Here is a 72,089-nt window from a genome sequence, read left to right as displayed (position 1 = left end):
TCAAAGAAATATGAGATAACTAAAATTTACAATGAATATCAGTCTATTTTTCTACTCCCATAAAGGAGGTTGAGAGCACCCTCAGCAAGTTTGCTGATGACACTAATCTGAGTGGTGCAGTTGATTCACTTGAGGGAAGGGATGCCATCCAGAGAGACCTTGACAGGCTTGAGGAGTGGGCCCATGCAAATCTCACGAAGTTCAACAAGGCCAAATGCAAGGTCCTGCACCTGGGTCAGGGCAATTTTCCATATCAGTACAGACTGGAGGGAATGAATGGATTGAGAGCAGCCCTGTGGAGAAGGACTTGGGGGGATACTGGGAGATGAAAAATTGGACATGAGCCGGCAATGTGCACTTGCAGCCCAGAAAGCCAATTGTATCCTGGGCTGCATCAAAAGAAGTGTGGCCAGCAGGTGAGGGAGGTGATTTGACCCCTCTATTCCACTCTTGTGAGACCCAACCTGGAGTACTGCATCCAGTTCTGAAAGAGGGTAGATTTAGATTGGATATAAGGAAGACATTTTTTACAGTGAGGGAGGTGAGACACTGGAACAGGTTGCCCAGAGAAGTTGTGGATGCCACATCCCTGGAAGTGTTCAAGGCCAGGTTGGATGGGGCTTTGAGCAACCTGCTCTAGTGAAAGATGTCCCTGCTCATGGCAGGGGGGGTTGGACTAGATGATCTTTAAAAGTCCCTTCTAACCCAAGCCATTCTATGATTCTATGATTATGATTCTATAGCTCTACATATGGGGTTAAACCATGACAATCACATAAACATTTAATGTGTGATACACTTTGCACATGATTGGTGTTCCGCTCATGAACTGCTGTATACTACATTTGATCTATCCAATCCAGGAAAGTATTTCCTAGCCATTTGCATATTGGATATAATGTAAACAAGAATTGTTTCTGAAATCAGCATAATATCTAGGAATTAATAGCATTTGCTCAAATCACTTCTTGCAATTTGTGAGATGAATAAATAAATATATTTATCATCAATCATTTTTTTCATATTCTTTAAGAAAACACTAGTCAAGTTGCCCATAAATTAATCAAGTTTATTTTCTAGAAAAAGCTAAAGTTTTCACCTTAATTTTGCTCCCAAAATATTGTTTTGAGAAAATAGAAATATCTTTGAACATTTTCATTTCTTTTTCATTTGTGGAAAATTTTAATTTAGTTCATTTTGTTTCAGAAACTTTTAGTTAGACAAACAGCTTAACAGATTCAGTTTAAGATTTTAATTGAAAATTTCTTAAGATTAGATAGGAAATACAATTGCATATCAAATTCTCTCAAGAGATCAAATTTCTGCTCAGTATGTGTTGCAGCATTTTGCAAGCAGGTTTGCTTCATTTGTATGTCTCAGAGATTTTTTTTACCTTCATGTGATCTAGCAGAATTATATATAATTTAATACAAATTACCCAAAACTTGAATCAGGCTATTAGACTTTTTGTTAAGCATTATTATATTAATGTTCAGTGAAGTAAAAGTTGCATTAAAAAGCTGGGATTCTTTTCCTGTATCAGTGACATTCATTTAATTGAAAGATATACTACATTCAATAAAACTTTTCATTGTTTTCTACAACCAACTTTACTTCACTGTGTTTTGACATGTAATTGAAATAGTTTAAATTAATGCAAATTTAAATATATGCCAGTAAATTGTATTAAATAATATTTGTATTAGTGTATTGGGTTTATGTGTCAAGGTTTTGGTAGCAGGGGGTGCAGGGATGGCTTCTGTAAGAAGATGCCAGAAGCTGGCCCAATGCCGGACAGAGCCAGTTCCTGCTGACTCCAAGACAGACCCACTGCTGGCCAAAGCTGAGCCAATCAGCGATGGTGGGAGCACCTCTGTGATAACATATTTAAGAAAGGGTAAAAATTGCTGCACAACAGCAGCCGCAAGTGAGGAGTGAGAATATGTGAGAGAAACAACCCTGCAGACACCAAGGTCAGTGAAGGAGGGGGTGGAGGTGCTTCGGGTGCCAGAGCAGAGATTCCCCTTCAGCCTGTGGTGAAGACCGTGGAGGACTATAATGGAGCAAATATCCACACTGCATCCCGTGGAGGACTCTACACCTGAGCAAGTGGACATGCCCTGAAGGAAGTTGTGACCCCGTGGAGGGCCTGTGCTGGAGCAGACTCCTGGCAGGAGCTGCAGCCCTGTGGAGAGGAGTCCACACTAGAGCAGGTTTGCTGGCAGGACCTGTGACCCATGAGGGACCCATGCTGGAGTAATCCAATCCTGAAGGACAGTAACCTGTGGAAAGGACCCATGTGGGAGCAGTTAATAAAGAACTGCGGTCCATGGGAAGGACTCACATTGGAGAAGTTCGGGAAGGACTGTCTTCCATGGGTGGGAAGGACGCCACACTGGAGCAGGAAGAGAGCGTGAGGAGGAAGGATCAGCAGAAATGAATTGTTATGAACTGACCACAACTCCCATTCCCCATCCTCCTGCGCTGCTCAGAGGGAAGGAGAGAGAGGCCACCGGCTCTAGGTGGCCCTGATTGAGCAGGGGGATTGAATGAGATGACCTCCAGAGGTCCCTTCCCACATCAACCGTTCTGTGATTCTTTGACCAGCACAGCAGTTGCATATATACAGATTAAATTAGGAAAATACCGAAGCAATTTTACTTGCTTTTAGTGGGGAAAAAAGGTGTAATTCTGCCATATTTATTCATGTTGAGTAGAAACTTAGCTCAGGCTTTTAATGGAAATGCTGCTTGTGTAAGTTACCATTCATAGAATCATAGAATCATAGAATCATCCAGGTTGGAAGAGACCCTTGGGATCATCGAGTCCAACCATCTACCCTACACTACAAAGTTCTTCCCTATATCATATCCCCCAACACCACATCTAAACGTCTCTTAAACACATCCAGGGATGGTGACTCAACCACCTCCCTGGGCAGCCTATTCCAATGCCCGACCACTCTTTCTGTGAAAAACTCTTTCCTAATGTTCAGTCTAAACCTACCCTGTTTGAGCTTGAAGCCATTCCCTCTCGTTCTGTCATTAATTACCTGTGCGAAGAGACCAGCACCAACCTCTCTACAGTGTCCTTTCAAGTAGTTGTAGAGAGTGATGAGGTCTCCCCTCAGCCTCCTCTTCCTCATACTAAACAGTCCCAGCTCCTTCAACCGCTCTTCATATGATTTGTTTTCCAGGCCCTTCACCAGCTTCGTTGCCCTCCTCTGCACTCGCTCCAGCACCTCGATATCTCTCTTGTATTGAGGTGCCCAAAACTGGACACAATACTCCAGGTGTGGCCTCACCAGTGCTGAGTACAGGGGCACAATCACCTCCCTACTTCTGCTGCTCACGCTATTTCTAATACAAGCCAGGATGCCGTTGGCTTTCTTGGCCACCTGGGCACACTGCCGGCTCATATTCAGCCGCTTGTCAATTAGAACCCCCAATCAGGAGTAAGTGTCAGAATCTAGTTCTTCTTTTGGGAGACCAAAAAGTGATTACATTGTATCGTTTCCACTAACTCATTTGCACTTCCTTGTCTCTTTCCACTACCTATTCTTTTTCCCTGAAACCTGTTTTTTTTTCACATGATTTCTCTCTTTCCTCCAAGTATATTTTTCCTGGAATCCAGAAAAACCTCTTTATTACACCCCTGTGTATTGCCACCTGCGCTCCTGGCTTATCTTTTTCCATACTCCTTGAAACTTTTCTTCATTTGAGTTCCATGCCTTTGGTGGGTCATGACTCAGTCCCTTTTTTGCTTTGGTTCTTTAGAGTAGACTTCCAATTCATTTCCACTTTTCGAGTTTGGTGATGACATATAGGCCCACGTCTTCCATTTTCAGCAGCTTTTATCATCTCTTTAAGGTTACAATGATATGTAGCAGTCCCACACTCTTTGTGCATCAAAGTTCTCAAACTTGTTGTGCCTCCTTGAAGTGGTGTAATCCTGCCTGTAAGGACTCACTTTTATAAGGAAGAAGTGTATCTCTATAGTCCTTTAGTTCTTTTTATCTTAAGCTAAATTTTCCCATCCCAGATCTACACATTCACACATTTCCAAGGTATTCTGTTTTATTATCCAGTTACAGATCACTGCTTGTTTCATCTGTGGGCCGTCAACCTTGTGATGAACCTAGATTAAATATCTGGATTAAAATTGTGCCAAAGCTGGTGAACAAATACATTTAATTGTTTTAGGAAAGACCACTGTGAAAGTGTTGGCATTACATTTTTGTGCTTCATTTCAGATGCAACAGCCTCTGTTGAACAAAGAAGCCAAAAGCTATGAAGAAAACCCATTTCAATTCAAAGTATAACAAGTATCCAAAGAACAGGTTTTTAGTTCTAACTGTTGCTCTCTAAGAGATATGACAGATAAAAATGTCATGCTGAAGGTTATCCTATCTGCCATTTTCTGATTTTTATTTCTGCCCTGGATTCCTGCATAATGCTTAAGTCATCAGAAAGAGCAATAAATCATAAGTATCATTAATATCACAGACACAGATACATGTGACAACATGGTTTTTTAATTATTCCTTTTGGTTCCTTGCTGACAATTTCTCTTAATTGCTCTGTAGGGAGTCAGTGCTTTCTGTCTAGAATTCAACTGTATCTATTTTCTCTCACTCTCAAATTTAGAATAGAACATTTCAATTGTAAGGGGCCTACAATGATCATCTAGTCCAACTGCCTGACCACTTCAGGGCTGACAAGTTGCTTATGCTGTGTTTGATGCACCCCAGGATGCAGTTTGCCCTCTTGGCTGCCGGGGCACACTACTAACTCATATGGAGCCTGCTGTCAACCAGCACCCCCAGACTCCTTTCTGCAGGGCTGCTCCCCAGCCACTCCTCTCCCAATTTATACTTGTGCCTGTTGTTACTCCATCCCAGGTGCAGAATCCGGCATTTGTTCTTGTTAAATTTCATGCCACTGGTGATTGCCCAATGCTCCAATCTATCTAGATCCCTCTGCAAAGCCTCTTCTCCCTCAAAAGAGTCAACAGCACCTCCCAGTTTGGTATCCTCAGCAAATTTGCTAATGGTGCATTCAACTCCTGCATTCAGATCATTGAGATACATATATTGAACAGAACTGGCCCTAGAATTGAATCCTGAGGAACACCACTGGTCGCCAGCCAGATGTAGCCCCATTCACTACAACCCTTTGAGCCCCGCCATTCAGCCAGTTCAGTACCCAGCGCACTGTGTACCTGCTCATTTCACAGTTGGACAACTTGAACAGAAGGGTGCTGTGAGGGACAGTATCAAAAGCCTTACTAAAATCCAGAAAAACTACATCTACTGCCTTCCCTTCATCCACCAGGCAGGTGACCCTACCACAGAAGGATATCAGATTAGTTAGACAGGACTTTTCCTTTGTGAACCCATGTTGACTGTGCCTGATAATTGCATTTTTCTTTAAATGTCTTCCAATAGCACCCAATATGCACTTCCCCATATTTTTTCCAGGTCTGTAGTTCCCTGGGTCTTTCTTCATGCCTTTTCTGAAGGTTGGAATAATACTGGCTAGCTTCCAGTCATCAGGGACCTCCCCAGGCTCCCAAGACCTTTGGTAGATGATTGAGAGGGGTCCTGCTGTAACATCTGTTAACTCCTTCAGTACTCTGGGATGAATCCCAACAGGTCCCATGGACTTCTGAACATTCAGCTGATACAACTGGTCCCTTATAATTTCAGTGTCCACAAATGAAAGTTCACTGCTCCCGCAGCCATGGTCTGCTGACTCGGAGGACTGAGCAGCCCAAGGTCTATCAGTATTATTTAAGACTGAGGCAAAAACCGCATTGAATGCCTCTGCTTTTTCTTCATCCCTATTTGTCAGGTGACCATTTTTATCAAGTATCAGTTCAATGTTTTCCTTCAACCTCCTCTTGCTATTAACGCACTTTAAAAAATACTTTCTTGTCTAACACAACACTGGCCAGTTTCAACTCTAGCTGAGCTTTGGCCTTTAGTGTTTTCTCCCTGCATATACAAACCACAGCTCTGTAATCTTCCTGTGAAGTCTGACCTTGCTTCCAGAGATCATACCATTTCTTTTTCCTCTTGAGTTCCAAGAGGGGGTCCCTGTTCAGACAAGCTGGTCTTCTGCCCTGTTTGCTTGACTTGCGACACAATGGGATTGACTGCTCCTGTGCTTTTAAAAGGTGGTTCTTAAAAACTGACCAGCTCTCATGCACCCTGAAGTTCATGAGATTCCCAAGACACACTGCTAAGTAGCTCCCTGAGTAGCTTAAAGTTTACCCTCTTGAAATCCAGGGTAGCAGCTCTGCTGACCTTTTTTTTCATTACACTGAAAATCTTAAACTCCATCGTTTCATGATCACTGTGGCCAAGACAGCCACCTACCATCACATGTTCACAAGTCCTTCTCTATTCACAAACAACAAGTCTAGGAGGGTGTCTTTCCTAGTTGGCTCACTGAGTACTTGTGACAAGAAGTTATCTTCCACAAACTTCAGGAATTTCACAGGCTTGCTTGTCACAGCAGTATGGTATTCCCAGTCTGGGAAGTTGAAATCTCCCATAAGGACAAGGATGATCAATCCAGAGATTCCTCCTAATTGCCTATAGAATAACTCATCAGTGCTAACATCCTGGCTGGGCGATTGATAGTAGACACCCACTACAACATCTCCTTTGTTTTCCATCCCCCTAATCCTCACCCAGAGGCTCCCATCACATCATCCCTAACTGTAAGGGTTGTACAGTCACACCTCTCCCTTACATACTGTGCAATCAGGTGGGCTGATTGTTCTAGCCTGTTTAAATCACCTGAACTGCCTGGTGCAGGCTCAGCCCCTTGCTGACTCATCCCATCAGCGGGTCAGGGCTCACTTCCTCAGGGAATGCCCCCGGTAATCTCTCCTTGTCTTCCTGTGTCCCTTGCTGTTGCTTGCTGCCACCAATGTTGGTGCTCCTCACACTGCTCCAGCATCTGTTGTAATCTTTGACCTTTTACTTTCAGACTCTCGTATGCTCATGTACCATCAGACATTGTATGCTCATCCGATAAAGGACTGTCTCAGAATGGAATCTCCTCCTAAGTATGATGCATCTTATTCCTGCAAACTCTTAAAGCAAACATTTGTCTGCAAAGAAAAGGAGCACTTTGTATCCTTTAGGAAATATTGAAGCCAGTTTTTCATCATTTACAGAGTTGGCATATGTTGCCTCTTGCCCAAACATAATCACAGAATTACAGAATGGTACAGGTAGGAAGGGACCTTCGGAGATCATCTAGTCCAACCCCCCCTGCCAAAGCAGGTTCACCTAGAGCAGGCTGGACAGGAATGCATCCAGGTGGGGTTTGAATATCTCCAGAGAAGGAGACTCCACAACCTCTCTGGGCAGCCTGTTCCAGTGCTCTGTCACCCTCACAGGAAAGAAGTTTTTCCTCACGTTGAGATGGGATTTCCTGTGTTCCAGCTTGTGCCTGTTGCCCCTTGTCCTGTCACCAGGCACCATTGAAAAGAGTCTGGCCCCATCCTCTTGACACCCATCCTTTAAGTATTTATAAGCATTGATGAGATCCCCTCTCAGCCTTCTCTTCTCCAGGCTAAACAGACCCAGGTCTCTCAGCCTTTCCTCATAAGAGAGGTGCTCCATTCCCTTGATCATCTTTGTAGCCCTCTGCTGGACTCCTTCCAGTAGTTCCCTGTCCCTCTTGAACTGGGGGGCCCAGAACTGGACACAGTACTCCAGATGGGGCCTCACCAGGGCAGAGTAGAGGGGGAGGATGACCTCCCTTGACCTGCTGGCCATGCTCTTTTTAATGCACCCCAGGAGACCCTTGGCCTTCTTGGCCACAAGAGCATATTGCTGCCTCATGGTCAACTTGTTGTCCACCAGGACTCCCAGGTCCCTCTCTGCAGAGCTGCTTTCCAGCAGGTCAGCCCCCAACCTGTACTGGTGCAGGGGGTTATTCCTCCCCAGGTGCAGCACCCTACACTTGCCCTTGTTGAATTTCATCAGGTTCCTCTCTGCTCAACATTCTAGCCTGTCTAGGTCTTGCTGTACGGTGGCACAGCCTTCTGGTGTGTCAGCCACTCCTCCCAGTTTTGTATCATCAGCAAACTTGCTGAGGGTACACTTTGTCCCCTCATCCAGATCGTTGATGAATATATTGAACAAGAGTGGACCCAGTACTGACCCCTGGGGAACACTGGTAGTTACAGGCCTCCAACTGGACTCTGCACCGCTGATCACAACCCTCTGAGCTCTGCCATTCAGCCAGTTCTCAGTCCACCTCACTGTCCTCTTGTCTAACCCACCCTTCCTAAGCTTACGTATGAGGATGTTATGGGAGACAGTGCCAAAAGACTTGCTGAAGTCAAGGTAGACAACATCCACTGCTCTCCCCTCATCCACCCAGCCAGTCATAGAATGCTATCAGATTGGTCAAGCATGATTCCCCCTTGGTGAATCCATGCTGACCACTCCTGATAACCTTCTCTTCCTCTACATGCTTAGAGATGACATCCAGGATGAGCTGTTCCATCACCTTTCCAGGGATGGAGGTGAGGCTGACTTGCCTGCAGTTTCCTGTGTCCCCCTTCTTGCCCTTCTTGAAGACTGGCGTGACATTGGCTATCGTCCAGTCCTCAGGCACCTTTCCTCTTCTCCATGACCTTTCAAAGATGATGAAGAGTGGCTTTGCAATAACATCTGCCAGTTCCCTCGGCACTTGTAGGTGCATCCCATCGGGGCCCATGGATTTGTGGGTGTTGAGTTTGCTTAAATCATCTCTAACCTGATCCTCCTCAGTCCAGGGAGAGTCTTCCTTAATCCAGTCTCTCTCTCTTACCTCCAGGGTCTGGGATTCCTGAGGGCTGGCCTTAGCAGTAAAGACTGAAGCAAAGAAGGCATTCAGTAACTCCACCTTCTCTGCATCCTCCATCACCAGGGCACCTACCTCATTCAGCAGCAGGTTCACATTTTCCCTAGTCTTCCTTTTACTACTGATATACTTGAAGAAGCCCTTCTTACTATCCTTGGCATCCCTTGCCAGATTTAAATCCAAGTGGGCCCTAGCCTTCCTCGTTGCATCCCTGCACACTCTGACAATGTTCCTATATTCCTCCCAAGCGGCCAGTCCCTTTTTCCACATTCTGTAAACCTCCTTCTTCCATCTGAGTTTTTCCAGAAGCTCCTTGCTCATCCATGCATGTTTCCTGCCTCCTTTGCCTGATTTCTTACTCCTAGGGATGCACCGATCTTGAACTTGGAGGAAGTGGTGCTTGAATATTAATCAGCTCTCTTGGACCCCCCTTCCTTCTAGAGCCTTAGCCCATGGGATTCCTCCAAGTAGGTCTTTGAAGAGGCCAAAGTCAGCTCTCCTGAAGTCCAGGGCTGTAATCCTTATTGCCCTTCTTCCACGCAGGATCCTGAACTCCACCATCTCATGGTCACTGCAGCCAAGGCTACCCCCAGCCTTCACATCCCCAACCAGACCTTCTTTGTTTGTCAGTACAAGGTCCAGTGGTGCGCCTCTCCTCATTGGTTCCTCCACCACCTGTGTCAAGATGTTATCATCAATGCTCTGCAGAAACCTCCAGGACTGTGTATGCCTGGCTGTGCTGTTTTTCCAGCAAATGTCAGGGTAGTTGAAGTCCTCCATGAGAACCAGGGCCTGTGATCGTGAGGCTATTTCCAGATCTCTGTAGAAGGCCTCATCGACTTCCTCTTCCCGATCTGGTGGTCTGTAGTAAACACCCACAGCTATGTCTCCCATATTAGCCTGCCCCTTAATTCTTACCCATAAACTGTCAAAACGTTCTTCATCCACCCCTAGGCAGAGCTCGATACATTCCAGTTGCTCTCTCTCATGTACAGAGCAACTCCACCACCTTGCCCTGCTGGCCTGTCTTTCCTAAAAAGTACATAGCCATCCATGACAGCATTCCAGTCATGTGAGCTATCCTACCATGTCTCTGTAATTGCAATGAGATCATGACCCTGCGACCACACACAGATCTCTAGTTCTTCCTGCCTATTCCCCATGCTGCGTGCGTTGGTGTACAGACATTTCAGAGAGGTAATTGAGCATGCAGGTTTCCCTGGAGGGGAGCAAGAGGATCCACCACAGCCATTCACACCCTTAAGGTGGTTGGCCTTCTCGATCTCATCTTGGGAGTCAGCTAAGGAATATTTGTCACTGCTCTGGTTGGCCTGGCTTATTCCCCAATTGGCCAGCCTGCTGCCAAAGATCCCCTTGCCTCTTCCAGACAGGTGGATTCTGTCCCTGTCTAATAGGTCATATTCATCAAAGAATGTCCCGTTGTCATAAAAGCCAAAACCCTCATGACGGCACCAGCCATGTAGCCAGGAGCTGATATGCATTATCCATCTGTTTCTGGTGGCTCCCTTTCCTCTAACTGATAAAATGGAGGAAAAGACAACTTAGGCACCTTTTTTTTTTTCACTTGCACCCCCAGGGCTATATAGTCTTCCTTAATTCTGCCCAGGTTCCAGCTTGTGGTATCATTTGTGCCCACATGAAAGAGTAACAGTGGGTAGTAGTCTGTACTCCTGAAAAATTGTGGCACCCTCTCAGCAACATCTCAAACCTTAGCTCCCGGGAGGCAGCATACCTCACGTGACTCCCTGTGTCAGGATGGTAGATGGGCACCTCAGTGCCCTTTAACAGGGAGTCACCCACTACTAGCACTCGTCTTTTTTTGTGATATCTACTGTGTGCTGCTGGTGCAGGTCCTCCTGGCAGACCTTGCTCCTGGGTGTCTATAGCTGTTAAAGCTTCATACCTGGTTTTGGTTGTGATGCCAGAGGGTGGGGGCTGAAGCATAGTCCTGCTTTTGTGGGTCACCAGGGTCCAAGGTGCCTCATTCTCAGTAGTATCCACTACAGGAACATGGTTACGAAACTACCTATCTATCTCTGTCTCAGCTCCTCTGATACTACACAACCTTTTAACCATTTCTTGCAACTCGGCCACCTGACGTAACAGATCATCGACCTGTGCACACTGTGTGCAAGTACTTACCTTTCTGCCAGGAGAAGGAGAAGGGCCTGGGCACTCACTGCAACTGACCACCTGTACTGAATTCTCCCCCTTACCAGTTCCATCTGGGTGGATGCATCAGACATCTGAGGGGCTTTCTGTGTAGGAGCGCTGGTTTTAGCTCTGAGGCGAGTGCCCACCATTTTGGCAGAGACCTTGAGCACTTCCCTGGGCTGTGGACCAACAAGCAGGTTGCAGGGCCCTTCTTGTATGCCCTTCTGTGCAAACTGCCACACAAACTGCTGCACCACTCCATGACTCGCGCACCACACCCTGTTTGCCTACCCTATTCGCAGCGCTTCTGGTCACTAACGATCAGTATGCAAAACAAAGCTTTGTAAAGAATGTGAAAGAGAGCTGAGGATACTGTAGGGGAGTTATTTAGAAGATGTGAGTAAAAACTGAGAGGAATTATTGTGGCAGGAAACCTGTTTATATTGTGGATGGAGAGGAGAAAAGACTCAGAGAGAAGACAAATGCCATAACTCCCAACGCCCCTCCTTCCTCCTTTTTCCTCCAGCTTTTATTGCTGAGCATGACGTCATATGGTATGGAATATCCCTTTGGACAGTTGGGATCAGCTGTCTCAGCTGTGTTCCCTCCCAACTTCTTGTGCACCCCCAGCCTACTTGCTGGCAGGGCAGTGTGAGAAGCAGAAAAGGTCTTGATGCTGTGTAAGCACTGCACAGCAATAATGAAAGCATTCCTGTATTATCAATAGTTTTAATCACAAATGAAAAACACAGCCCTGTACAATCTGCTATGAAGAAAATTAACTCTATCCCAGACAAAACCAGTACAGACATAACCCCAGAAAAATCTTGAAATATTTTTCGTTCTTTTGATAAAACACTTTCTTCAAATAAAATTTAACTTGCAATAAAAATAATATTTATCTTGCAATATCTCTTCAAGTCATGTAGAAAAGAATATTTTGAATTTACCTTCTTTCTCTATCCTTTAAGCAGTTCTTAAAGGAAAAAGAAAGCCATTGACATTTCATCTGCATGGTACGCAACTGAATTTGTTGTTTTGCTGCAAGGTAAACTATGCACTTGTTAAAACAGAATTGCTTCAAGGTAAAGTTTTTAGCTGCAGAATTTAAGGTTGCATTTCATTTTTGATAGATTTTTTTTTAAATATAAACTTAACTGTTAATTTGATAAGAATCACAGCTTTTGTTTCTTGATCTAGCAACATTATGTAAAATATACAGAAACTATTCAAAACAGCTTTTCATTGAAGTTTGTGTGAGTAGGCTGATATTAGAAATTCTTATATTCTTATAAATTCTATATTTTTTTCTGCTAGTCATATTTTATAAGAATTGAAAAAGTATTTAGTTTAAAGGTGTATAAGTGATCATGCATACCACAGAGCAACTTATTTTCTAATCTTTTTGGTCCAATAACATTTTTTGATGATTGAAATTGTTTTCAATTCTCTGTCAAACTGAAAAAGAATTGATATCAAGGTAATAATAAAAAAATAACATTTAACAGTTGAAACATCTTTAGCTAGTTAAAAATCTCTCAGAATAACTTTTTTAATATATGAACATATTTCTTCTTGCTATTCCTTCTTCTTTTCCTTTGTTTTATTACAGCAGGAAATCTGAAGGTAAATGATACTAATGGTATAGCAACAACTTAATTTGCATGCTACTCTTGAGGTACTGTACTGGATATGGCTGGGATGGAGTTAACTTTCTTCATAGTAGCCTGTATGGTGCTGTGCTTTGGATTTGTGGTGAAAACAGTGTTGATGATAACACACCAGTGTTTTGGCTACTGCTGAACAGTGTTTGCACAACAAGGCCGCCTCTTTCTCACTCTGACTCTCCAGAGAGTAGGCTAAGGGTGGGAAAGAGGCTGGGATGGGACACTGCTGGGACAGTTTACCCCAACTGACTGAAGAGATATTCATGCCATATGATGTTGTGCTCAGCAATAAAAGCTCAGGGAAAGAAGGAGGAATGGGGGACATTCATGGTTATGGTGTTTGTCATTATGCTCACTGAGGCCCTGCTTTCAAGGAAGTGACTAACCATCTGCCTGACGATGGGAAGTAGTGAATGAATTCCTTATTTTTTTTGCTTACACATGCAGCTTTTGCTTTCCCTATTAAACTGTCATAATCTGTCCAACCTGTCTTAATCCATATGGCCATGGTTCAAATCTCACCAAAATAAATGAAAATATTTTCACTGATTTCATTAGGTTTTTGGTGAGATCTATGAGGAACCTATCTACGGCAACAGAAGTAAAATGTCTTCCTTCACCACCAGTGCATTTAGTTTTCCTGTTTTCATTTTTTTCTTACTTGGCAGCTTAAAGTCTTTGATATTCTGCTTGCATAAACTCCACAGGTTGTGCAGTGGAGCAGCAGAATGGTCAGCCTCCTTTGACCCGTGGACTGTCAATTTAAACTTTCAAATAAGATCCATCATCAACACTGGAATGGAAATATTCACAAGAACACTTATACTTGTGCAATAACTAGCCAAAATACTGACTGCAGGCAGGAGATATTTCCTATAAGGTCATGTTGCTTCTGGACATGAAAACCTGAAAAGTTTCAGATCGTCTACCCATGTTTGGCTCAATTTTGTGCTACTCTGAAGCTTCTGAAAGTCTCCAGAAGATCTCTAAAGACAGCATGGATGCAATCAGCCAGCTCTTATTATAAGAGAAATAGGACAGGAGGCTGCTGGAGTGGCAAACAGCCATCACTCCTGCCTGCTTTGCCTGTGCCTAAACCCTGGAAAGCAAGACTGTCTGCTGCTTGTACGATGAAGGGCCTGGTCCTTGAGAACTGTCAGAACTGGGGCTGAAGAAACAAAAATCACAGTCCCTCTTACCTTTGTGGCAGGAGGAAGAGTAATCTTAGCTCTTCAGGGCTCTCTTATGAGCTATGCCCTAACTGCATATTTGGTGGCCTTCTACGATGTTGCCACAGCATTGGTGGATAAGGGAAGAGCAACAGATGTCATCTACTTGGACTCATGCAAAGCATTTGACACTGTTCCGCGTGGCATCCATGTCTCTAAATTGGAGAGATAGATATGGATTTGATGGATGGACCACTCAGTCGATAAGGAATCATCTGGATGTCTGCACTCAAAGAGTTGTGGTCAACAGCTTGCTGTCCAAATGGAAGCCAGTGACGAGTGGCATCCCTCAGGGGTCAGTATTGGGACCAGTGCTGTTTAACATCTTTGTTGGCAACATGGATGGTGGGACTGAGTGCACACTCAGTGAGTTTGCCAATGACACCAAGCTGTGTGGCACAGTCGACACGCTGGAGGGAAGGGATGCCATCCAGAGGGACCTGGACAGGCTTGAGAGGTGGGCCCATGCAAACCTCCTGAAGTTCAACCAGGCCAAGTGCAAGGTCCTGCACCTGGGTCACGGCAATCCCAAGCACAAATACAGGTTGGGTGGAGAACGGATTGAGAGCAGCCCTGAGGAGAAGGACTTGGGTGTGTTGGTTAATGAGAAGCTCGACGTGAACCGGCAATGTGCACTTGGAGCCCAGAAAGCCAACCGCATCCTGGGCTGCATCAAATGAAGTGTGGCCAGCAGGTCGAGGGAGGTGATTCTCCCCCTCTACTCCGCTCTGGTGAGACCCCACCTGGAGTACTGCATCCAGATCTGGGACCCCCAACATAAGAAAGACATGGACCTGTCGGAGCGAGTCCAGAGGTAATGGTTTTAAACGGAAATAGGGGAGATATAGATTAGATATCAGGAAGAAATTCTTTACTGTGAGGGTGGTGAGACACTGGAACAGGTTGCCCAGGGAAGTTGTGGATGCCCCATCTCTGGAATTGTTCAAGACCAGGCTGGATGGGGCTTTGAGCAACCTGGTCTAGTGGGAGGTGTCCCTGCCCAGGGCAGAGGGGTTGGAACTAGATGATCTTTGAGGTCCCTTCCAACCCGAACCATTCTATGATTCTGTGAATCAGGTTGAAGTTTTCAGACTGGTACTTTTGATTAGTTCCTTTTCTCAGGAGTTGGGAGGTTATTCAAACTAAGGACAATCTTTTAAAATCAGGTCATCTTTCCTTCAAAATGGGGAAGTTTTTCTTGAAAATCTACAGCAGAATGTGAAAATCCTCTTTTAGTCTCTGGGAAATTGTGGAGAGGAGAAAATATTTCAACAGTGGTTGTAGATATCTTTAAAAATTAAGAATCAGCTCCTTCTGAATCTAAAGAGATCAGATTTTTTTTGAGATTTTTTAGAATAATAAATGTACAGTTCAATTTATTTTCTGTCTAATGTTTAAGACATTAGAATGCATCCAGATCACGTTATCCAACTTTTTGTTGCAACAATAAAGGCTAGAAAATGTCAAAGTTTAAAACGAGAAATAGGAATGTTTTTCCTGTTTGTTTCCAAAATTCTTGTTTTCACATAATCAGTTATTTTCCAAGAACACGCTTCTCTCGGTAAGTCACAAAATATTGTTCAACTGGAGTTAATTCATAGGAGTTAGCCACATTATCACATCACAAACTAGGTTATAGTCAAAATCTATATGAATATAGTAAATATGGAGAAATTACGCATATGACCTATGGCTAAACCACAGAGATCAGATCAAGTGCTGCACAAAGATAGCCTTACATTCCCTAACCACATACAGACCCAGTCCCCTCAAACCTGGCTGCAGCAGCCTACAACTTGCCATTTTTCAGTGCTATTAAGGGGTCAAAAGGTCTGTCATAGTGTCTGCTTCATTCAGTTCCTTTGTCCCTTTTCTCTGCTTCATGGGGACAATGTAAAGGTTCATATGTTAGTTCTACGCTGTGGGATAATTGCACTTACAGTAGTATCAGATTTCTCTAGGCTGCTGATATAAATTGGATACATAGAAGAAAACAATAAGGCACATTTAGCTCTAAATGCAGTCCAAAAGTTCTGGAGAATTTGTCATGTCCATCCCCACCATTCCTGAATCTCTTCACTGACTTCAGAAAGCAGAATTTCCATTCCCATTGAATGCATGCAGCAAAATAATATAATGAGATAGAGACAAAATAAATAATCTCTGAAATACAGACCAAAGAAATGAGGGTTATTTTGCCCAGAGAACAGGGAGAAAAATAAAATGTGAAACACAAAATTTTAAATTACAGATTTTTCTAGGAAGGAAATAATTTTCTCATTCTATCTACAAATACATAAAATATATTTTTAAGTCTTTTGTCTGGTAACTGATATCAGCTGAAGGGAGTAATGTATCCCCACAAAATTCCAAAAAACACAGTTTTTTCAATATTTTGTTAGATTTCTGATAACAGGATTATTTTGATTTGTGATAACAGGATTATTTTGATTTTTGATAACAGGTTTATTTGGCCTAAGTAAAAAAATGGCAGAGCTAGCAAGATAATTTGCAACCTTAATTTCATGTAATATATTCACTAGCTGTATAAGAAAAGTCATTCAAAAGCAGATAAAAGGAAAAGACCCTTTTGGCCGTGAACTCGCTCTCCCTTGCAGACGTACCTGCACCGGAGCTGTTCCTCGGCGAGTGAAATAGCAGCTCATATGGTGCTGTGTTTTAGATTTCTGACCAAAACAGTACTGATAACACACTAATGTGTGTTCAGCTTTTGCTGAACAATCTTTGCACAGCATCAAGGCCACCTCTGTTTCTCACTCTGCCCCCCCCCAGTGAATAGACTGGGGGTGAGCAATAGGCTGGAAGATGACACAGCCGAGCAGATGACCCGAACTAACCAAAGAGATATTCCATGCCATATAATGTCATGCTCAGCAATAAAAGGGAAAAGAGGGAATTTTAGGGAGGTTAGCCATCTTTTGCTTGGGAACTGGCTGAGCATCAGTCTACCCACAGGAGATGGTGAGCGATTGCCTTTGCGTCACTTGTTTTGTTCAATTTATCCTTTGCTTATTAAACAATTATTTGTTTGCTTGTTTGTTTTATCTTGACCCCCAAGTTTTCTTGGTTTTATTCTTCTTTTTGTCTTCCCCCATCCCACTAGGGGTGGGAGGGAAGTGATTGAGCGACTGTGTGGTGCTTATCTGCCAACTGGGATTAACTCACAACAAACCCCTAAAACTGCTCAGTATTTATGTAGCAATATGTTGCAAGTAAGGGTGTCATTTATTCTTTAAGGTATTTTTTTAATGTAATGCCATCATATTATTTCAATAAAATATTTTCCCTTTTATTGATAATAAAATTCAATTTACAGTAGAATGTCTGCTGGACAGTTGATCATTATAACTACTCTAAGACCAGTGGCTCTGTACTGTTTGACTGTTGTAGTACCCTGAAAAGTAATGTTGTCCAACTCAGGCAAAGTATGCCCCCTTGCCAAGCACTTCAATCTACTATCATTTGCAAATGTTCACAGACTATTGTTTCCTACTGTTGTGCACACACATTAAAGGATATTTTCTTTCAGGATGAATAAATATAACTGATAAGATTAACCCTTTCTGCAGTTAAACTTGCTAAGCAATGAAGTATTGTTTGATAAACATTGCTGAAAATAAAAGAATATAGGGAGCACAATAGAATTCTGGGCAATTTATCCATTCCATAAAAGCTTTAAAAATATTCCAGCTCAGCTATAGAAAAGAAACAATACTCCAAAATGCTAATCCATTGGAACTCCACACTATACTGAATAACAAAATCTACATGTGTCTGTTAAAGTAAAAAAACCACTAAGCAGCACATTCCATCATAGCCACTTGCTAGAAAGTTGCTGCCAGTTTAGTTAGCTATCTCTGCCTGTTTCAGCTATCTTTTCTCAAACCTGATGGCATTCTAAAATGTGTGAACTTCATATTCTTGTTTAACCAGAATCACTCCCAAATCTATCAGAGCCAAAAGATAAATTTTTTTAGACTAGATCAAAAGAACCGGGAAGCAAACCCTCCAAGGATTGATGATCACCCTCGTCAATCTACTTCTGACCATTTCTGAATGTTTAAATAATCTTTACATTCAGAGCCACCAAAATGACACTTGTGTTCAGGGGAACAATCTGTATTTTACACAGGCTGAACAAATTCTAATAAGTGACCTTACTGAAGTGGCAAGTAAGACAAATTATTATTGTCTCTAGTTAGAACACTCACATGTTGTAATATTCCTTATCTGCCTCTAAGTGGCAACAGGTGTAGTGTTCTTCTCTGTAGTCCCTCCCCCCAAAAAAAAGGAAACACTGTAAAAATCAAACACTAATTGTAAAAATCAAAGAAATCACTCTTAGTCCCTTTCATGTAACTAAATTCTGATCAATCAGCATAAACAAGGGAAATATAACAACAGTATTATCAGGTTGGTCTTATGGCAAATAAGATTTGATTATCAGAGAGATATAAATAGTGAAAACACTAGTCTGTGAAACCAGTGCTTTTGTATGAAATATTTACGTTCTAATGTATGTCAGCCAGACCAATGGGACCCCACCTGGAGTACTGTGTCCAGCTCTGGAGCCCTCAGCACAGGAAATGCATGGACCTGTTGGAGCGGGTCCAGAGGAGGGCCACAAAAATGATCAAAGGGATGGAACACCTCTCCTATGAGGAAAGGCTGAGACAATTGGGGTGGTTCAGCCTGGAGAAGGCTCCAGGGAGACCTTATTGCAGCCTTTCAGTACTTAAAGAGAGCTTATAAGAAAGATGGAGACAAACATTTTAGAAGGGCCTGTTGCGATAGGACAAGGGGTAATGGTTTTAAACTAAAAGAGGGGAGATTTAGACTAGATATAAGGAAGAAATTTTTTTACGATGAGAGTGGTGAAACACTGGAACAGGTTGCCCAGAGAGGTGGTAGATGCACCATCTCTGGAATCATTCAAGGTCAGGTTGGACAGGGCTCTGAGCAACCTGATGTAGTTGAAGATATTCCTGCTCATTGCAAGGGAGTTGGACTCGATGACCTTTAAAGGTCCCTTCCAACCCAAACTATTCTATGATTCTACAATCAAAACTGTCATAAGTAGGTAGATCCCGTTCTTATGGTCTTATGTTCTTGTGTTATGGGGAAGATGGAGAGCTCTGTTTTGATTGGGGTTTTATTTTCGGTTTATTTTAGGAGTTTTCTCTGACATTTCTGTACAACAGCTTTATAAAAATATTTTGAGGAAAGCAGAACAGTGATGGCCGATGAAGTCTGATCTAAAAAGGGCAAAAGATTGTTTGTTATGGTTTCAGCTGACTGGAGCTAACTTTCTTGCTTGCAGCTGGTGTGGGGCTATATTTTGGATTCAGGATGAGAACAGTGTTGATAGTGCACTGATGTTTTTGGTTGTTGCTAAGCAATCAAGGCCTTTTCTGCTCCTCATACCGCCCTGCCAGCGAGTAGGCTGGGACTGCACAAAAAGTTGTGAGGGGACACAGCTGGGACAGCTGACCCCAACAGACCAAAGTGATATTCCATACCATATGATGTCATACTCGGTATATAAAGCTGGGGGAAGAAGAAGGAAAGAGGAGACATTCGGAGTTATGGCATTTGTATTCCCAAGTAACCACTATGCGTGATGGAACCCTGCTTTCCTGGACATAGCTGAACACCTGCCTGCCAATGGCAAGCCGTGAATGAATTCCTTGTTTTGCTTTGCTTGCGTGCGTGGCTTTTGCTCTACCTATTAAACTGTCTCTATGTCAACCCACACGTTTTTTCCTCACTTTTTCTCTTCCAATTCTCTCCCCCATCCCAACTGTGATGGAGGGAGTGAGCGGCTGAGTGGTCCTAGATGCTGGCTGGAGTTAAACCACGACATTGCTCAAAGTAGAATTCTTGCACCACCATTTGGATGGATGTTAGACACCAGTATCAAAGCTGGAATCCTGAAAAATATTGTTCATCTAACACCTGTACTCCATAGATGCCACACAGTTAAGTAAGCCTTACGTTCTGTGTAAAGTGCCTCAGTCCTGTCAGATCTGGGAAGATCACCATGTATCTCACACGTGCCTGCCTGGCATCTGTGGAGTTGGCACTTCTCTGCCTAAGGAAGCTGGTCTGCTAAGTTTGTTATGGTTTTCACTGAATTTCACCGAATTTTTAGAGTTGGAAGGGACCATAAAGATCATCTAGTCCAACTCCCCTGCCAAAGCAGGATTGCCTAGAGCACGTGACTCAGGATTGCATCCAGGCGGGTCTTGAAAATCTCCAAAGAAGGGGACTCCACAACCTCCCTGGGCAGCCTGTTCCAGGGCTCTGTCACCCTCACCGTGAAGAAGTTTTTTCTCATATTTGAGTGGAACCTCCTATGTTCCAACTTGTGCCCGTTGCCCCTCGTCCTCTCACTGGCAACCACTGAAAAGAGTCTGGCTCCCTCCTCCTTCAACCCACCCTTTAGATACTTATAAGCATTGATAAGGTCTCCCCTCAGCCTTCTCTTCTCCAGGCTAAAGAGTCCCAGCTCTCTCAGCCTTTCCTCATAAGGGAGATGCTCCAATCCTTGAATCATCCTCGTTGCCCTTCGCTGGACTCTTTCCAGTAGTTCCCTATCCCTCTTGAATTGGGGAGCCCAGAAGTGGATGCAGTATTCCAGTTGTGGCCTCACCAGTGCAGAGTAGAGGGGGAGAATGACTTCCCTCGACCTACTAGCCACACTCTTCCCTATGCAGCCCAGGATTCCGTTGGCCTTCCTGGCCACAAGAGCACACTGCTTGCTCATTGTCATTTTGCTGTCTACCAGGACCCCCAGATCTTTCTCTTCGGAACTTGACTCCAGCAGGTCCACACCTAACCTGTATTGGTGCCTAACATTCTTCTTCCCCAGGTGCAGGACCCTACACTTTTCCCTGTTGAACCTCATGAGGTTCTTCCTTGCCCAGCTCTCCAGCCTGTCCAGGTCTCGCTGGATGGCAGCACGGCCCTCCGGGGTGTCAGCCACCCCCCCCAGTTTGGTGTCATCAGCAAACTTGCTGAGGATACACTCGGTCCCCTCGTCCAGGTCGCTGATGAATATGTTGAACAGGACTGGACCAAGTATTGACCCCTGGGGGACACCACTGGTTACAGGCCTCCAGCTTGAACCTGCTCCATTAGTCATTACCCTTTGGGTCCTGTCACACAGCCAGTTCTCAATCCACCTCACTGTCCCCTCATCCAGCCCACACTTCCTCAGTTTCCCAATGAGGATGTTATGGGAGACTGTGTCAAAAGCCTTGCTGAAGTCAAGGTAGATGACATCTGCTGCCCTCCCCTCATCCAACCAACCAGTTATAGCATCATAGAAAGCTATCAGATTGGTCAAACATGATTTACCCTTGGTAAACCCATGTTGCCCACTTCCAATAACCCCCCGCTCTTCAACTTGTTTGGAGATGACATCTAGAATGAGTCTCTCCATTACCTTCCCAGGGATGGAGGTGAGACTAACTGGTCTGTAGTTCCCAGGGTCCTCCTTCTTGCCCTTTTTGAAGACTGGAGTGATGTTGGCCTTCCTCCAGTCTTCAGGCACCTCTCCTGTTCTCCATGACCTTTCAAAGATGATAGAGAGTGGCCCAGCGATAACATCTGCCAGCTCTCTCAGCACTCGCGGGTGCATCCCATCAGGGCCCATGGACTTATGAATGTCCAGTTTGGCCAAGTGGTCCCGAACCTGGTCCTCCTCTACTGGAGGAAAAACTTCCTCTCTCCATACCCTCCCCCTTGCCTCCAAGGCCAGAGATTCATGAGGGGCAGCCTTAGCGGTGAAGACTGAAGAAAAGGCGGCATTCGGCAACTCTGCTTTCTCCGTGTCTTCCACCACTAGGGTGCCCATCTCATTCATCAGTGGGCCCACATTATCCCTAATCTTCCTTTTACTGTTCACATACCGAAAAAACCCCTTTTTGTTATTCTTAACTGTAGTGGCCAAGATGAGCTCGGCTTGAGCCTTGGCCCTTCTAATTTTCCCCCCGCATATCTTCACCGCTTCCTGGTATTTCTCCTTGCCTGCCAGGCCCCTTTTCCAAGGATCATAAACCTTCTTTTTGTTCCTGAGCTCCAGCCAAAGCTCTCTATTTAGCCAGGCTGGTCTTCTTCCCTTCCTGTTTGTTTTTTGGGATTTGGGTATGGCTCTTTCCTGGGCTTTTAAGAGTGCCTCCTTGAAGTGCGACCAGCCTTCCTGGGCACCTTTGCCCTTCAGGACTGTCTCCCAAGGGACACTTTCAACCATGCTCCTGAAGAGGCCAAAGTCTGCCCTTCGGAAGTCCAAGGTGGCAGTTTTGCTGGCCCCCCTCCTTGCTTCAGCAAGAATTGAAAATTGTATCATTTCGTGATCACTCTGTCCAAGACGACCTCCAACGTTTACATCCCCCACAAGACCTTCTGAGTTAACTATCAGCAGGTCCAGTAGGGCACTTTCCCTAGTCGGTTCCCTCACCAGCTGCGTTAGGAAGTTGTCTTCCATGCACTCCAAGAATCTCCAGGACTGTTGCCTCTCTGCTGTGTTATATTTCCAGCAGATATCTGGGAAGTTGAAGTCCCCCATGAGTACAAGGGGGAGTGATCGTGAGGCCTCTGCCAGCTGCTTATAGAATATTTCATCAGCCTTTATATCCTGGTTTGGGGGTCTATAACAAATTCCCACCACGATGTCTGCCTTATTGGTCTTCCCCTTGATTCTTATCCATAGACACTCAACGCTGTCATCATGCGTATTGCTAAGTTCGAGGCATACAATACTGCTCTTAACATAAAGGGCCACCCCACCACCTCTCTTTCCTTGCCTGTCCCTTCTGAAAAGTTGGTAGCCATCAATCACAGCACTCCAGTTATGCGACTCCTCCCACCACGTTTCTGTGATGGCAACTAGATCATAGTTTTCTTGCTATACGATGGCCTCCAGCTCCTCCTGTTTGTTGCCCATGCTGCGTGCATTCATGTAGATACACTTCAGCTGGGCTAATCGTCCCACTATTTTTCTGGGAGGGCAAGCACTAATTCCCACCTGTCCGTGTGCAGACATTTCTGCAGTTACCATCTTATCACTACTCCTCATGTCTTCACTGCCACATGTGTCTTTCTCTCCCTCATCAACTGCTGCAACAGGCTGCAAGGCCTTGCTGGCACCTTTACCTACTAGCACTGGCACGCTACTCCCGGGCACCACTTCAGTAACCCTGGTTCCAACCCCGTCCCCCTTCAAATCTAGTTTAAAGCTCTCTCAATGAGCCCTGCTAATTCTTGTCCCAGTATCCTTTTTCCCCTTTGGGTTAGGCTTCCCCCACCTGCTGCCAGCATGCCTGGTGACCTGTAGATCAGCCCATGATCAAAGAATCCAAAGTCCTGCCGTTTACACCAGTCTTTCAGCCATGAGTTGATCTTTTGATTCTTCCTATTTATCCCCCCATCCATCCCTGTGACTGGTGGGATAGAAGAGAACACCACTTGTGCTCCTGATCCCTTGACCAGTCATCCCAGCACTCTGAAGTCCCTTTTCATTGCCTTTAGGCTTCTGGGGGCTACCTCATCATTGCCCACTTGAAATATCAGTAGTGGGTAATAATCTGAGGGCTGAACCAGGGAGTGAATTTCCCTCTGTATGTCCTTAATCCTGGCCCCAGGGAGGCAGGTGACTTCCCTGTGGGACGGGTCTGGTCTACAGATTGGGCCCTCTGTTCCACTCAGAAGGGAGTCACCTATTACAATCACCTTTCTTTTTTTCTTAGTTGATGAGGTCCTGAGGCATGGGGGGTGGGTGACTAGTCCTGGGTGCCTCACTGGGTAGATCGTCCTCTTCGTTCTCATTTACCTCGTCCCCAAAATCCAGAACTCCAAACCTATTATGCAGATGTAACTGGGAAGGTGAGGGAGGCTGTTGGGGGTTCCGCTTGCCTCTCCGAGGAAGGACCAGCCTCCATTCCCCCCTTTCTATTAAGTCCCCTCTCTCTGCCTGGTGACAGGGCGGGAGGGGATCATCTACTTTTATTAGAGCCTCTTCTTGCTGCCTTTGCCTCAGGGTACGGCTCCACCAGTCTATTTCACTTTCGCATTCCCTAATGCTTCTTAACCTTTCCACCTCTTCTCTCAGTTCCACCACCTGCCTGAGCAGGTCGTTTATCTGCTCGCATCGCACACAATGGGTGTCTCTGGGTCCCTGTGGTACCACAGCCAGGCTCAGGCATTCGGTGCAGCCAGGGCCCTGTACGGCCGCGTCTTGGCGCGGGAGCTCGGTCTGAGTTCCCACATTCTTCTTCACAGGGGCTTTGGGGCGTTTCGTTGCCATTTCCTCTCCTGAGCCTGAATGGACCGTTCGCCCTCAGACTCTCCCTCTTTGTCCTGTGCACAAGCCCCACACGCTCTGCGCACGTACGCCTGCGCGCTAATGTACTCGCCCTTGCGCTCACATGCGCCCGGCACGCGCTCTGAACCTGCTGTGGCTGGAGCCGCTTTTAAATTTGCCGCGGCTCGGCCGGCCCGCCCCCAGCCACGTCAGCCTCTCGGCTCCCTCGCGAGAATCCCGACTCGTTTCGGGTCTCTCCGCTCTCCTTCGGCTTCTCCGTCTCCGGGAAGCCCCCGTCCGTCTCGATCTAAATCAAATTTAAATCCGCAGCACTCACCGCTGCCGCTGTCGCTCTCCGCGTGGTTTGAGAAAACCTATAACGATTTATTGTCGTTTAGACAATTATTCTATCACCCGATGACCCCTCCCCACCCGGAAAGGGGAATCGGGGAACACAAAGAAACACGAGGGTTGAAATATAAATAGATTTAATAGAATAAGACTAAAGAATTAACAATAATACTAAAGAACCAGTATTAATCCCGATACTGATATAAGATATACAGGAATTATACTCAGCCAATTCTATCAGCAGGAAGCTGTGCACTCCCAGCAGCGGACAGCAAATGTGGGACACTGCGAGTGCAACGGCTTCAGGAGGAAGGGAAGGCCTCAGGGGTCTGGCACCGGGGCAAGGAGTTGTCTGGACCGCCGCCATCAAGGGAGAGAGAGCTACGCAGCAAATTTTTCTAATTTATATTGAATGTGACGTTCATGGTATGAAATAATCCTGTTGGCCAGCTTGGGTCAAATGCCCAGACCTTGCTCCTCCTCGTCCTTGCTCTTGGCAAGGCTCGAAAACACTGAGACCTTGAATCCCACAGAGCCTGGCTGGCTGTAAAGTAAATATTTTCATGAATCCAGACACTAGAGTCTCCTAAAGGTGCAGTTTTCCCCAGCATTAGAAGAAAAGTTAGTCCTGTGTCGCTCAACCCAGGACATAAGTATTCCCAAATCATTGCCGACTTAACCTATCAGTCTTGCATCCTACAAAATGAAGAGAAAGCTGCAAGGGGTAATGGCTTCAAGTTGCGCCAGGGGAAGTTCAGGTTGGATATTAGGAAACATTTCTTTACTGAAAGGGTTATCAGGCATTGGAATGGGCTGCCCAGGGAGGTGGTGGAGTCACCATCCCTGGAGGTATTTAAGAAACGTGTAGACATGGTTCTTCAGGGCATGCTCTAGTGTCCAAGATTACTGGTTTGTGGTGGGGTGCTGTGTGGGTGGGTGATGGTTTTTGGTTTGGTTGTTGTTGTTGTGTGTTCAGGTGGTGGGTGGTGGTTTTGTGTGGTGTTTTTTTTTTTTGTGTTTTTTTTTTTTTTTTTTTTACTGTTGGTTGGACTCGATGATCTCTGAGGTCCCTTCCAACCACTACGATTCTGATTCTGATTCTGATTCTGCCACTTTCTTTTAAATCAAAAATTGTGGGACTAGAGTCCCCTTCTTTTTAGTAAACTATTTGAGAATAACATTTATCCAGTCTGTGGGAGACTCATCTTACATTCCTTTCTCTGCTGAAAGTGCAAATTATCATCACTTAGATGGGTGCCTTTAGCACAACGCTCCACCTGACCTCACAAACTAAAATGTTAACCAAGAAAGCAATAAGAACAATTATATTTCACCCCACCCCCCAAATTCACAGCTCACTCTGTGTATACGTAGACACACACCTGAACAAAATGCACGTAAACAATCCCTTCCCACTCTAAAGTATGATGGTCAAAATAAGACAACAACAGGACACTCAAACCTGTGTCTATTCTAACTGAAAAACATCTGCAGAAGCACCTGATCAACATACAACTGTTGGTTTTTTTGTGTAGAGGTGACCAATTTACAGTGTGTTGAGAAAGGGATAGAAAATCTGAGAAAACCCACCGAGATAATTTATTTATTTTTATTATCCCTCTTTTTGCATTATCTGTATAATTTCCATAGCTGCCACATTCCCGATACTCATTTTCTAAGGTACAACGGAGGGTTGGTCTCAGCTAAGGTTTACTGATTTTTTCAGGACTTCTTCATCTCTAATTTTAGTGAATCAACTGACAAGGCCTTTGATACAGTGTCCCACAGTATTCTCCTGGAGAAACTGGATGCTCATGGCTTAGATGGGTATACTCTCCGCTGGGTTAAAAACTGGCTGGAGGGCCGGGCCCAGAGAGTGGTGGTGAATGGAATGAAGTCCAGTTGGCGACCGGTCACGAGTGGTGTCCCACAGGGCTCGGTACTGGGGCCGGTTCTCTTCAACATCTTTATCAATGATCTGGACGAGGGGATCGAAAGCACCCTCAGCAAATTTGCAGACGACACCAAGCTGGGTGGCAGTGTTGATCTGCTGGAGGGTAGAGAGGCTTTGCAGAGGGATCTAGACAGGCTGGATCGATGGGCTGAGACCAACGGGATGAGGTTCAATAAGGCCAAGTGCCGGGTCCTGCACTTGGGTCACAGCAACCCCAGGCAGCGCTACAGGCTTGGGGAAGAATGGCTGGAGAGCTGCCTGGCAGAAAAGGACCTGGGGGTGTTGGTCGACAGCAGGCTGAACATGAGCCAGCAGTGTGCCCAGGTGGCCAAAAAGGCCAACAGCATCCTGGCCTGTATCAAGAACAGTGTAGTGAGTAGGACCCGAGAGGTGATCGTCCCCCTGTACTCGGCACTGGTGAGACCCCACCTCGAGTACTGCGTCCAGCTTTGGGCCCCCTACCACAGGAAAGACATTGAGGTGCTGGAGCAGGTCCAGAGAAGGGCAACGAAGCTGGTGAGGGGTCTGGAGCACAAGTCTTACGAGGAGAGGCTGAGGGAGCTGGGGTTGTTCAGTCTGGGGAAGAGGAGACTGAGGGGAGACCTTATTGCTCTCTACAAGTACCTGAAAGGAGGCTGTAGAGAGGCGGGGGTCGGTCTCTTCTCCCAAGTTACAGATGATAGGACAAGAGGCAATGGCCTCAAGTTGCGCCAGGGGAAGTTCAGGTTAGATATTAGGAAATATTTCTTTACTGAAAGGGTTATCAGGCATTGGAATGGGCTGCCCAGGGAGGTGGTTGAGGCACCATCCCTGGAGGTATTCAAGAGAGGAGTTGACATAGTGCTTGGGAATATGGATTAGTGTTGGGTGGTGTGGTGGTGTGTGTGTGGGTTGCGTGTGTGGTGGTTTTTGTTTTTGTGTTTTTTTTTTTTTTTTTTTTTTTCATTGGTTGGACTAGATGATCTTAAAAGGTCCCTTCCAACCTCTGTGATTCTGTGATTCTGTGATTCTGTGACAATTTGCAGTAAGAGACTTAATGTTAAAACAGAAAACTTTCTTTATCCTATATTAACCTCGTACTTGAGACATTAGCTTAAATACCAACATAACTCAGTCGGCGAGGAACGCAGCAGCGGCAGCAACGGTAAGTGCTGCGGCCGGGCGCTAGACTGAGGCGAACAAGGCGGGTTCCCGGAGCCGGGGAAACCCGAGGAAGAGCAGAGAGCCCCGCCAGGAGCCGACAGCTCTCGCGTGTGAGGCTGACGTGGCTTCGGCGTTGCCGGGAGCAACCGCGGGGTATTTAAACGGCCCTAGGGAGCGCTGATGTCCAGGGTGTGTGGCGCGGCAGTTCATGCGGGAGGGCGCGCAGGAAGGGCGCCGAAAGCTCTGCCAGCTCGACCACGGAGCGATGGTATCTACCCGGCAGAAAAGCCATGGCTTCTCTGAGCTCTGCACCCACCATGACTGATGCAGCTTCCCAGACAGAGCTCCGGTGGGAACACGCTGCCACCCATATGTCAGGCTGCAAGGTGTGCCCTGCTCTTACACTGGCACAGGATGGCAGCAATGAGCACACCTATGGGAGGTGCGCCCAGGTAGAGGAACTCCTCCGCTTAGTGACAGAGCTCTGGGAGGAGGTGAGTAGGTTGAGGAGCATCAGGGAGTCTGGCAGAGAGATTGACCACTGGGATCGCATCTTCACTTCCCTGAGTCAGGCCTAACAGGAAGACAAGATCCATAATATGGGGGATTCCCTGCCCTCTTTCCACCTGAGTGAACATAGTAATCTGAAGGATAGGAGGCAATGGCAACAGGTTCATGTCCGGTGCAGCAGGCACGTCTCATCAGCAACATCCTTGCCTTTCCAGGTCCCCTTGCATAACAAGTATGAGGCTCTGCAAGTAGAACCCAACAGTAATGAGGATGATGGTTTGTCTAACTCGGAAGTGTTGCTGAGGTTAAGTTGGCCTACACCCTGCGTCAAAACTGCTTCCATAAAGAAAAAGAGATGGGTCATTGCATAGGAGACTCCCTTCTGAAGGGAACAGAAGGCCCAATATGCAGACCAGACCCACTGCTTAGGGAAGTCTGCTGCCTCCCTGGAGCCCGGGTTAAAGATGTGAAGAGAAAGATTCTTACCCTGGTACAGCCCTCAGATTACTATCCATTATCGATTTTTGAGGTAGGGAGCGATGAAGCTGCAACAAGAAGACCGAGGGCAATCGAGACTTCAGGGCCTTGGGATGACTGGTTAAGGGATAAGGAGCACAAGTAGTGTTCTCTGCCCTTCCAGTTGCAGGGACTGATGAGGGAAGAAATAGGAGAACCCAACAGATAAATACCTGTCTCCGACACTGGTGTCACTGGCAGGACTTCGGGTTTTTTGATCATGGGTCTGTTTATACAACACCAGGCTTGCAGGTGACAGATGGGGTACACCTGCCTCAAAGGGGGAAAAAGATTATTGCACAGGAGTTGGCAGGGCTCATCGAAAGGGCTTTAAACTAGATTTGAGGGGGGGGAAGGGATAAAACCAGGCCCACTAGAGACAAGCCTGGGGGCAGCACATCAATGTTTGTGGGACGGTGTGTGTGTGAAAGTAATGGAAGATTGGTGAGGAGGACTGTAAACACGCTCAAGTGACTCGCATGTGGGGTGCTGGAGAACACATATATCACACTAATTGTTGTTTAGTCTTATGTGCTCAACGAGTAGAACATCTGCACTTAGATAACGTAGGCCTGGGATGGACTCAGGGGCACCTTACTGAACATGCCTGAGATTCCTGCCCTGCTGTTGAAGAGATCAAAGCACAGTGGAAAACTACCTGTCTGAATCCTTGAAATACAGGCCAGAACAGCAAGCGTGAGCTCTCTCGCTCTCTCACTCCCTTGCTAACAAGGACTCTCCTGCTAATAAGGACTCTCTCTCGCTCCACGGTGCCTGCGTCCCCTGCTTGCCTGCCTCTGCCTGGGTGCTGCTTCAGATATTCCCCGATCCATGAGGTATTGAGATTAAATTTATCCTTTGCCTTTAATCCGTGGTTTTGTGGTTGCTCCTGCATCCTGCCTGCATCGGCTCACACAGCGTGCTAGCAAGATCCTTCGGTCTCCCATCCCAGTGAAGGTAGGGGATGGAGTGCCATGCAATAACAAAGACAAGGGATATTGATGGGCTAGAAATCACGGAAGTGCCTGGGAATGGTAAAGTAGGAATTAGGGCTTCTCCTCCCAAAAAGGTGATGGGATCAATAGCCCAGCTGAAGTGCATCTACACCAATGCACGCAGCATGGGCAACAAACAGGAGGAGCTGGAAGCCATTGTGCAGCAGGAAAACTATGATATAGTCGCTATCACAGAACCATGGTAGGATGACACGCACAACTGCAGTGCTGCCATGGATGGCTCTAAACTCTTCAGCAGGGATAGAATCATAGAATCATAGAATGGTTTGGGTTGGAAGGGACCTCAAAGATCATCTAGTTCCAACCCCTCTGCCCTGGGCAGGGACACCTCCCACTAGACCAGGTTGCTCAAAGCCCCATCCAGCCTGGCCTTGAACACCTCCAGGGAAAGGGCATCCACAACTTCTCTGGGCAAGCTGTTCCGGTGTCTCACCACCCCCACAGTAAAGAATTTCTTCCCTATATCTAATCTAAATCTCCCCTCTTTCAATTTAAAACCATTACCCCTTGCCGTATCGCTACACTCCCTGATAAAGAGTCCCTCCCCACCTCTCCTGTAAGCCCCCTTCAGGTACTGGAAGGCTGCTATAAGGTCTCCCCGGAGCCTTCTCTTCTCCAAGCTGAACAGTCCCAACTCTCTCAGCCTGTCTTCGTAGGAGAGGTGCTCCAGCCCTCTGATCATTTTCATGGCCCTCCGCTGGACCCATTCCAACAGGTCCATGCCCTTCCTGTGTTGAGGACTCCAAAGCTAGACACAGTACTCCAGGTGGGGTCTCACCAGAGCAGAGTAGAGGGGCAGAATCACCTCCCTCGACCTGCTAGCCACACGTCTTTTGATGCAGCCCAGAATGCGGTTTGGCTTTCTGGGCTGCCAGCGCGCGTTGTCGGCTCATGTCGAGCTTGTCATCCACGAGCACTCCCAAGTCCTTCTCCTCAGGGCTGCTCTCCAGCCATTCTCCGCACAACCTGTATTTGTGCCTGGGATTGCCGTAACCCACCTGCAGGACCTTGCACTTGGCCTGGTTGAACTTCAGGAGGTTTGCATGGGCCCACTTCTCAAGCCTGTCCTGGTCCCTCCGGATGGCATCCCTTCCCTCCAGCGTGTCGACCGTGCCACACAGCTTGGTGTTGTCGGCAAACTTATTGAGTGTGCACTCAATCCCACCGTCCATGTCTCCGACAAAGATGTTAAACAGCACTGGTCCCAGTACTGATCCCTGAGGAACACCACTCGTCACTGGCTTCCACTTGGACATTCAGCCACTGACCGCAACCCTTTGAGTGCGGCCATTCTGCCAGTTCCTGATCCACCGAGTGGTCCATCCATCAAATCCGTGTGTCTCCAGTTTAGAGACCAGGATGTCATGCGGGACAGTGTTGAACGCTTTGCATAAGCCCAGGTAGATGACGTCTGTTGCTCTCCCCTTATCTACCAATGCTGTAGCACATTCGTAGAAGGCCACCAAATTTGTCAGGCATGACTTGCCCTTGGTGAAGCCGTGTTGTCTGTCACCAATCACCTCCTCCTTTTCCATGTGCCTTAGCGGAGATTCCAGGAGGACCTGCTCCATGATCTTGCCGGGCACAGAGGTGAGACTGACTGGCCTGTAGTTCCCGGGTCTTCCTTTTTTCCCTTTTTGAAAATGGGGGTTATGTTTCCCCTTTTCCAGTCAGTGGGAACTTCACCGGACTGCCACGACTTTTCAAATATAATGGAAGTCGGCTTAGCAACTTCATCCGCCAGCTCCCTCAGGACCCGTGGATGGATTTCATCAGGTCCCATGGACTTATGTACCTTCAGGCTCCTTAGATGGTCTCGAACCTGGTCTTCTCCTACAGTGGGCGGTTCTTCATTCTCATAGCCCCTCCCACTCGGGAGGACTGAGGAGAAAGGCTGGCAGTGAAGACCGAGGCAAAAAAGTTGTTGAGAACCTCAGCCTTCTCCTCATCTGTTGTTACCGGTTTGCCATTCTTGCTCATCAGAGAAGGTGAAGAAGCTTTCTTTATCCTTCCTTTTCTGGTTGACATACCTGTAGAAGCCCTTCTTGTTATTCTTAGCATCCCTTGCCAGGTTCAGCTCCAGCCACGCCTTGGCCTTCCTGACCTCCTCCCTACATAACTGGGCAGTGTCCCTGTACTCTTCCCGGGATACCTGATCCTGCCTGAACTGCCTGTACAGTTCTTTCTTGCCTTATAGTTTGACCAGCAGGTCCCAACTCAGCCATGCTGGTCTCTTCCCTTTCTTGCTTGATTTCTTACACCTGGGGATCGAGAGCCTTTGTGCTCTATGGAAAGCGTCCTTAAAGATCTGCCAGCTCTGTTCTGCCCCCTTGTCCCTGAGGGCCCTTTCCCAGGGGGTCCTTTTGACTAACTCCTTGAAGAGCTGGAGGTTTGCTTCCCTAAAATTCAGGGTCCTGACTACACTCCTTGTCTGTCACGTACCCCTTAGGACTGTGAACTCCGCCAGTGCATGATCACTGCAGCCCAGGCTGCTTCCAATCTTGACATCCCTGATGAGCTCACTTGCATTGGTGACTATCGGGTCCAGTATCGCATCCCCTCGGGGAGGGCTGTGTATTTCCTGTCTTAAGAAGTTAACGTCGAGGCACTCCAGGAACCTCCTGGATTGTCTACAGCTCGCTGTGTTGCTTTTCCAGCAGATGTCGGGGTGGTTGAAATCCCCCAGCAGGTCGAGAGCCTTTGAGCATGACGCCTCCTGTAGCTGGAGTAAGAAGGCTTCATCAGGAGGCTCCCCTTGATCAGGCGGCCATGTACAATGTGACGCCCATCTACAAGAAGGGCCGGAAGGAGGATCCGGGGAACTATAGGCCTGTCAGTCTCACCTCAGTGCCGGGGAAGGTTATGGAACAGATCATCCTGAGTGCCATTACATGATACATGCAGGACAACCAGGCGACCAGGCCCAGTCAGCATGGGTTCATGAAAGGCAGGTCCTGCTTGACAAACCTGATCTCCTTCTATGACACGAGGACCCACTTAGTGGATGAGGGAAAGGCTGTGGATGTTGTTTACCTGGACTTTAGTAAGGCCTTTGACACCATTTCCCACAGCATTCTCCTGGAGAAACTGGCTGGTCACGGCTTGGATGGGCATACACTTTGCTGGGTAAAAAAACGGTTAGATGGCCAGGCCCAGAGAGTGATGGTGAATGGAGTTAAATCCAGTTGGTGTCCGGTCACAAGTGGTGTTCCCCAGGGCTCAGTATTGGGGACGGTTCTGTTTAATATCTTTATCAATGACCTGGATGAGGGGATCAAGTGCACCCTCGGTAAGTTTGCAGAGAAAACCAAATTGGGTGAAGTGTTGGTCTGCTTGAGCGTAGAATGGGTCCACAGAGGGACCTGGACAGGCTGGATCGATGGGACGAGGCCAATGGTATGAGATTCAACAAGGCCAAGTGCTGGGTCCTGCAACTGTGTCACAACAATCCCATGCAATGCTACAGGCTTGGGGAAGAGTGACTGGAGAGCTGCCTGGCAGAAAAGGACCTGGGGGTGTTGGTTGACAGCCGGCTGAATATGAGCCAGCAGCGTGCCCAGGTGGCCAAGAAGGCCAACAGCATCCTGGCCTCTATCAGGAACAGTGTGGCCAGCAGGACTAGGGAAGTGATCGTCCCTCTTTACTCAGCACTGGTGAGGCTGCACCTCGAGTACTGTGTCCAGTTTTGGCCCCTCACTACAGGAAAGACATGGAGCTTCTGGAGCTTGTCCAGAGAAGGGCAACAAAGCTGGTGAGGGGTCTAGAGAACAAGTCTTATGAGGAGCGGCTGAGGGAACTGGGGTTGTTTAACCTGGAGAAAAGGAGGCTCAGGGGAGACCTTATTGCTCTCTACAACTACCTGAAAGGAGGTTGTAGCGAGGTGGGTGTTGGTCTCTTCTCCCAAGTAACAAGTGATAGGATAACTTGAGGCAAATGGCCTCAAGTCGTGCCAGGGAAGGTTTAGATTGGATGCTGGGGAAAATTTCTTCACAGAAAGGGTTATCAAGCATTGGAACAGGCTTCCCAGGGAAGTGGTTGAGTCGCCATCCCTGGAGGCATTTAAAGGATGGGTAGACGTGGTGCTTAGGGACATGATTTAGTGGTGGTTTTGGCAGTGTTAGGTTAAGGTTGGACTAGATGATTTTAAAGGTCTCTTCCAACCAAAATGATTCTATGATTCTGTATCTGGAAAGTACAGTACACTTGGAGGAAATGTGATGTATTAAATCAAAATCTTTCCGAATTTAAATCTATGAATGCTAAGAAACCTATGGTAGAGTTTGGCTGTGTTATTTATTAAAATGTTAGAGGAAATTAAATATTGTTCTGGAGCCTATCCCTAGCTAAGAATCTTATCCTTTGTTGCATTGATTTTCTTCTGCAGAATTATCTTGCTTTAATTTTTCAAGGTGCTTTTTTAAGTCTTAAAACCCCACAACCTTTGTCAAAGTGATGGTAGTGTAATGTCTGAATTCCACCAAATTCTGAATTTGCATCTCAAGCATATCAATAGCATAGCAAACCCAAATGTGCTGAGAGAATGCATGGATTTATAAATATAATTAGGCAATTACATAGCTAATCCACTGGATCATATAATATTTTTGATCAAAGTATTTGGCATGAGAATGAAAAATACTGAAGAACCTGAAGCACCTTTCAAGAAAAGATAAAAATTACAGTATGATCCAACTTAATACTCTTTAAAACTGATATTCCTAACAATTCAGGCTTGACACTGTTGAATCCCTTTCCTGTATTATGAACTCCAGGAGGAAATGCGAAGTTTTATGTTTCCTGGTAAGTTCACCATTCAGTACTATTTGCAATCAATGGATGAACCTAACTAAAGCATTGAAACAGCACAAATATATTTCCAGGAACAACTATTGTATGCTCCTTTAAACTTCATGTTTTATCTTTTGAAAAGCTTCTGCTATTTAGTAAGATTTAGTCTCTTACTTTTAATCTCATATTGCAGTTGCAAGGAAAGTCCTGCTCTGACATGTTACTCCAGTATTTAGAAGTAATTTGAATAAGAATATTATAGGAAGATAAGCAATGACCTCAAGTTTATAAATATGTGAATATCTATAGATACTGTATCACACAGATTACATTATAATAATTATTCTTACAGCATGTTTTTACAGTTTGTTATAAATTGTCTCTGCTTGTGAGCATCCAGACTTTATGCCAATAGAGACTGAATAAAATTATGTAGACTGGTTTATCTTAGATTAGATTAGATTTAAACCACCTTTCTGTGCTCCATCTTTAACTTAGACAACTGGGCTCATGAAGTTTAGTTTGCATTGCAGCTTGGTAAAGTCTCCACGTGCAAGCAATGGAAAAAGAGATGGCTATATTAATAGGTTAATGGTGTATAATCCACTCTTCTGCCTTTCCATCACCACCCATGAACAAGGATTGAGGATTGCATATATATTATTTATTAAACAAAAATAATGAATTAAGATGTGAAAAGAATGCAGGAAATATCATAAACTTAAGCTCCAGAAAGTGAAAATTGGGGGGAAAATGTTTCGGGGTTTTTTCTCAAAAATAGTCTTCATAATGTAAACTGAAATACTGATATTATGTTGAATCCATTTGCTATACTGAGATTATCACAACACCATAAAAGGTGTGAAACTCTATAACAACTGTAATGGAATGCTAACTTTGGTACTTAATTATGGCCTTTTTCATGTCAAGACTATTAATTACACATTGCAGAGTCTGTCTGCTTCCTCCCAGGGTGAGACCCACAGCTATGGGACATTGAGGCTGAGAGAATATGGTGAGTTGACCTTGGCTAACCACCAGGTGCCCAACAAGCTGCTCTATCACTCCCCCTCCTCAACAGGACAGGGGGGAAAAAAATATGACAAACGGCTCTTTGGTTGAGATAAGGACAGGGAGATCACTCAGCAATTACCATCACAGGCAAAACAGACTTGACCTGGGGAAATTATTTTAATTTATTACCAATCAAATCAGAGTAGGATAATGAGAAATAAGAACAAATCTAAAGCACCTTCCCCCCACACCTCCCTTCTTCCCAGGCTCAACTTCACTCCAAACTTCTCTACCTCCTCCTCCAGAGTGGTCCAGGGGGATGGGGAATGGCGAATGCAGTCAGCTCATCACATGTTGTCTCTGCCGCTCCTTCCTTTCCTCCTCATGCTCTTCCCTTGCTACAGTGTGGGGTCTCACCCATGGGAGACAGTCCTTCATGAACATCTCCAACATGGGTACTTCCCATGGGCTGCAGTTCTTCATGAACTGCTCTAGCATATGTCCTTTCCGTGGGGTGCAGTCCTTCAAGAACACACTGCTCTACCATGGGTCCCCCGCAGGGCCACAGGTCCTGCCAGAAAATCTGCTGCGGGGGCTCCTCTCCATGGAGCCACAGGTCCTGCCAGGGGCCTGCTCCAGCGCAGGGTCTCCACAGGGTCACAGCTTCCCTCAGGGCACATCCATCTGCTTCAGCATGGGGTCTTCCACAGGCTGCAGGGTAGATATCTGCTCCACCATGCACCTCCATGGGCTGCAGAGGTACATCACCATCATCTTCACCAAACTGCAGCGGAATCTCTGCTCCAGTGTGTGGAGCACCTCCTCCCCCTCCTTCTTCACTGACCTTGGTGTCTGCAGGGTTGTTTCTCTCACATATTCTCACTCCTCACTTGCGGCTGCTGTTGTGCAGCAATTTTTACCCTTTCTTAAATATGTTATCACAGAGGCGATACCACTGTCCCTGATTGGTTCAGCTTTGGCCAGTGGCAGGACCGTCTTGGAGTCAGCAGGAACTGGCTCTGTCCGGCATGGGGACAGCTTCTGGTATCTTCTCACAGAAGTCACCCCTGTAGCCCCTTCCCCACCCACCCCCCCCCGCTACCAAAACCTTGCCACACAAACCAAATACAGAGAATCATAAGAAGCCAATACAGGCTATTGTAGGGAAATGGGATCAGTCCTAAAGTCAGTAATTAATTGACCTCAGTTGTTCTGGTGGGCTAGATCTACTCCTTAGGCTAAGGCTCCCCATCCAGTGAGGAGTCAGCTTTTACTTTGAGCTGGACAATGCTTGTTATGTGAGGCACTGTCTGCTGAGACTGGTCACTTCCATAACTAAAGCAAGCGACATCACAGCCATGAGGTCCATATTTCAGAAAGGTGCCACGTGGCCTTGGTGCCACGCTCTAGACTGCCCATCTGAAAACCAATGGCACAGGAAGAATTCAGTTACTACTATAGATTGATTCAGTGCTCATACAGTAGCTGTATGAACAGCCTCATTCCCCCAACATTATAGAATCATAGAATCATCTAGGTTGGAAGGGATCTTCAAGACCATCTAGTCCAACCATCAACCTAACTCTGACAAAAAAAACCCCATCACTAAACCATGTCCCCCCAGCACCATGTCAACCCATCTTTTGAACACCTCCAGGGATGGTGCCTCAACCACTTCCCCGGGCAGCCCATTCCAATGCTTGATAACCCTTTCAGTGTAAAAATTCTTCCTAATATCCAACCTGAACCTCCCCTGGCGCAACTTGAGGCTGTTTCCTCTAGTCCTGTCGCCTGTGACTTGGGAGAAGAGACCGACCCCTGCCTCCCTACAACCTCCTTTCAGGTAGTTGTAGAGAGCAATAAGGTCTCCCCTCAGCCTCCTTTTCTCCAGGCTGAACAACCCCAGCCCTCTTAGCCTCTCCTCATAAGACTTGTGCTCCAGACCCCTCACCAGCTTCGTTGCCCTTCTCTGGACCCGCTCCAGCACCTCAATGTCTTTTTTGTGGTAAGGGGCTCAAACCTGGACACAGTACTCGAGGTGGGGCCTCACCAGTGCCAAGTACAGGGGGACGATCACCTCCCGAGTCCTACTCACCACACTGTTCCTGATACAGGCCAAGATACTGTTGGCCTTCTTGGCCACCTGGGCACACTGCTGGCTCATGTTCAGCCGGCTGTCAACCAACACCTCCAGGTCCTTTTCTGCCAGGCAGCTCTCCAGCCACTCTTCCCCAAGCCTGTAGCGCTGCCTGGGGTTGTTGTGACCCAAGTGCAGGACCTGGCATTTGGCCTTGTTGAACCTCATCCCGTTGGTCTCAGCCCATCGATCCAGCCTGTCCAGATCCCTCTGCAAAGCCTTTCTACCCTCCAGCAGGTCGACACTCCCACCTAACTTGGTGTCGTCTGCGAACTTACTGAGGGTGCACTCGATCCCCTTGTCCAGATCATTGATAAAGATGTTAAAGAGAACCGGCCCCAATACCGAGCCCTGGGGGACACCACTCGTGACCGGCCACCAACTGGATTTAACTCCATTTACCACCACTCTCTGGGGCCGGCCCTCCAGCCAGTTTTTAACCCAGCGGAGAGTACTCCCATCCAAGCCATGGGCAGCCGGTTTCTCCAGGAGGATACTGTGGGAGACTGTATCAAAGGCCTTAGTAAAGTCCAGGTAAACAACATCCACAGCCTTTCCCTCATCCACCAAGCGGGTCACTTTGTCATAGAAGGAGATCAGGTTTGTTAAGCAGGACCTGCCCCTCATGAACCCGTGCTGGCTGGGCCTGATCGCCTGGGTGTCCTTCATGTGCCGCATAATGGCACTCCGGATGATCTGTTCCATGACCTTCCCAGGCACCGAGGTCAGACTGACAGGCCTGTAGTTCCCCGGATCATCCTTCCGACCCTTCTTGTGGATGGGCGTCACATTTGCTAGGCGCCAGTCGGCTGGGACCTCCCCGGTTTGCCAGGACTGCTGGTAAATGATGGAAAGTGGCTCAGTGAGCACTTCTGCCAGCTCCCTCAGTACCCACGGGTGGATCCCATCTGGTCCCATAGACTTGTTTGTATCTAGGTGTTGGAGCAGGTCCCTCACCACCTCCCTTTGGTTTACGTGGGCTTCGTTCTGCTCCCCACCCCTGTCTGCTAGCTCAGGGGTCTGGGTACTCAGGGAACCCCCTACTCTACTACTAAAGACAGAGGCAAAGAAGGCATTAAGTACCTCAGCCTTCTCCTCATCCTTTGTCACTATGTTACCTCCTGCATCCAATAGAGGATGGAGGTTCTCCCGAGTCCTCTTCTTGCTACTAATATATTTATAGAAATTCTTTTTATTGTTTTTAACATCCAAGGCCAGGTTAAGTTCTAGCTGGGCTTTGGCCTTTCTAATCTTTTCCCTACATAACTTTACTACACCTTTGTAATCTTACTGAGTGGCCTGCTCCTTTTTTTTATTATATATTATTATAACAGCAGCAAGAGATTTAAATTAAAAATAATTATAACTGGGTTCTTTTTCTTCTGGTTTCTGAACCCTAGGGGGTGAATTCAATAAGTTTATTCTAGTTTCTGACTAGAACCTTTTTTTTCCTGAATATGAAGATCTCCTCATCTCCCCCTCATCCCAGAAGTGCAGCAATTACAATAAAATCAGGAGCTGATGCGAGTCATATAGACTCAGACCAAGCAGCGTACACAAGCATACACAAAATATTGGGACTTTAAGAGGAATTCAGATGTCATGAAAAAAAAAAAAAGGCAGAGGTTTTGGGTCTGATTCTTGGTGGATGCTGGAGATAAGGTTGTATGAGTCATCTGACCCAGGTGTCAATCAATGCAACAACCACCAGAATACTTTGGATCTATAGTCAATGGAAAGAGTTACATGTCTCTGGTTGATTTAAAACATGTCAGTTAAATGCCTAACATCAAATTATGTGAATATCCCCTGAGAAGTAATGGAGGGAGGTTCCTCCTCTTTCTCTCAGAAAAAATAGACCCCTTACATTGTGCCATTTCTTTTATACTCCAAGCATAGTTGTTTCAAATACCCGTAGAAATTCTCAGAGGAGATACTGAGAAGTCTGGTTAATTCATTTTTCTATTAGAGATCCTAGTGCAATAGCATAATCACTTTGTAAAAGAAATTAGCAAAAAATTACTCCTCTCCCAGGAAAAACTGGGAGGACATCAGCAACACTAGTAGCATTTCAAAAACGCACAGTGTAGGCACATACAGCAGGAAAGCTAACCCTAAGAGTTTGCGCTTTAGGGGAGTTGAATGTGTATGTGTGTGTGAGTATCTTTCCAGAAACATACATTTTTTTGTCAAGGATATTTACTGGGTACTGATGTTCTGTGAGGATGATGTTTTACTTTCTTATGGAGTATAACCATGGTGGCTGGTGTGCCAGCTGGTCAGCAAAGGATTTGGTCCCCACTTCTCTTGTTGCTTTTGCAATTTTCATGACCTTCAATTTAACACTTTTACTTAAAGTATGACATGCAACATGCCTCTTCAATCATCATCTGATTCAACTCCTTCCCTAACCTGTAAATTCCCTCATTAAATAACAGATCCCCAAGATTAATGCAACCCTGATGAGGCACGGTTATAATAAGAAAGTTTATGTATTTTTTACATCAAGCTTTGCTGCCCCAACCTCCAGCAAACAGGTGCTTGAATGTGTTATGAATCAGTAGGACTTTACACTGTTTTGCAATTCAAAGAAATCATTCAGTGTAGAGTTGCTTTTTTGGTTAAATATACATCATAAATATATAGGACAACATATTACAGCTTATGTTACAGTGAGGGCCTTACATTTTACACTGCCTAACTTCTTGCTACTGTATGTCTGCAATGACCTGATGTTGCTTTCATTTAGCTAGCGTTCAAGTTTTAACTTCTACCTCTACAAGGGCAAGGAAAAGTTCTAACATACACAATTCCCAGGTATGATATTCATTTGTAACTGACCTCACCCTCTGCCCTAGACTAGGGCATGATGCAGTGACTTTAAGTGGAGACCCAACTGACTTCAGTGGAGTGGCAGAGATAGCTGCCAGTTGTTAATTAAATTAACAGTGTGTATCTGGAATTACAGGTTTAACTCCAGATTTCTTTACATTTATGGATTGAATTTGGAACAAAACAGTTATATACATGCATTTTTGTGTCTGAATAGAGGACACAAATATAATACTTGACTACATTATATAACCCCCCCACATTTTTAATCAGTGGAAAAGCATACCCATTTTTATGTTGTAAAAAAACTGTCTTTGGTTAATAAGTGAGTTTATCAGTGCCAAATATCTGGCCATCCTGACTATTTAAGTACCTTTGTCTTTTTCAATTTATAAAATATGGGCTATGAAAACAATACTATTTTACTTCAGATAAAAAATACAAACAATCATTTAATATTTCTAGTCTTTTCAGATTTTGAATAAATGTTGATTTTTCAATAACAAAAAAAGATGTTGGCTATTATTTTGTTTTGCTTCTGCTTTATGTTATATTTAAGGAATCATTTGCCAGTAACATTCTTAAGTAATGTGATTCTGGGCATGTATATTATGTCATATTTTGTTAACATGAAAGAGGAAATATCCCAGTCCTCAAAATCATGCTTTAAAAAATATGATGACTCTATATGAGAACAATGTCTATACCCATTACAAAGCTTTCATTGCCTGTGAAAACTGAGTAAAAATTAACTTCACATCATGAAACTGCAAAGCAAAGTAAGGAAATTCAAATCATTTGTATCAACTCTGGCTATATCTGCTAAATATTTTCTAAATGTTCTAAAAAAGAAAAACAGAAGGCAAGCTCACAATGAATAGAAACAATAATGATCAGTAGCATGTGTTGCATGTTATTTGAATGGAAAGCAATTTATTGTTTATGAAATAAAAGCTGGTTATTCTTGTGATTCAGTCTAACAATGTTTATAATTTATCTGTGAAAAAGTAAGAAACTGTACTACTATTAGCATATGAATACTTCACACATCAAATTTGCTGTACAATAACAGAAGGACATTTGCTATTGGTGTATACACACAGACAAAGCAGCCATTTTGAAAAAAAAAAAAATGGTGTGGGTGTTTAACCTGTTGTCTGTCTCTCTGGTTTCACACTACTGCTTTGATTAGGGTAGCCTGGGAGTGCGACTTGAAATTCTTTAAAAATAAGCATACAGGTTAAATACTGGAACAAAGATTATACGTATTATATTGTTATTCATCCAGTAGCAATTGAGACACTATAAGAAACAGGTTCTGAATAAGAGATTTTAGATGTATTTGTGTGTGTGTCTGAGGTGGGGGGGGGGGTGGTGAAATTTGCCAATGTGAAGATTATACAGAAATGAAACATTGCCTACATAGAGTTTTATTTCATGGCAACAACATAGTGGGCCTTGGGTCAGATGTGTAAAACTATTTCTCAAAGAAGCTGCATACATAATTAAGGCCCTATGAAGGGGTCTCTGTTGAAGTTGCCAGGCTACATTCATTTCAAAAGCAGAGCCATTTGTTATCAAATTTAAATTAACTCTCTCAGCACTGAACTCATAGTTTAAAGCACAGCTTTTCAAACAGTACTTACTGTCTAAGGAAGGAAAAATTATGCCTGCTAACTGACAACATTATTTCACAAAAGACAGAAATCTTACCCATATTTACACCTGCAGAGCAAGATTAATTTCTAGAAAGATTAATTTCTGAAGGATATCTTGATGCCTTGTTCTCTCTTGGGAACCACGGTGTCCTTTTTCTTCTCCTATTCTTTTCTTTCCCTTTAAAATAAACCCACAATTTCAGCTTTAATTTGGAAATAAATTAATATACCAATATTTGCTGCTGTTTTTCTGCAAACATGCCACAGCTGCTTTCACCAAATATTTTGGGTTTATGAGGTCACATACAAATTAGAGACTCATAAGATATGCACATTTTTCAGCCCCACATGACCTACAACTGTTTGGTTTGATCCTGTTGCTTTTATTTGCACTGATAAACCTTATAGATATAACTGCAATGTCACTTCTTTTACATTCAAGAATTACTAATGAGATAAATGATGTCTGGATTGCACTAATTATTAATTATTTCCTTGAGCACTCCAGCATGCTATGCATGTTCTAAACAGAGAAGAGATGTTTTTGCCCCAAGGAACTCACACAGCTGTGCAGATATCTTTTAAAAGCAATCCATATGACTTTATTATGCAGTGTCTTAAGTAGCAAGGGGAAAACAATAAAAACAAACACCTCAAATCACAAACATTAATTCACTAAATTAATCTGCTTTTGCTGAGTTCATGCCCTTCCTGTACTTGCTTTTGGTAAATATTTTAGCAGTTGATTGTCAATGGCAAAATATTTGTGGAAAGCAAATTTTATATCCTGGTAAGAAGTCTGTTTGCTCGAAACTTTTAGTGCTCTTGGTTCGTTCTTTGGAGATGCTGGACACTCTTGAGCTCAGCAGGAACATATGCATGCTTGAAAGTAAGGTGCTTTAGCCCAGATCCTCAGGGGTTGGTCCCCATCAGTCACCTATGAAGCCAGATGCTATGTTGGACAGAAGCCAGAATGATCACTCAAAACTTTGCAGCCTTAGCTCAAAAAACAAAAAAACAAGTACAACAACATCAGGGCCAGGGATGGGATCAGGGCCAGCCAGCATGGGTTTATGAAAGGGAGGTCTTGCTTAACCAACTTGATCTCTTTCTATGACCATGTGACCCGCCTTCTAGATGTGGGGAAGGCTGTGGATGTTGTCTACCTGGACTTTGGTAAGGCCTTTGACACCGTTCCCCACAGCATTCTCCTGGAGAAGCTGGCGAATCATGGCATAGACAAGTGTACTCTTCACTGGGTAAAAAACTGGCTGGATGGCCGTGCCCAGAGAGTTGTGATTAATGAGGTGAAATCTTGTTGGCGGCCGGTCACCAGTGGTATCCCTCAGGGCTCAGTTTTGGGGCCAGTCTTGTTTAATATCTTTATCGATGATCTAGATAAGGGGATTGAGTGCACCCTCAGTAAGTTTGCAGATGACACCAAACTAGGTGGGAGTGTTGATCTTCTTGAGCGTCGGAAGGCTCTACAGAGGGACCTGGACAGGTTGGATCGATGGACTAAGGCCAGTTTTAGTAGTAGAGTAGGGGGTTCCCTGAGTACCCAGACCCCTGAGCTAGCAGACAGGGGTGGGGAGCAGAACGAAGCCCACGTAAACCAAAGGGAGGTGGTGAGGGACCTGCTCCAACACCTAGATACAAACAAGTCTATGGGACCAGATGGGATCCACCCGTGGGTACTGAGGGAGCTGGCAGAAGTGCTCACTGAGCCACTTTCCATCATTTACCAGCAGTCCTGGCAAACCGGGGAGGTCCCAGCCGACTGGCGCCTAGCAAATGTGACGCCCATCCACAAGAAGGGTCGGAAGGATGATCCGGGGAACTACAGGCCTGTCAGTCTGACCTCGGTGCCTGGGAAGGTCATGGAACAGATCATCCGGAGTGCCATTATGCGGCACATGAAGGACACCCAGGCGATCAGGCCCAGCCAGCACGGGTTCATGAGGGGCAGGTCCTGCTTAACAAACCTGATCTCCTTCTATGACAAAGTGACCCGCTTGGTGGATGAGGGAAAGGCTGTGGATGTTGTTTACCTGGACTTTACTAAGGCCTTTGATACAGTCTCCCACAGTATCCTCCTGGAGAAACCGGCTGCCCATGGCTTGGATGGGAGTACTCTCCGCTGGGTTAAAAACTGGCTGGAGGGCCGGCCCCAGAGAGTGGTGGTAAATGGAGTTAAATCCAGTTGGTGGCCGGTCACGAGTGGTGTCCCACAGGGCTCGGTATTGGGGCCGGTTCTCTTTAACATCTTTATCAATGATCTGGACAAGGGGATCGAGTGCACCCTCAGTAAGTTCGCAGACGACACCAAGTTAGGTGGGAGTGTCGACCTGCTGGAGGGTAGAAAGGCTTTGCAGAGGGATCTGGACAGGCTGGATCGATGGGCTGAGACCAACGGGATGAGGTTCAACAAGGCCAAATGCCAGGTCCTGCACTTGGGTCACAACAACCCCAGGCAGCGCTACAGGCTTGGGGAAGAGTGGCTGGAGAGCTGCCTGGCAGAAAAGGACCTGGAGGTGTTGGTTGACAGCCGGCTGAACATGAGCCAGCAGTGTGCCCAGGTGGCCAAGAAGGCCAACAGTATCTTGGCCTGTATCAGGAACAGTGTGGTGAGTAGGACTCGGGAGGTGATCGTCCCCCTGTACTTGGCACTGGTGAGGCCCCACCTCGAGTACTGTGTCCAGGTTTGAGCCCCTTACCACAAAAAAGACATTGAGGTGCTGGAGCGGGTCCAGAGAAGGGCAACGAAGCTGGTGAGGGGTCTGGAGCACAAGTCTTATGAGGAGAGGCTAAGAGGGCTGGGGTTGTTCAGCCTGGAGAAAAGGAGGCTGAGGGGAGACCTTATTGCTCTCTACAACTACCTGAAAGGAGGTTGTAGGGAGGCAGGGGTCGGTCTCTTCTCCCAAGTCACAGGCGACAGGACTAGAGGAAACAGCCTCAAGTTGCGCCAGGGGAGGTTCAGGTTGGATATTAGGAAGAATTTTTACACTGAAAGGGTTATCAAGCATTGGAATGGGCTGCCCGGGGAAGTGGTTGAGGCACCATCCCTGGAGGTGTTCAAAAGATGGGTTGACATGGTGCTGGGGGGACATGGTTTAGTGATGGGGTTTTTTTTGTCAGAGTTAGGTTGATGGTTGGACTAGATGGTCTTGAAGATCCCTTCCAACCTAGATGATTCTATGATTCTATAATGTTGGGGGAATGAGGCTGTTCATACAGCTACTGTATGAGCACTGAATCAATCTATAGTAGTAACTGAATTCTTCCTGTGCCATTGGTTTTCAGATGGGCAGTCTAGAGCGTGGCACCAAGGCCACGTGGCACCTTTCTGAAATATGGACCTCATGGCTGTGATGTCGCTTGCTTTAGTTATGGAAGTGACCAGTCTCAGCAGACAGTGCCTCACATAACAAGCATTGTCCAGCTCAAAGTAAAAGCTGACTCCTCACTGGATGGGGAGCCTTAGCCTAAGGAGTAGATCTAGCCCACCAGAACAACTGAGGTCAATTAATTACTGACTTTAGGACTGATCCCATTTCCCTACAATAGCCTGTATTGGCTTCTTATGATTCTCTGTATTTGGTTTGTGTGGCAAGGTTTTGGTAGCGGGGGGGGGTGGGTGGGGAAGGGGCTACAGGGGTGACTTCTGTGAGAAGATACCAGAAGCTGTCCCCATGCCGGACAGAGCCAGTTCCTGCTGACTCCAAGACGGTCCTGCCACTGGCCAAAGCTGAACCAATCAGGGACAGTGGTATCGCCTCTGTGATAACATATTTAAGAAAGGGTAAAAATTGCTGCACAACAGCAGCCGCAAGTGAGGAGTGAGAATATGTGAGAGAAACAACCCTGCAGACACCAAGGTCAGTGAAGAAGGAGGGGGAGGAGGTGCTCCACACACTGGAGCAGAGATTCCGCTGCAGTTTGGTGAAGATGATGGTGATGTACCTCTGCAGCCCATGGAGGTGCATGGTGGAGCAGATATCTACCCTGCAGCCTGTGGAAGACCCCATGCTGAAGCAGATGGATGTGCCCTGAGGGAAGCTGTGACCCTGTGGAGACCCTGCGCTGGAGCAGGCCCCTGGCAGGACCTGTGGCTCCATGGAGAGGAGCCCCCGCAGCAGATTTTCTGGCAGGACCTGTGGCCCTGCGGGGGACCCATGGTAGAGCAGTGTGTTCTTGAAGGACTGCACCCCACGGAAAGGACATATGCTAGAGCAGTTCATGAAGAACTGCAGCCCATGGGAAGTACCCATGTTGGAGATGTTCATGAAGGACTGTCTCCCATGGGTGAGACCCCACACTGTAGCAAGGGAAGAGCATGAGGAGGAAAGGAAGGAGCGGCAGAGACAACATGTGATGAGCTGACTGCATTCGCCATTCCCCATCCCCCTGGACCACTCTGGAGGAGGAGGTAGAGAAGTTTGGAGTGAAGTTGAGCCTGGGAAGAAGGGAGGTGTGGGGGGAAGGTGCTTTAGATTTGTTCTTATTTCTCATTATCCTACTCTGATTTGATTGGTAATAAATTAAAATAATTTCCCCAGGTCAAGTCTGTTTTGCCTGTGATGGTAATTGCTGAGTGATCTCCCTGTCCTTATCTCAACCAAAGAGCCGTTTGTCATATTTTTTTCCCCCCTGTCCTGTTGAGGAGGGGGAGTGATAGAGCAGCTTGTTGGGCACCTGGTGGTTAGCCAAGGTCAACTCACCATATTCTCTCAGCCTCAATGTCCCATAGCTGTGGGTCTCACCCTGGGAGGAAGCAGACAGACTCTGCAATGTGTAATTAATAGTCTTGACATGAAAAAGGCCATAATTAAGTACCAAAGTTAGCATTCCATTACAGTTGTTATAGAGTTTCACACCTTTTATGGTGTTGTGATAATCTCAGTATAGCAAATGGATTCAACATAATATCAGTATTTCAGTTTACATTATGAAGACTATTTTTGAGAAAAAACCCCGAAACATTTTCCCCCCAATTTTCACTTTCTGGAGCTTAAGTTTATGATATTTCCTGCATTCTTTTCACATCTTAATTCATTATTTTTGTTTAATAAATAATATATATGCAATCCTCAATCCTTGTTCATGGGTGGTGATGGAAAGGCAGAAGAGTGGATTATACACCATTAACCTATTAATATAGCCATCTCTTTTTCCATTGCTTGCACGTGGAGACTTTACCAAGCTGCAATGCAAACTAAACTTCATGAGCCCAGTTGTCTAAGTTAAAGATGGAGCACAGAAAGGTGGTTTAAATCTAATCTAATCTAAGATAAACCAGTCTACATAATTTTATTCAGTCTCTATTGGCATAAAGTCTGGATGCTCACAAGCAGAGACAATTTATAACAAACTGTAAAAACATGCTGTAAGAATAATTATTATAATGTAATCTGTGTGATACAGTATCTATAGATATTCACATATTTATAAACTTGAGGTCATTGCTTATCTTCCTATAATATTCTTATTCAAATTACTTCTAAATACTGGAGTAACATGTCAGAGCAGGACTTTCCTTGCAACTGCAATATGAGATTAAAAGTAAGAGACTAAATCTTACTAAATAGCAGAAGCTTTTCAAAAGATAAAACATGAAGTTTAAAGGAGCATACAATAGTTGTTCCTGGAAATATATTTGTGCTGTTTCAATGCTTTAGTTAGGTTCATCCATTGATTGCAAATAGTACTGAATGGTGAACTTACCAGGAAACATAAAACTTCGCATTTCCTCCTGGAGTTCATAATACAGGAAAGGGATTCAACAGTGTCAAGCCTGAATTGTTAGGAATATCAGTTTTAAAGAGTATTAAGTTGGATCATACTGTAATTTTTATCTTTTCTTGAAAGGTGCTTCAGGTTCTTCAGTATTTTTCATTCTCATGCCAAATACTTTGATCAAAAATATTATATGATCCAGTGGATTAGCTATGTAATTGCCTAATTATATTTATAAATCCATGCATTCTCTCAGCACATTTGGGTTTGCTATGCTATTGATATGCTTGAGATGCAAATTCAGAATTTGGTGGAATTCAGACATTACACTACCATCACTTTGACAAAGGTTGTGGGGTTTTAAGACTTAAAAAAGCACCTTGAAAAATTAAAGCAAGATAATTCTGCAGAAGAAAATCAATGCAACAAAGGATAAGATTCTTAGCTAGGGATAGGCTCCAGAACAATATTTAATTTCCTCTAACATTTTAATAAATAACACAGCCAAACTCTACCATAGGTTTCTTAGCATTCATAGATTTAAATTCGGAAAGATTTTGATTTAATACATCACATTTCCTCCAAGTGTACTGTACTTTCCAGATACAGAATCATAGAATCATTTTGGTTGGAAGAGACCTTTAAAATCATCTAGTCCAACCTTAACCTAACACTGCCAAAACCACCACTAAATCATGTCCCTAAGCACCACGTCTACCCATCCTTTAAATGCCTCCAGGGATGGCGACTCAACCACTTCCCTGGGAAGCCTGTTCCAATGCTTGATAACCCTTTCTGTGAAGAAATTTTCCCCAGCATCCAATCTAAACCTTCCCTGGCACGACTTGAGGCCATTTGCCTCAAGTTATCCTATCACTTGTTACTTGGGAGAAGAGACCAACACCCACCTCGCTACAACCTCCTTTCAGGTAGTTGTAGAGAGCAATAAGGTCTCCCCTGAGCCTCCTTTTCTCCAGGTTAAACAACCCCAGTTCCCTCAGCCGCTCCTCATAAGACTTGTTCTCTAGACCCCTCACCAGCTTTGTTGCCCTTCTCTGGACAAGCTCCAGAAGCTCCATGTCTTTCCTGTAGTGAGGGGCCAAAACTGGACACAGTACTCGAGGTGCAGCCTCACCAGTGCTGAGTAAAGAGGGACGATCACTTCCCTAGTCCTGCTGGCCACACTGTTCCTGATAGAGGCCAGGATGCTGTTGGCCTTCTTGGCCACCTGGGCACGCTGCTGGCTCATATTCAGCCGGCTGTCAACCAACACCCCCAGGTCCTTTTCTGCCAGGCAGCTCTCCAGTCACTCTTCCCCAAGCCTGTAGCATTGCATGGGATTGTTGTGACACAGTTGCAGGACCCAGCACTTGGCCTTGTTGAATCTCATACCATTGGCCTCGTCCCATCGATCCAGCCTGTCCAGGTCCCTCTGTGGACCCATTCTACGCTCAAGCAGACCAACACTTCACCCAATTTGGTTTTCTCTGCAAACTTACCGAGGGTGCACTTGATCCCCTCATCCAGGTCATTGATAAAGATATTAAACAGAACCGTCCCCAATACTGAGCCCTGGGGAACACCACTTGTGACCGGACACCAACTGGATTTAACTCCATTCACCATCACTCTCTGGGCCTGGCCATCTAACCGTTTTTTTACCCAGCAAAGTGTATGCCCATCCAAGCCGTGACCAGCCAGTTTCTCCAGGAGAATGCTGTGGGAAATGGTGTCAAAGGCCTTACTAAAGTCCAGGTAAACAACATCCACAGCCTTTCCCTCATCCACTAAGTGGGTCCTCGTGTCATAGAAGGAGATCAGGTTTGTCAAGCAGGACCTGCCTTTCATGAACCCATGCTGACTGGGCCTGGTCGCCTGGTTGTCCTGCATGTATCATGTAATGGCACTCAGGATGATCTGTTCCATAACCTTCCCCGGCACTGAGGTGAGACTGACAGGCCTATAGTTCCCCGGATCCTCCTTCCGGCCCTTCTTGTAGATGGGCGTCACATTGTACATGGCCGCCTGATCAAGGGGAGCCTCCTGATGAAGCCTTCTTACTCCAGCTACAGGAGGCGTCATGCTCAAAGGCTCTCGACCTGCTGGGGGATTTCAACCACCCCGACATCTGCTGGAAAAGCAACACAGCGAGCTGTAGACAATCCAGGAGGTTCCTGGAGTGCCTCGACGTTAACTTCTTAAGACAGGAAATACACAGCCCTCCCCGAGGGGATGCGATACTGGACCCGATAGTCACCAATGCAAGTGAGCTCATCAGGGATGTCAAGATTGGAAGCAGCCTGGGCTGCAGTGATCATGCACTGGCGGAGTTCACAGTCCTAAGGGGTACGTGACAGACAAGGAGTGTAGTCAGGACCCTGAATTTTAGGGAAGCAAACCTCCAGCTCTTCAAGGAGTTAGTCAAAAGGACCCCCTGGGAAAGGGCCCTCAGGGACAAGGGGGCAGAACAGAGCTGGCAGATCTTTAAGGACGCTTTCCATAGAGCACAAAGGCTCTCGATCCCCAGGTGTAAGAAATCAAGCAAGAAAGGGAAGAGACCAGCATGGCTGAGTTGGGACCTGCTGGTCAAACTATAAGGCAAGAAAGAACTGTACAGGCAGTTCAGGCAGGATCAGGTATCCCGGGAAGAGTACAGGGACACTGCCCAGTTATGTAGGGAGGAGGTCAGGAAGGCCAAGGCGTGGCTGGAGCTGAACCTGGCAAGGGATGCTAAGAATAACAAGAAGGGCTTCTACAGGTATGTCAACCAGAAAAGGAAGGATAAAGAAAGCTTCTTCACCTTCTCTGATGAGCAAGAATGGCAAACCGGTAACAACAGATGAGGAGAAGGCTGAGGTTCTCAACAACTTTTTTGCCTCGGTCTTCACTGCCAGCCTTTCTCCTCAGTCCTCCCGAGTGGGAGGGGCTATGAGAATGAAGAACCGCCCACTGTAGGAGAAGACCAGGTTCGAGACCATCTAAGGAGCCTGAAGGTACATAAGTCCATGGGACCTGATGAAATCCATCCACGGGTCCTGAGGGAGCTGGCGGATGAAGTTGCTAAGCCGACTTCCATTATATTTGAAAAGTCGTGGCAGTCCGGTGAAGTTCCCACTGACTGGAAAAGGGGAAACATAACCCCCATTTTCAAAAAGGGAAAAAAGGAAGACCCGGGAACTACAGGCCAGTCAGTCTCACCTCTGTGCCCGGCAAGATCATGGAGCAGGTCCTCCTGGAATCTCCGCTAAGGCACATGGAAAAGGAGGAGGTGATTGGTGACAGACAACACGGCTTCACCAAGGGCAAGTCATGCCTGACAAATTTGGTGGCCTTCTACGAATGTGCTACAGCATTGGTAGATAAGGGGAGAGCAACAGACGTCATCTACCTGGGCTTATGCAAAGCGTTCAACACTGTCCCGCATGACATCCTGGTCTCTAAACTGGAGACACACGGATTTGATGGATGGACCACTCGGTGGATCAGGAACTGGCAGAATGGCCGCACTCAAAGGGTTGCGGTCAGTGGCTGAATGTCCAAGTGGAAGCCAGTGACGAGTGGTGTTCCTCAGGGATCAGTACTGGGACCAGTGCTGTTTAACATCTTTGTCGGAGACATGGACGGTGGGATTGAGTGCACACTCAATAAGTTTGCCGACAACACCAAGCTGTGTGGCACGGTCGACACGCTGGAGGGAAGGGATGCCATCCGGAGGGACCAGGACAGGCTTGAGAAGTGGGCCCATGCAAACCTCCTGAAGTTCAACCAGGCCAAGTGCAAGGTCCTGCAGGTGGGTTACGGCAATCCCAGGCACAAATACAGGTTGTGCGGAGAATGGCTGGAGAGCAGCCCTGAGGAGAAGGACTTGGGAGTGCTCGTGGATGACAAGCTCGACATGAGCCGACAACGCGCGCTGGCAGCCCAGAAAGCCAAACCGCATTCTGGGCTGCATCAAAAGACGTGTGGCTAGCAGGTCGAGGGAGGTGATTCTGCCCCTCTACTCCGCTCTGGTGAGACCCCACCTGGAGTACTGTGTCTAGCTTTGGAGTCCTCAACACAGGAAGGGCATGGACCTGTTGGAATGGGTCCAGCGGAGGGCCATGAAAATGATCAGAGGGCTGGAGCACCTCTCCTACGAAGACAGGCTGAGAGAGTTGGGACTGTTCAGCTTGGAGAAGAGAAGGCTCCGGGGAGACCTTATAGCAGCCTTCCAGTACCTGAAGGGGGCTTACAGGAGAGGTGGGGAGGGACTCTTTATCAGGGAGTGTAGCGATACGGCAAGGGGTAATGGTTTTAAATTGAAAGAGGGGAGATTTAGATTAGATATAGGGAAGAAATTCTTTACTGTGGGGGTGGTGAGACACCGGAACAGCTTGCCCAGAGAAGTTGTGGATGCCCTTTCCCTGGAGGTGTTCAAGGCCAGGCTGGATGGGGCTTTGAGCAACCTGGTCTAGTGGGAGGTGTCCCTGCCCAGGGCAGAGGGGTTGGAACTAGATGATCTTTGAGGTCCCTTCCAACCCAAACCATTCTATGATTCTATGATTCTATCCCTGCTGAAGAGTTTAGAGCCATCCATGGCAGCACTGCAGTTGTGCGTGTCATCCTACCATGGTTCTGTGATAGCGACTATATCATAGTTTTCCTGCTGCACAATGGCTTCCAGCTCCTCCTGTTTGTTGCCCATGCTGCGTGCATTGGTGTAGATGCACTTCAGCTGGGCTATTGATCCCATCACCTTTTTGGGAGGAGAAGCCCTAATTCCTACTTTACCATTCCCAGGCACTTCCGTGATTTCTAGCCCATCAATATCCCTTGTCTTTGTTATTGCATGGCACTCCATCCCCTACCTTCACTGGGATGGGAGACCGAAGGATCTTGCTAGCACGCTGTGTGAGCCGATGCAGGCAGGATGCAGGAGCAACCACAAAACCACGGATTAAAGGCAAAGGATAAATTTAATCTCAATACCTCATGGATCGGGGAATATCTGAAGCAGCACCCAGGCAGAGGCAGGCAAGCAGGGGACGCAGGCACCGTGGAGCGAGAGAGAGTCCTTATTAGCAGGAGAGTCCTTGTTAGCAAGGGAGTGAGAGAGCGAGAGAGCTCACGCTTGCTGTTCTGGCCTGTATTTCAAGGATTCAGACAGGTAGTTTTCCACTGTGCTTTGATCTCTTCAACAGCAGGGCAGGAATCTCAGGCATGTTCAGTAAGGTGCCCCTGAGTCCATCCCAGGCCTACGTTATCTAAGTGCAGATGTTCTACTCGTTGAGCACATAAGACTAAACAACAATTAGTGTGATATATGTGTTCTCCAGCACCCCACATGCGAGTCACTTGAGCGTGTTTACAGTCCTCCTCACCAATCTTCCATTACTTTCACACACACACCGTCCCACAAACATTGATGTGCTGCCCCCAGGCTTGTCTCTAGTGGGCCTGGTTTTATCCCTTCCCCCCCCTCAAATCTAGTTTAAAGCCCTTTCGATGAGCCCTGCCAACTCCTGTGCAATAATCTTTTTCCCCCTTTGAGGCAGGTGTACCCCATCTGTCACCTGCAAGCCTGGTGTTGTATAAACAGACCCATGATCAAAAAACCCGAAGTCCTGCCAGTGACACCAGTGTCGGAGACAGGTATTTATCTGTTGGGTTCTCCTATTTCTTCCCTCATCAGTCCCTGCAACTGGAAGGGCAGAGAACACTACTTGTGCTCCTTATCCCTTAACCAGTCATCCCAAGGCCCTGAAGTCTCGATTGCCCTCGGTCTTCTTGTTGCAGCTTCATCGCTCCCTACCTCAAAAATCGATAATGGATAGTAATCTGAGGGCTGTACCAGGGTAAGAATCTTTCTCTTCACATCTTTAACCCGGGCTCCAGGGAGGCAGCAGACTTCCCTAAGCAGTGGGTCTGGTCTGCATATTGGGCCTTCTGTTCCCTTCAGAAGGGAGTCTCCTATGCAATGACCCATCTCTTTTTCTTTATGGAAGCAGTTTTGACGCAGGGTGTAGGCCAACTTAACCTCAGCAACACTTCCGAGTTAGACAAACCATCATCCTCATTACTGTTGGGTTCTACTTGCAGAGCCTCATACTTGTTATGCAAGGGGACCTGGAAAGGCAAGGATGTTGCTGATGAGACGTGCCTGCTGCACCGGACATGAACCTGTTGCCATTGCCTCCTATCCTTCAGATTACTATGTTCACTCAGGTGGAAAGAGGGCAGGGAATCCCCCATATTATGGATCTTGTCTTCCTGTTAGGCCTGACTCAGGGAAGTGAAGATGCGATCCCAGTGGTCAATCTCTCTGCCAGACTCCCTGATGCTCCTCAACCTACTCACCTCCTCCCAGAGCTCTGTCACTAAGCGGAGGAGTTCCTCTACCTGGGCGCACCTCCCATAGGTGTGCTCATTGCTGCCATCCTGTGCCAGTGTAAGAGCAGGGCACACCTTGCAGCCTGACATATGGGTGGCAGCGTGTTCCCACCGGAGCTCTGTCTGGGAAGCTGCATCAGTCATGGTGGGTGCAGAGCTCAGAGAAGCCATGGCTTTTCTGCCGGGTAGATACCATCGCTCCGTGGTCGAGCTGGCAGAGCTTTCGGCGCCCTTCCTGCGCGCCCTCCCGCATGAACTGCCGCGCCACACACCCTGGACATCAGCGCTCCCTAGGGCCGTTTAAATACCCCGCGGTTGCTCCCGGCAACGCCGAAGCCACGTCAGCCTCACACGCGAGAGCTGTCGGCTCCTGGCGGGGCTCTCTGCTCTTCCTCGGGTTTCCCCGGCTCCGGGAACCCGCCTTGTTCGCCTCAGTCTAGCGCCCGGCCGCAGCACTTACCGTTGCTGCCGCTGCTGCGTTCCTCGCCGACTGAGTTATGTTGGTATTTAAGCTAATGTCTCAAGTACGAGGTTAATATAGGATAAAGAAAGTTTTCTGTTTTAACATTAAGTCTCTTACTGCAAATTGTCACAGAATCACAGAATCACAGAATCACAGAGGTTGGAAGGGACCTTTTAAGATCATCTAGTCCAACCAATGAAAAAAAAAAAAAAAAAAAAAACACAAAAACAAAAACCACCACACACGCAACCCACACACACACCACCACACCACCCAACACTAATCCATATTCCCAAGCACTATGTCAACTCCTCTCTTGAATACCTCCAGGGATGGTGCCTCAACCACCTCCCTGGGCAGCCCATTCCAATGCCTGATAACCCTTTCAGTAAAGAAATATTTCCTAATATCCAACCTGAACTTCCCCTGGCGCAACTTGAGGCCATTGCCTCTTGTCCTATCATCTGTAACTTGGGAGAAGAGACCGACCCCCGCCTCTCTACAGCCTCCTTTCAGGTACTTGTAGAGAGCAATAAGGTCTCCCCTCAGTCTCCTCTTCCCCAGACTGAACAACCCCAGCTCCCTCAGCCTCTCCTCGTAAGACTTGTGCTCCAGACCCCTCACCAGCTTCGTTGCCCTTCTCTGGACCTGCTCCAGCACCTCAATGTCTTTCCTGTGGTAGGGGGCCCAAAGCTGGACGCAGTACTCGAGGTGGGGTCTCACCAGTGCCGAGTACAGGGGGACGATCACCTCTCGGGTCCTACTCACTACACTGTTCTTGATACAGGCCAGGATGCTGTTGGCCTTTTTGGCCACCTGGGCACACTGCTGGCTCATGTTCAGCCTGCTGTCGACCAACACCCCCAGGTCCTTTTCTGCCAGGCAGCTCTCCAGCCATTCTTCCCCAAGCCTGTAGCGCTGCCTGGGGTTGCTGTGACCCAAGTGCAGGACCCGGCACTTGGCCTTATTGAACCTCATCCCGTTGGTCTCAGCCCATCGATCCAGCCTGTCTAGATCCCTCTGCAAAGCCTCTCTACCCTCCAGCAGATCAACACTGCCACCCAGCTTGGTGTCGTCTGCAAATTTGCTGAGGGTGCTTTCGATCCCCTCGTCCAGATCATTGATAAAGATGTTGAAGAGAACCGGCCCCAGTACCGAGCCCTGTGGGACACCACTCGTGACCGGTCGCCAACTGGACTTCATTCCATTCACCACCACTCTCTGGGCCCGGCCCTCCAGCCAGTTTTTAACCCAGCGGAGAGTATACCCATCTAAGCCATGAGCATCCAGTTTCTCCAGGAGAATACTGTGGGACACTGTATCAAAGGCCTTGTCAGTTGATTCACTAAAATTAGAGATGAAGAAGTCCTGAAAAAATCAGTAAACCTTAGCTGAGACCAACCCTCCGTTGTACCTTAGAAAATGAGTATCGGGAATGTGGCAGCTATGGAAATTATACAGATAATGCAAAAAGAGGGATAATAAAAATAAATAAATTATCTCGGTGGGTTTTCTCAGATTTTCTATCCCTTTCTCAACACACTGTAAATTGGTCACCTCTACACAAAAAAACCAACAGTTGTATGTTGATCAGGTGCTTCTGCAGATGTTTTTCAGTTAGAATAGACACAGGTTTGAGTGTCCTGTTGTTGTCTTATTTTGACCATCATACTTTAGAGTGGGAAGGGATTGTTTACGTGCATTTTGTTCAGGTGTGTGTCTACGTATACACAGAGTGAGCTGTGAATTTGGGGGGTGGGGTGAAATATAATTGTTCTTATTGCTTTCTTGGTTAACATTTTAGTTTGTGAGGTCAGGTGGAGCGTTGTGCTAAAGGCACCCATCTAAGTGATGATAATTTGCACTTTCAGCAGAGAAAGGAATGTAAGATGAGTCTCCCACAGACTGGATAAATGTTATTCTCAAATAGTTTACTAAAAAGAAGGGGACTCTAGTCCCACAATTTTTGATTTAAAAGAAAGTGGCAGAATCAGAATCAGAATCAGAATCGTAGTGGTTGGAAGGGACCTCAGAGATCATCGAGTCCAACCAACAGTAAAAAAAAAAAAAAAAAAAACACAAAAAAAAAAAACACCACACAAAACCACCACCCACCACCTGAACACACAACAACAACAACCAAACCAAAAACCATCACCCACCCACACAGCACCCCACCACAAACCAGTAATCTTGGACACTAGAGCATGCCCTGAAGAACCATGTCTACACGTTTCTTAAATACCTCCAGGGATGGTGACTCCACCACCTCCCTGGGCAGCCCATTCCAATGCCTGATAACCCTTTCAGTAAAGAAATGTTTCCTAATATCCAACCTGAACTTCCCCTGGCGCAACTTGAAGCCATTACCCCTTGCAGCTTTCTCTTCATTTTGTAGGATGCAAGACTGATAGGTTAAGTCGGCAATGATTTGGGAATACTTATGTCCTGGGTTGAGCGACACAGGACTAACTTTTCTTCTAATGCTGGGGAAAACTGCACCTTTAGGAGACTCTAGTGTCTGGATTCATGAAAATATTTACTTTACAGCCAGCCAGGCTCTGTGGGATTCAAGGTCTCAGTGTTTTCGAGCCTTGCCAAGAGCAAGGACGAGGAGGAGCAAGGTCTGGGCATTTGACCCAAGCTGGCCAACAGGATTATTTCATACCATGAACGTCACATTCAATATAAATTAGAAAAATTTGCTGCGTAGCTCTCTCTCCCTTGATGGCGGCGGTCCAGACAACTCCTTGCCCCGGTGCCAGACCCCTGAGGCCTTCCCTTCCTCCTGAAGCCGTTGCACTCGCAGTGTCCCACATTTGCTGTCCGCTGCTGGGAGTGCACAGCTTCCTGCTGATAGAATTGGCTGAGTATAATTCCTGTATATCTTATATCAGTATCGGGATTAATACTGGTTCTTTAGTATTATTGTTAATTCTTTAGTCTTATTCTATTAAATCTATTTATATTTCAACCCTCGTGTTTCTTTGTGTTCCCCGATTCCCCTTTCCGGGTGGGGAGGGGTCATCGGGTGATAGAATAATTGTCTAAACGACAATAAATTGTTATAGGTTTTCTCAAACCACGCGGAGAGCGACAGCGGCAGCGGTGAGTGCTGCGGATTTAAATTTGATTTAGATCGAGACGGACGGGGGCTTCCCGGAGACGGAGAAGCCGAAGGAGAGCGGAGAGACCCGAAACGAGTCGGGAATCTCGCGAGGGAGCCGAGAGGCTGACGTGGCTGGGGGCGGGCCGGCCGAGCCGCGGCAAATTTAAAAGCGGCTCCAGCCACAGCAGGTTCAGAGCGCGTGCCGGGCGCATGTGAGCGCAAGGGCGAGTACATTAGCGCGCAGGCGTACGTGCGCAGAGCGTGTGGGGCTTGTGCACAGGACAAAGAGGGAGAGTCTGAGGGCGAACGGTCCATTCAGGCTCAGGAGAGGAAATGGCAACGAAACGCCCCAAAGCCCCTGTGAAGAAGAATGTGGGAACTCAGACCGAGCTCCCGCGCCAAGACGCGGCCGTACAGGGCCCTGGCTGCACCGAATGCCTGAGCCTGGCTGTGGTACCACAGGGACCCAGAGACACCCATTGTGTGCGATGCGAGCAGATAAACGACCTGCTCAGGCAGGTGGTGGAACTGAGAGAAGAGGTGGAAAGGTTAAGAAGCATTAGGGAATGCGAAAGTGAAATAGACTGGTGGAGCCGTACCCTGAGGCAAAGGCAGCAAGAAGAGGCTCTAATAAAAGTAGATGATCCCCTCCCGCCCTGTCACCAGGCAGAGAGAGGGGACTTAATAGAAAGGGGGGAATGGAGGCTGGTCCTTCCTCGGAGAGGCAAGCGGAACCCCCAACAGCCTCCCTCACCTTCCCAGTTACATCTGCATAATAGGTTTGGAGTTCTGGATTTTGGGGACGAGGTAAATGAGAACGAAGAGGACGATCTACCCAGTGAGGCACCCAGGACTAGTCACCCACCCCCCATGCCTCAGGACCTCATCAACTAAGAAAAAAAGAAAGGTGATTGTAATAGGTGACTCCCTTCTGAGTGGAACAGAGGGCCCAATCTGTAGACCAGACCCGTCCCACAGGGAAGTCACCTGCCTCCCTGGGGCCAGGATTAAGGACATACAGAGGGAAATTCACTCCCTGGTTCAGCCCTCAGATTATTACCCACTACTGATATTTCAAGTGGGCAATGATGAGGTAGCCCCCAGAAGCCTAAAGGCAATGAAAAGGGACTTCAGAGTGCTGGGATGACTGGTCAAGGGATCAGGAGCACAAGTGGTGTTCTCTTCTATCCCACCAGTCACAGGGATGGATGGGGGGATAAATAGGAAGAATCAAAAGATCAACTCATGGCTGAAAGACTGGTGTAAACGGCAGGACTTTGGATTCTTTGATCATGGGCTGATCTACAGGTCACCAGGCATGCTGGCAGCAGGTGGGGGAAGCCTAACCCAAAGGGGAAAAAGGATACTGGGACAAGAATTAGCAGGGCTCATTGAGAGAGCTTTAAACTAGATTTGAAGGGGGACGGGGTTGGAACCAGGGTTACTGAAGTGGTGCCCGGGAGTAGCGTGCCAGTGCTAGTAGGTAAAGGTGCCAGCAAGGCCTTGCAGCCTGTTGCAGCAGTTGATGAGGGAGAGAAAGACACATGTGGCAGTGAAGACATGAGGAGTAGTGATAAGATGGTAACTGCAGAAATGTCTGCACACGGACAGGTGGGAATTAGTGCTTGCCCTCCCAGAAAAATAGTGGGACGATTAGCCCAGCTGAAGTGTATCTACATGAATGCACGCAGCATGGGCAACAAACAGGAGGAGCTGGAGGCCATCGTATAGCAAGAAAACTATGATCTAGTTGCCATCACAGAAACGTGGTGGGAGGAGTCGCATAACTGGAGTGCTGTGATTGATGGCTACCAACTTTTCAGAAGGGACAGGCAAGGAAAGAGAGGTGGTGGGGTGGCCCTTTATGTTAAGAGCAGTATTGTATGCCTCGAACTTAGCAATACGCATGATGACAGCGTTGAGTGTCTATGGATAAGAATCAAGGGGAAGACCAATAAGGCAGACATCGTGGTGGGAATTTGTTATAGACCCCCAAACCAGGATATAAAGGCTGATGAAATATTCTATAAGCAGCTGGCAGAGGCCTCACGATCACTCCCCCTTGTACTCATGGGGGACTTCAACTTCCCAGATATCTGCTGGAAATATAACACAGCAGAGAGGCAACAGTCCTGGAGATTCTTGGAGTGCATGGAAGACAACTTCCTAACGCAGCTGGTGAGGGAACCGACTAGGGAAAGTGCCCTACTGGACCTGCTGATAGTTAACTCAGAAGGTCTTGTGGGGGATGTAAACGTTGGAGGTCGTCTTGGACAGAGTGATCACGAAATGATACAATTTTCAATTCTTGCTGAAGCAAGGAGGGGGGCCAGCAAAACTGCCACCTTGGACTTCCGAAGGGCAGACTTTGGCCTCTTCAGGAGCATGGTTGAAAGTGTCCCTTGGGAGACAGTCCTGAAGGGCAAAGGTGCCCAGGAAGGCTGGTCGCACTTCAAGGAGGCACTCTTAAAAGCCCAGGAAAGAGCCATACCCAAATCCCAAAAAACAAACAGGAAGGGAAGAAGACCAGCCTGGCTAAATAGAGAGCTTTGGCTGGAGCTCAGGAACAAAAAGAAGGTTTATGATCCTTGGAAAAGGGGCCTGGCAGGCAAGGAGAAATACCAGGAAGCGGTGAAGATATGCGGGGGGAAAATTAGAAGGGCCAAGGCTCAAGCCGAGCTCATCTTGGCCACTACAGTTAAGAATAACAAAAAGGGGTTTTTTCGGTATGTGAACAGTAAAAGGAAGATTAGGGATAATGTGGGCCCACTGATGAATGAGATGGGCACCCTAGTGGTGGAAGACACGGAGAAAGCAGAGTTGCCGAATGCCGCCTTTTCTTCAGTCTTCACCGCTAAGGCTGCCCCTCATGAATCTCTGGCCTTGGAGGCAAGGGGGAGGGTATGGAGAGAGGAAGTTTTTCCTCCAGTAGAGGAGGACCAGGTTCGGGACCACTTGGCCAAACTGGACATTCATAAGTCCATGGGCCCTGATGGGATGCACCCGCGAGTGCTGAGAGAGCTGGCAGATGTTATCGCTGGGCCACTCTCTATCATCTTTGAAAGGTCATGGAGAACAGGAGAGGTGCCTGAAGACTGGAGGAAGGCCAACATCACTCCAGTCTTCAAAAAGGGCAAGAAGGAGGACCCTGGGAACTACAGACCAGTTAGTCTCACCTCCATCCCTGGGAAGGTAATGGAGAGACTCATTCTAGATGTCATCTCCAAACAAGTTGAAGAGCGGGGGGTTATTGGAAGTGGGCAACATGGGTTTACCAAGGGTAAATCATGTTTGACCAATCTGATAGCTTTCTATGATGCTATAACTGGTTGGTTGGATGAGGGGAGGGCAGCAGATGTCATCTACCTTGACTTCAGCAAGGCTTTTGACACAGTCTCCCATAACATCCTCATTGGGAAACTGAGGAAGTGTGGGCTGGATGAGGGGACAGTGAGGTGGATTGAGAACTGGCTGTGTGACAGGACCCAAAGGGTAATGACTAATGGAGCAGGTTCAAGCTGGAGGCCTGTAACCAGTGGTGTCCCCCAGGGGTCAATACTTGGTCCAGTCCTGTTCAACATATTCATCAGTGACCTGGACGAGGGGACCGAGTGTATCCTCAGCAAGTTTGCTGATGACACCAAACTGGGGGGGGTGGCTGACACCCCGGAGGGCCGTGCTGCCATCCAGCGAGACCTGGACAGGCTGGAGAGCTGGGCAAGGAAGAACCTCATGAGGTTCAACAGGGAAAAGTGTAGGGTCCTGCACCTGGGGAAGAAGAATGTTAGGCACCAATACAGGTTAGGTGTGGACCTGCTGGAGTCAAGTTCCGAAGAGAAAGATCTGGGGGTCCTGGTAGACAGCAAAATGACAATGAGCAAGCAGTGTGCTCTTGTGGCCAGGAAGGCCAACGGAATCCTGGGCTGCATAGGGAAGAGTGTGGCTAGTAGGTCGAGGGAAGTCATTCTCCCCCTCTACTCTGCACTGGTGAGGCCACAACTGGAATACTGCATCCACTTCTGGGCTCCCCAATTCAAGAGGGATAGGGAACTACTGGAAAGAGTCCAGCGAAGGGCAACGAGGATGATTCAAGGATTGGAGCATCTCCCTTATGAGGAAAGGCTGAGAGAGCTGGGACTCTTTAGCCTGGAGAAGAGAAGGCTGAGGGGAGACCTTATCAATGCTTATAAGTATCTAAAGGGTGGGTTGAAGGAGGAGGGAGCCAGACTCTTTTCAGTGGTTGCCAGTGAGAGGACGAGGGGCAACGGGCACAAGTTGGAACATAGGAGGTTCCACTCAAATATGAGAAAAAACTTCTTCACGGTGAGGGTGACAGAGCCCTGGAACAGGCTGCCCAGGGAGGTTGTGGAGTCCCCTTCTTTGGAGATTTTCAAGACCCGCCTGGATGCAATCCTGAGTCACGTGCTCTAGGCAATCCTGCTTCGGCAGGGGAGTTGGACTAGATGATCTTTATGGTCCCTTCCAACTCTAAAAATTCGGTGAAATTCAGTGAAAACCATAACAAACTTAGCAGACCAGCTTCCTTAGGCAGAGAAGTGCCAACTCCACAGATGCCAGGCAGGCACGTGTGAGATACATGGTGATCTTCCCAGATCTGACAGGACTGAGGCACTTTACACAGAACGTAAGGCTTACTTAACTGTGTGGCATCTATGGAGTACAGGTGTTAGATGAACAATATTTTTCAGGATTCCAGCTTTGATACTGGTGTCTAACATCCATCCAAATGGTGGTGCAAGAATTCTACTTTGAGCAATGTCGTGGTTTAACTCCAGCCAGCATCTAGGACCACTCAGCCGCTCACTCCCTCCATCACAGTTGGGATGGGGGAGAGAATTGGAAGAGAAAAAGTGAGGAAAAAACGTGTGGGTTGACATAGAGACAGTTTAATAGGTAGAGCAAAAGCCACGCACGCAAGCAAAGCAAAACAAGGAATTCATTCACGGCTTGCCATTGGCAGGCAGGTGTTCAGCTATGTCCAGGAAAGCAGGGTTCCATCACGCATAGTGGTTACTTGGGAATACAAATGCCATAACTCCGAATGTCTCCTCTTTCCTTCTTCTTCCCCCAGCTTTATATACCGAGTATGACATCATATGGTATGGAATATCACTTTGGTCTGTTGGGGTCAGCTGTCCCAGCTGTGTCCCCTCACAACTTTTTGTGCAGTCCCAGCCTACTCGCTGGCAGGGCGGTATGAGGAGCAGAAAAGGCCTTGATTGCTTAGCAACAACCAAAAACATCAGTGCACTATCAACACTGTTCTCATCCTGAATCCAAAATATAGCCCCACACCAGCTGCAAGCAAGAAAGTTAGCTCCAGTCAGCTGAAACCATAACAAACAATCTTTTGCCCTTTTTAGATCAGACTTCATCGGCCATCACTGTTCTGCTTTCCTCAAAATATTTTTATAAAGCTGTTGTACAGAAATGTCAGAGAAAACTCCTAAAATAAACCGAAAATAAAACCCCAATCAAAACAGAGCTCTCCATCTTCCCCATAACACAAGAACATAAGACCATAAGAACGGGATCTACCTACTTATGACAGTTTTGATTGTAGAATCATAGAATAGTTTGGGTTGGAAGGGACCTTTAAAGGTCATCGAGTCCAACTCCCTTGCAATGAGCAGGAATATCTTCAACTACATCAGGTTGCTCAGAGCCCTGTCCAACCTGACCTTGAATGATTCCAGAGATGGTGCATCTACCACCTCTCTGGGCAACCTGTTCCAGTGTTTCACCACTCTCATCGTAAAAAAATTTCTTCCTTATATCTAGTCTAAATCTCCCCTCTTTTAGTTTAAAACCATTACCCCTTGTCCTATCGCAACAGGCCCTTCTAAAATGTTTGTCTCCATCTTTCTTATAAGCTCTCTTTAAGTACTGAAAGGCTGCAATAAGGTCTCCCTGGAGCCTTCTCCAGGCTGAACCACCCCAATTGTCTCAGCCTTTCCTCATAGGAGAGGTGTTCCATCCCTTTGATCATTTTTGTGGCCCTCCTCTGGACCCGCTCCAACAGGTCCATGCATTTCCTGTGCTGAGGGCTCCAGAGCTGGACACAGTACTCCAGGTGGGGTCCCATTGGTCTGGCTGACATACATTAGAACGTAAATATTTCATACAAAAGCACTGGTTTCACAGACTAGTGTTTTCACTATTTATATCTCTCTGATAATCAAATCTTATTTGCCATAAGACCAACCTGATAATACTGTTGTTATATTTCCCTTGTTTATGCTGATTGATCAGAATTTAGTTACATGAAAGGGACTAAGAGTGATTTCTTTGATTTTTACAATTAGTGTTTGATTTTTACAGTGTTTCCTTTTTTTTGGGGGGAGGGACTACAGAGAAGAACACTACACCTGTTGCCACTTAGAGGCAGATAAGGAATATTACAACATGTGAGTGTTCTAACTAGAGACAATAATAATTTGTCTTACTTGCCACTTCAGTAAGGTCACTTATTAGAATTTGTTCAGCCTGTGTAAAATACAGATTGTTCCCCTGAACACAAGTGTCATTTTGGTGGCTCTGAATGTAAAGATTATTTAAACATTCAGAAATGGTCAGAAGTAGATTGACGAGGGTGATCATCAATCCTTGGAGGGTTTGCTTCCCGGTTCTTTTGATCTAGTCTAAAAAAATTTATCTTTTGGCTCTGATAGATTTGGGAGTGATTCTGGTTAAACAAGAATATGAAGTTCACACATTTTAGAATGCCATCAGGTTTGAGAAAAGATAGCTGAAACAGGCAGAGATAGCTAACTAAACTGGCAGCAACTTTCTAGCAAGTGGCTATGATGGAATGTGCTGCTTAGTGGTTTTTTTACTTTAACAGACACATGTAGATTTTGTTATTCAGTATAGTGTGGAGTTCCAATGGATTAGCATTTTGGAGTATTGTTTCTTTTCTATAGCTGAGCTGGAATATTTTTAAAGCTTTTATGGAATGGATAAATTGCCCAGAATTCTATTGTGCTCCCTATATTCTTTTATTTTCAGCAATGTTTATCAAACAATACTTCATTGCTTAGCAAGTTTAACTGCAGAAAGGGTTAATCTTATCAGTTATATTTATTCATCCTGAAAGAAAATATCCTTTAATGTGTGTGCACAACAGTAGGAAACAATAGTCTGTGAACATTTGCAAATGATAGTAGATTGAAGTGCTTGGCAAGGGGGCATACTTTGCCTGAGTTGGACAACATTACTTTTCAGGGTACTACAACAGTCAAACAGTACAGAGCCACTGGTCTTAGAGTAGTTATAATGATCAACTGTCCAGCAGACATTCTACTGTAAATTGAATTTTATTATCAATAAAAGGGAAAATATTTTATTGAAATAATATGATGGCATTACATTAAAAAAATACCTTAAAGAATAAATGACACCCTTACTTGCAACATATTGCTACATAAATACTGAGCAGTTTTAGGGGTTTGTTGTGAGTTAATCCCAGTTGGCAGATAAGCACCACACAGTCGCTCAATCACTTCCCTCCCACCCCTAGTGGGATGGGGGAAGACAAAAAGAAGAATAAAACCAAGAAAACTTGGGGGTCAAGATAAAACAAACAAGCAAACAAATAATTGTTTAATAAGCAAAGGATAAATTGAACAAAACAAGTGACGCAAAGGCAATCGCTCACCATCTCCTGTGGGTAGACTGATGCTCAGCCAGTTCCCAAGCAAAAGATGGCTAACCTCCCTAAAATTCCCTCTTTTCCCTTTTATTGCTGAGCATGACATTATATGGCATGGAATATCTCTTTGGTTAGTTCGGGTCATCTGCTCGGCTGTGTCATCTTCCAGCCTATTGCTCACCCCCAGTCTATTCACTGGGGGGGGGCAGAGTGAGAAACAGAGGTGGCCTTGATGCTGTGCAAAGATTGTTCAGCAAAAGCTGAACACACATTAGTGTGTTATCAGTACTGTTTTGGTCAGAAATCTAAAACACAGCACCATATGAGCTGCTATTTCACTCGCCGAGGAACAGCTCCGGTGCAGGTACGTCTGCAAGGGAGAGCGAGTTCACGGCCAAAAGGGTCTTTTCCTTTTATCTGCTTTTGAATGACTTTTCTTATACAGCTAGTGAATATATTACATGAAATTAAGGTTGCAAATTATCTTGCTAGCTCTGCCATTTTTTTACTTAGGCCAAATAAACCTGTTATCAAAAATCAAAATAATCCTGTTATCACAAATCAAAATAATCCTGTTATCAGAAATCTAACAAAATATTGAAAAAACTGTGTTTTTTGGAATTTTGTGGGGATACATTACTCCCTTCAGCTGATATCAGTTACCAGACAAAAGACTTAAAAATATATTTTATGTATTTGTAGATAGAATGAGAAAATTATTTCCTTCCTAGAAAAATCTGTAATTTAAAATTTTGTGTTTCACATTTTATTTTTCTCCCTGTTCTCTGGGCAAAATAACCCTCATTTCTTTGGTCTGTATTTCAGAGATTATTTATTTTGTCTCTATCTCATTATATTATTTTGCTGCATGCATTCAATGGGAATGGAAATTCTGCTTTCTGAAGTCAGTGAAGAGATTCAGGAATGGTGGGGATGGACATGACAAATTCTCCAGAACTTTTGGACTGCATTTAGAGCTAAATGTGCCTTATTGTTTTCTTCTATGTATCCAATTTATATCAGCAGCCTAGAGAAATCTGATACTACTGTAAGTGCAATTATCCCACAGCGTAGAACTAACATATGAACCTTTACATTGTCCCCATGAAGCAGAGAAAAGGGACAAAGGAACTGAATGAAGCAGACACTATGACAGACCTTTTGACCCCTTAATAGCACTGAAAAATGGCAAGTTGTAGGCTGCTGCAGCCAGGTTTGAGGGGACTGGGTCTGTATGTGGTTAGGGAATGTAAGGCTATCTTTGTGCAGCACTTGATCTGATCTCTGTGGTTTAGCCATAGGTCATATGCGTAATTTCTCCATATTTACTATATTCATATAGATTTTGACTATAACCTAGTTTGTGATGTGATAATGTGGCTAACTCCTATGAATTAACTCCAGTTGAACAATATTTTGTGACTTACCGAGAGAAGCGTGTTCTTGGAAAATAACTGATTATGTGAAAACAAGAATTTTGGAAACAAACAGGAAAAACATTCCTATTTCTCGTTTTAAACTTTGACATTTTCTAGCCTTTATTGTTGCAACAAAAAGTTGGATAACGTGATCTGGATGCATTCTAATGTCTTAAACATTAGACAGAAAATAAATTGAACTGTACATTTATTATTCTAAAAAATCTCAAAAAAAATCTGATCTCTTTAGATTCAGAAGGAGCTGATTCTTAATTTTTAAAGATATCTACAACCACTGTTGAAATATTTTCTCCTCTCCACAATTTCCCAGAGACTAAAAGAGGATTTTCACATTCTGCTGTAGATTTTCAAGAAAAACTTCCCCATTTTGAAGGAAAGATGACCTGATTTTAAAAGATTGTCCTTAGTTTGAATAACCTCCCAACTCCTGAGAAAAGGAACTAATCAAAAGTACCAGTCTGAAAACTTCAACCTGATTCACAGAATCATAGAATGGTTCGGGTTGGAAGGGACCTCAAAGATCATCTAGTTCCAACCCCTCTGCCCTGGGCAGGGACACCTCCCACTAGACCAGGTTGCTCAAAGCCCCATCCAGCCTGGTCTTGAACAATTCCAGAGATGGGGCATCCACAACTTCCCTGGGCAACCTGTTCCAGTGTCTCACCACCCTCACAGTAAAGAATTTCTTCCTGATATCTAATCTATATCTCCCCTATTTCCGTTTAAAACCATTACCTCTGGACTCGCTCCGACAGGTCCATGTCTTTCTTATGTTGGGGGTCCCAGATCTGGATGCAGTACTCCAGGTGGGGTCTCACCAGAGCGGAGTAGAGGGGGAGAATCACCTCCCTCGACCTGCTGGCCACACTTCATTTGATGCAGCCCAGGATGCGGTTGGCTTTCTGGGCTCCAAGTGCACATTGCCGGTTCACGTCGAGCTTCTCATTAACCAACACACCCAAGTCCTTCTCCTCAGGGCTGCTCTCAATCCGTTCTCCACCCAACCTGTATTTGTGCTTGGGATTGCCGTGACCCAGGTGCAGGACCTTGCACTTGGCCTGGTTGAACTTCAGGAGGTTTGCATGGGCCCACCTCTCAAGCCTGTCCAGGTCCCTCTGGATGGCATCCCTTCCCTCCAGCGTGTCGACTGTGCCACACAGCTTGGTGTCATTGGCAAACTCACCGAGTGTGCACTCAGTCCCACCATCCATGTTGCCAACAAAGATGTTAAACAGCACTGGTCCCAATACTGACCCCTGAGGGATGCTACACGAGCGAACAGGCCGTGCCGTGCCGGTTTGCACAGAAGGGTGCCGAAGCCGTACCAGCTGGACCAGGGAGCTATGGTATCCACTCGGTGGAAAGCCTTGGCCTCCCCAAGCTCTATACCCAGCAGGACTGAGGCAGCTTCCCAGATGGAGCTCTTGTGGGAGCATGCTGCCATCCAGGTGTCAGGCTGCAGGATGTGCCCTACGTTTATGCTAGTATCAGATGGTAGCAGTGAGCACACCTGTGGGAGGTGTGCCCAGGTAGAGGAACTCCTCTACCTAGTGAGGGAGCTCCGGGAGGAGATGAGTAGATTGAGAACCATCGGGGGTGTGAGAGGGAGACAGGCTGCTGGAGTCTCAGCCTACCTCCCCTGAACCAGGCCCAACAGGCAGACAGGGCACGTGATACGGAGGATTCCCTGTCTTCTCTCTGCCTGGCTGAACAAGGTAACTTCGAGGATAGGGTGCAATTGCAGCAAGTTCCTGCCTGGTGAAGCAGGTGTGTCCCCCTGGTAACTCCCCTACCTTCCCAGGTACCCTTGCAAAATAGGTATGAGGCTTTGCAAGGGGAACCAAATCGCGATAAGGAAGACTATTCCATGTCTGCGGAGGTGTTGCCGAGGTTAAGCTAAACTACATCCTGCATCAAAACATCTTCGGTAAAGAAAAAAAGATGGGTCGTTGTTGTAGGTGACCCTACTGAAGGGAGCGGCTCAATGTGCTGACTGGACCCACTTCTCAGGGAAGTCTGCTGCCTCCCTGGGGCCCAGGTTAAAGATATAAAGAGAAAGCTTCCTTCCCTGGTAAGCCCTTCAGGTTACTACCTGTTACTGATTTTTTCAGACAGGCAGTGATGAACTGGCAAAAAGAAACCCGAGGGCGATCAAGAGAGATTTCCAGGCCTTGGGACGACTGGTTAAGGGATCAGGAGCACAAGTAGTGTTCTCCTCTATCATTCCAGCTGCGGGGAAGGATGAGGGAAGAAACAGGAAGAGCCAGCAGATCAATACCTGGTTCCAAGCTTGATGTCAGTGGCAGGACTTTGGGTTTTTGGATCGTGGGTTGGTTTATGCGACACCAGGACTGCTGGCGACTGGGATACAGCTGTCTCAAAGGGGGAAAAGGTTCTTGGCACAGGAGTTGGCAGGGCTTATTGAAAGGGCTCATCTGCCTCTACATCCTGGGACTCAACTCAGGGAAATGAATTTAATTTATTACCAATCAAATCAGAGTAGGATAATGAGAAATAAGAACAAATCTTTAAACACTGTCCACCCATCCCTTCTTCCAAGACTCAGCTTCACTCCCAGATTCTTTATCTCCTCCCCCCAAGTGGCACAGGGGGATGGGGAATGGGAATGGGGGTTCATCACACATCTCTGCTGCTCCTTCCTCCTCATACTCTTCCCCTGCTCCAGCATGGGGTCCCACCCACAGGAGACAGTCCTTCACGACCTTCTCCAATGTGGATCCTTGGACTGTAGTTCTTCATGAACTGCTCTAGCATAGGTCCTTTCCATGGGGTGCAGTCCTTCAGGAATGGACTGCTCCAGCATGAGTCACCTGCAGGGCCACAGGTCCTGCCAGAAGACCTGCTCCGGTGTGGGCTCCTCTCCACAGGGCTACATGTCCTGTAAAGGAGTATGGAATGTTAGTGGTTCAGTTTAAATAAAATTAATCACTTAGAGCTAATCATTTAGTGCTAGGCTGCATTGATGTACTACTTATATAGAACTCATTTAGCATAAGTAGCTAAAGTTGCTGAAGCTTTAGGCTGCAAGCTGTGAACTTTCACCTAGATAAGTTGAACTTGTTTTGAACTTCTACTTAGCTACATAAAAGAAGGCTCTGAGACTGATTGGTACAAACCAGGAGATACAGAAGCTACTGTCAGCGGAGGATGCAACTTGTCAAGATAAGAACAGTTAATGGCCTGCCTGGAGACAGGCAAAGAATCCAATAAGGAATAAGAAGACCTCAGACCATAAATTACTAGTGGACCAGGTGGCGTGTGTGAAGAATGCGTGAGGGACAGATGCATAGATTGTTGTTAGGGTTCTCACGATTGTAAAGGTATAATTGCCCAGAAATTTCTTGATTCTGGGTCCCTCTCCAGAGGTACCCAGCCCAGGCTGACCCTGCTGCTGTACCTTTCAATTAAATTATTTATTTTTATAAAATCTGACACCTGAGACTCTACTGCGGGAAGCCTGGGAAAAGCCTGAAAAAGGAGCAAGCGAGCCTGAGAGCAAGTGTGTGTGTGTGGAGTCAAAAGGGGCATCCATCGGCTCACTGGAGTCACCCGCTGTGAAGGGACTCTGGTCCTAGCAGCTAAAGACTTGAGTGGTGTGCGTGCAACTCCTTGAACGGTGTATGAATGCTCAGGCAGTGGCTTCTCCTTTAACAGATCCTGCCAGTAGCCTGCTCCAGCATGGACTCCTAATGGGGTCACAGCTTCCTTCAAAGCACATCCACCTGCTCTGGCATGGGGTCTTCTATGGGCTGCAGGGTGGATATTTTCTCCACTGTGAATCTCCATGGGCTGCAGGGGGGCAACCTTCATCACCATTGTCTTCACCACGGGCTGCAGGGGAATCTCTGCTCCCATGCCTGGAGCACCTCCTCCCCCTCCTTCTTCACTGACCTTGGTGTTTGCAGAGTTTTCTCTCACATATTCTCACTCCTCTCTCCCAGCTGCTGTTGTGCAGCAGTTTTTTTCTTTGTAAATATGCTATCGCAGAGGTGCTACCAAGGTCACTGATTGAATCAGCTTTGGCCAACAGCGGGTCTGTCTTGGTGCTGGCTGGAACTGGCTGTGTCTGACACGGGGGCAGCTTTTGGCATCTTCTCACAGAAGCCACTCCTGCAGCCCCACCTCCCCCCTACACCTTGCCATGCAAACCCAATACAGCCTGGCTACTTTGACTTGAGTAAGGCTTTTGACACCATCTCCTATAAGAGTCTCATAGAGAAGATGATGAAGTATGGGCTGGATGAGTAGACAGTGAGGTGGACTGAAAACTGGCTGAATGGCCAGGCCTAGAGGGTGGTGATCAGTGGCATGAAGTCTAGTTGGAGACCAGTTTTCAGTACCAGCAGGGGAGGGGGAGGTGAGAGAGACAGTACAGGGTTCTTTCTGGATCTCAATAAGAAAGGCACAACAACAAATATCTTAATAAGATAACTGTTTTAATAAGACAGAAGAATATAAATAGTGAGTAAATCTTACGTCCCTTCAGATGTTGGGCAACCCATATTTGCACAGCATCAGATGGAGCCCGGATGGATTTTCCCATGGCATGCTGATCAGATTCTGTCCATAGAGAAAAGCACCTCCTTTATGGTTCTTTGAACTATTATATAATTTCCTTACAAGAAAACAACTCTATTTCTAGAGGATGTTCACATGAGAACTTCTTGATGTACTTTTAGATAAAGGTGATGCCATGCAGATGGTGCAATCACCAGTATAAAGTGAGAGCTGCCTGCAGGCTCCTCTGTTACAGTGAGCTGGATGAGGTTATCCTGCTGCCAAGGACTTTGTGCTGCACAACAAAGGCCTGAAGGCCAAGCTGTACATGCAGTGCAGCACAGCACAGACCTGGGCCTACTCAGGTTAACTGTTATGTTGATCACTGACTCCTCCATATACAATGGGCTCCCAGTCAGGACCACTACATTCCACCCCTTGATCCACATAAAGTTTACCTTTCTCAAAGATATTATAAATTAGAGATTACATTAGTAACATATGGGCTTCCCAAGCCCTAAGTACAAGGCCCAATGGAGCATACATGGCCTATTCAAGATCATGAACTCCTCAAATACAATGTCTTCCACAAGCCTCCC

This window comes from Numenius arquata, chromosome W (genome assembly GCF_964106895.1).
Source record: "Numenius arquata chromosome W, bNumArq3.hap1.1, whole genome shotgun sequence".
In the NCBI taxonomy this organism is placed as follows: Eukaryota; Metazoa; Chordata; class Aves; order Charadriiformes; family Scolopacidae; genus Numenius; species Numenius arquata.
The sequence above is the reverse complement of the archived record's forward strand: the minus strand, read 5'-3'. Positions refer to the sequence as shown.